The 72,089-nt window shown below is 41.7% G+C and overlaps 2 protein-coding genes across 3 annotated transcripts; both read left to right on the top strand.

Moving 5' to 3' along the window:
• Positions 1 to 25,306: 25,306 nt before the first annotated feature.
• Positions 25,307 to 44,248, top strand: LOC308079451 (phenylalanine-4-hydroxylase-like). Of its 2 annotated transcripts, XM_080420953.1 has the most exons (13): positions 25,307 to 25,441; positions 27,942 to 28,061; positions 33,663 to 33,846; positions 36,954 to 37,042; positions 37,615 to 37,682; positions 39,407 to 39,603; positions 40,052 to 40,187; positions 40,307 to 40,376; positions 40,823 to 40,879; positions 41,351 to 41,446; positions 42,153 to 42,286; positions 42,507 to 42,622; positions 43,443 to 44,248. In XM_080420953.1, exons 1-13 carry the CDS (start codon positions 25,370 to 25,372, stop codon positions 43,484 to 43,486), a joined length of 1,383 nt encoding a protein of 460 aa, XP_080277079.1. In that variant the 5' UTR covers positions 25,307 to 25,369; the 3' UTR covers positions 43,487 to 44,248. The 2 variants fall into 2 exon arrangements, with proteins under 2 accessions (XP_080277079.1, XP_080277080.1); XM_080420954.1 differs by lacking the exon at positions 27,942 to 28,061 and having other exon boundaries at positions 25,324 to 25,441.
• A 13,021-nt stretch (positions 44,249 to 57,269) lies between these two features.
• Positions 57,270 to 71,285, top strand: LOC308079594 (organic cation/carnitine transporter 2-like; the record flags this gene model as incomplete). The annotated part of the gene is made up of 11 exons (XM_080421144.1): positions 57,270 to 57,476; positions 58,002 to 58,184; positions 58,832 to 58,935; positions 60,936 to 61,090; positions 62,206 to 62,377; positions 63,212 to 63,338; positions 64,914 to 65,020; positions 66,785 to 66,999; positions 69,396 to 69,578; positions 70,095 to 70,219; positions 71,139 to 71,285. 11 exons carry the CDS (start codon positions 57,270 to 57,272, stop codon positions 71,283 to 71,285), a joined length of 1,725 nt encoding a protein of 574 aa, XP_080277270.1.
• Positions 71,286 to 72,089: the final 804 nt, after the last annotated feature.

Below are 72,089 nucleotides of genomic sequence, written 5' to 3'. Positions count from 1 at the left end.
ACAGAGGAGAGACTGGCGTGTGCTCCTGCCCCCCCCCACCCCTCCAAGCACACTCAGTTACACACAGAATACACACACGTACACAGACATACACGCTATGTGCTACATACAAGCTATAAGTGCACTACACAACCACAAGCACAAAGAGGCAGGCGCACGCACACGCAAACACACACGCACACGCACTCTCACACACACACACACACACACACACACGCACACGCGCACACGCACACTTAATGACGCTGACTCCGAGTGAACCCTCTGACAGGCAGACGACTCGGAGCGGAGACAGAAGTGTGTCTATGTCCCTGCGTCTGCAGGAACAGAGAAATCTTCACAGAGCTCATGCACAAGAAAGCCAGGCTTAGGCCCTAACAAGGTTAAACCCATGAAAAAGAGTGACTTTTTAAATCATGGAGATTTGTGTTTCTGCAGGGTGTAATTAGCTCTGCTCTGGTGAAGGGGTGTGTGTGTGCGCGCGTGTGTGTGTGTGCGTGTGTGTGTGTGTGTCTGTGTGTGTGTGTGTGCGTGTGCGTGTGTGTGGTGGATGGAGGGTCGGGATGCTGGCGAAGGGGGCCGTTGAGGGGCAAAGGGGTAGTGGTGGGGTGTAGGAGGGGGGGGGGGGGCAATGGTGTGGGGGGATGACAGTGGGGCGCATTGTGGAGTCCAGCGGATTCAGGGGAGTAAATCTGATTATCAGCTCGTGTCAGAAGCCAGGCTCAGATGCAGCTTAGCATTCAGTGCAACTTTCTACTTTCGGCGGCTAGACAATGACCTCGCTTTTTCAGGCCTCGCAGGCCCACAACACTGCCAATTCTACTCCCCCCCCCACCCACCCATCACCACCACCACCATGACCCTCACACCACCACCACCACCCCCTGTAGGCCCCAGTGGTGGACGGTAACTGAGTACATTTACTTAAGTACTGTACTTAAGTACAATTTTGAGGTATTTGTACTTTAATTGAGTATTTCCAATTTCCAATACTTTTACTTCTACTCCACTACATCTTGGATCCAAATATTGTACTTTTACTCCACTGCAATTATTTGAAAACTTTAGTTACTAGTTACTTGCAGATATAAATGACTACGTTATAAAACATACATTAACCACTTTAGCCCTATTTTATATCTAGGCTATTTGAAAATAGCCAATCTACAAGCTCACAACGCGTCACATCGTGACGCGTTGTGAGTCTGGAAAATCATTTTACATTTATTTAGGAAAATGTAAAAATTTTAATACAGCAATGCATTGATGTTAAAAAGAAAACATAATATCTAATGTGCACTTTTGAATAGTAATTTAAAAAGCATGTACTTTTCAATACTCCAGTGCTCAAGTACAAATTTGACTGAGCACCTTTCACTTGTAGTTGAGAAATATTTGACCAGGAGTATCTATACAGCTACTTTGACTCAAGTACTGGGGGGTTCAGTACTTTATCCACCACTGACTACGTCTAACAAAATAAAAAGAAACACGACACGCATCGCAAAAAGAACGTTGTACGACCAATAGGTGCGTCGGGGGAAATGGATGATCAGGTATGTGACCGGGTGGTCTTCGTGAGTAGCTTGAAGACTCTGTGGAACTAATCTCTGTGCATCACTATCACTATCATCAAAAAAGTCATATCATTGCTATTGGACAGAAACCTTGTATCATCATGTTTGAACTTTTTATGTTTTTTGTTTGTTTTAGTTTTTCACGAAGTTTTTCAGGGATCTCCATATTTAGTTGACCAGTGCCACTGGTACCCACTGAGAACGGGTGCAACGGATACTCTGATGACAAGCACAAAAAAGTACAACAAGTGCAACAAGTGCAACAATGGGTATTCCACAATTGGGTGGAGCTAGGGCTGTCACAATTACAAATTTAAGTTGACGATTAATTATCACTCAAATCATTGCGATTAACGATTTAATTGTGTTTCTGTCGTTGAAAATGAATGGAACATTATGAATAAAAATTACATTTCTGTTTGGCTTTTAGCTTTCGTAATCAAAAGTTGCACAGGGCAGATATGACAAATAAGTTAACACATAATTAATTACTTTATACTTAAAAATATAAAAATATAAAACATTAATAGTGGAAATAGCAGATCTATAAGCTCAAAACGCGTCGCATCGCGACGCGTTTTGAGCTTATAGATCTGCTATTTCCACTATTTTTGGAAAATATAAGCATTTTTTTTAACATGGAATTGATTATGACGATTCTGCAAAAATAATTGCGATTATATAAAATAATTGCGATCAGAAGATTATGTAATAATTGTGACAGGCCTAGGTGGAGCATGCATTCCCGACTTGCATCGTTGCCGAGTAGGTCGGGTGCCCGTTTAGAACAGTGTTAACGGGTACCGCTCTGGGTACTCTAACAAGGGGTACAGTGAGTACTCTGACAACAGATACAACGGGATGGGTATTGCTATAACCGTGTGGAACATGCATTCCCAGCTTGCCTCATTCCAGATTTACATCGTTCCAGACTTGCGTGGTAGACCGGTGGCCCTCTAGTACTCTGTATAAACCTGGGGTGAACTCTGTGAGTTTACATCTCGTGTTGTTTGTGCACCTGTATGGGCCTTGTGTTCCTATATGCATTCTGAACCATGCTGTCCCATTGGGAATCTGCGTCCTGGGTGACAGACAGAGGTGTCAGCTCGAAAAAAAAACAACCATGGGTCAACAGCCTCTCTCGTCTGGCTGTCTGGATGTTTGGATGGGGGACACCCAAACTATACAGCTTCAGTGTCGCCGTATGACGGGAACGGTTTACTGCGGCCGACGCCTCCCGATTTACGAGGCATTTCTTTAAAGAGGAGAAGAGGAGGAGAATGTGAGAGAGTGATGCCAGGCTGATGAACTTGGTTGAATGCAGAAGTGCTGAGGGCAGTTGAAGATGTAAATGAGGCACCGTAAGGACCAGCGAGCGTCTTTGTCCCCCCCGTCCTCACTTGTTTGTTTAACCAGAGGCCAAGACAGGAAGCCAGCCCACACAACTGTGCTGTCCCCATGGCAACGCCCACTGTTAATTGTGGCACATGCACTCCCAGGCTCCTTTGAGAGAAGGAGAGAGGTGGGGACTTGTGAGTGTTGAAGATAGAAAGAAACGTGTGTGTGCGTGTGTGTGTGTGTGTGTGTGTGTGTGTGTGTGTGTGTGTGTGTGTGTGTGTGTGTGTGTGTGTGTGTGTGTGTGTGTGTGTGTGTGTGTGTGTGTGTGTGTGTGTGCATGTGTGCGTGTGTCCGTCCTCCAGTGCACATGGATTATTCCTTCCTTTTGTTGAACGACGACCTCACAGTAAAAACTTATGAAACAACACAAGGTCCTGCCAGTCAGCATAATAACTCATAATTTGCAAATAACTCTCAACATATCTCAGATATACTGTAATGGCTTAGAGGAGCCATTCACGCATCATTTGATTGAATAAGTTCAAATGGGATTTGAGCACTCACTGTGTACCGGTTAAGTCCTCGATCCCACAAGATGGCCTTGCTGACAAAGGACATGTAGATGGGTCCCTGCAAGACAAAAATAAAAATAAGGAAACAAACAAAACAAATGACCAAATAGAATAGTGTTGCTTAAACCCACCCTTACAGTATGTTGACTCATCTCTACAGCTGTTTCTTACGTGGCACTGGCTGATATACAGTCAAATATGGACATACTGGGGGGGGGGGGGGGGGGGCGCAAATTGCCGAGTGGTTGGGGCGGCGATGGGCGCGTACCAAGTGGGCTCTGATGCCTGGCAGCGATTCCCCAGTTCAATTCCAGAGTCCGGCGGACTACTCACTGATTCTCTCTTTCCGGTCTCTCTACAGTACACTGTATAACTAAGAGGATACAGAACATATCTAGCTGTCCGGCAGCAACCAGCTAACTCCAAAATGTTCATTTTTCAGGAAATGACATAAACAAAACAAAAAGTAGAGTTAGGAGGTTTTGTTCATCATTGATAAGTACAGCTAAATGGACCTCCAAGCTCACAATGAGGTTGGAGGTCAAAAGGGGGTGGAGCCTGGAGTCAGCAAAACCAGCTAACTCCACCCCCTTTGGTGGACTTGGCTGGTTTAGCAGAAAGTTTGAGGAGTTAGCTGGTTTTGCCATGTTTTTTCCATTACTTTTTCATTCATTTAATTTTTTTATTTAATTGTATTGTATTTTATTTTGTTTCATTTCCCCCTAAAATTATTTAAAAAAATAATAAAATCACGCACACACACACACACACACACACACGCACGCACACATTCTCTCCTTATCTCTTTATATCCCTTACCTCTCTTTCTTAATCAAAGTAGCTCTAAATTAAAGAGCTACTGTGAAGGTGGGCTACAGGGCAACAGCGGAGGCCTGAGGTTAGAGGACTCAGCGATGGAGTCCACTATCCCACAACATCACTTTTTTCTTCATCTGTACCGTGCATCCGTCAACAAAACTGACCCATCCCATCCCTCTCTTCTGTCTGACCCTTCACTTTGCAATCACACTTCACTCCCTTTAACTCATCGGCCGTTTGCAACAATATGGTCGTCATACGGGACGGCGCTGTAGCCGGGGTGCGTCGGTCTGACCCCACGGTGCAGGGGGTACCGTGTTAACTCATCAATCACCGGAGACACACACACACACACACACACATCGTCAGCCAGCACACAGTATAGTCCACACAACAGCTCGTCCATCTCTCTTTGCAGCTCCTGGCAGCTCCCAGAAGCCCTGAGTCAGCACCACTCCAGGCCAGGGAAGGAGAGAGAGAGAGAGAGAGAGAGAGAGAGAAGAGATCCACCCAGGCCTCACCTCTCATTCATGGGCTGTAACCCCAGACCAGAGTATGTGACAGGGGGCAAGAGGATCTCACAGGGTGGGGAGACAATGAAGCTTGCCTTGCCTGTGCCTTGATGCGTCTGTCTGTCTGTCTGTCTGTCTGTCTGTCTGTCTGTCTGTCTGTCTGTCTGTCTGTCTGTCTGTCTGTCTGTCTGTCTGTCTGTCTGTCTGTCTGTGTGTGTGTAAGGAACACATCTCTGTCATTTTAGATTTATTTGGTTATTCAAAAATAGCAGATCTACAAGCTCATCTTGCAGATCTGCCATTTTCTTTTTTTAATCGTGAAAATGTGTGCAAATCTTGAGTTACAAAAAACATTTGTAACTCAAATCTTTGCTTCTGGGGTCCCTGGAACTAAATATTTTACAAATGTTCGCTTTAAATATATATATATTCAAAGATTTGCACAAATGTTCACGATTTTTCAAAAATAGCAGATCTACAAGCAATGACACAGTATGCGTTCCCGGATTGAATGGGTTAAACCCCTACATTGGAGCTACAAGTGGCTAGAGGGCAGCGTTACAGTACGTTTTAACAGCGGGCGACTCTCGGGCGATCGCCGGGCGACATCGTCCAAAAGATAAAGAAAATCCATCTTTCATCGCCCCCCCCGCCCACTTCGCCCTATCGCCAGTAGTTGCCGGCTCTCATAGACATTTAATGCACTTCCGGAAAATACTATCCTGAATCGCCCGCTGTTAAAACGCACCGACAGGTCTGTTCATCTCTGGGGTTACACATTGTGTGCAGGTCATACCAGCCATGTTGAACAAAGAGCATTGATTATACACATGATGTCAGACAATATTCTACCTATATATATATACCGCATGTACTTATTAGAAGAATGCCCAACAAGCACTCCACATTAAGACCTGGAACGCATCTGTGTCACTTTAGATGTCTTTGGCTATTCAAAAATAGCAGATATACAAGCTCATAGCGTGGCACCGAGTGCCGCGCTATGAGCTTGTATCTGCTTGTATCTGCTATTTTTGAAAAATCTTGAAAAAAACTTTTTTCCAAAAACTGTTAGGATTTAGAAAACATTTTTAAGAATCGCCTCAGGTCTTAATGGGTTAATAAAAGCCTTAATGGCGCAAGAATAATTAACCAGGGGGTGAGCGACGACCAATTTCCCCCGTGAATCACGGGTGCTTGTGGTACAATGACCTTATTGTCACTAATTATACACTGAATGTGAAATCAAGTACATTTTGCTAACAGCCGAGGATAAAGTGGCTTAGAGGTGGTGCACAGGCAGGGGGGTCTGTCTGTCATTCTGTGACAGACAAGCTGGGGGGGAGGGGGGGTGGAGACGTTAAGTGAATAAGGAGGCAGAGATGGGAGAAATGGAAAAAGAAGGGTCGAAAATACTTTTGTGAAGGTTTTTTTCTTCACAAAGAACTGGAGTATACATTAATCACGTTTGTGTTCATTACAGTTTATAGGCTCTGTGCACAGCAGCCATATTGGAAATAAATTGGGCCTCTTCCTTATTTCCGTCACAGGTCGTACCGATGATGCTAATGAAGGCTCTGTTCCATTTGGTGTAGCACAGTGGTTCAAGGACCCCAATAACTCTGAGAGTGTACAAATGGAACCAAAGGGACGGGTCCGTTTGGTTACATTTGTACACTCTCAGAGTTACACACCCGTAAGGGGACATTTGGAACCCCCCTCAAGGAACCATGAGGGTCCCTGGACCACACTTTGAGACCCACTGGTGTAGCAGAGTGTTTCCAGTGAGAACAACATGCACAATATCAGCACCCTGACTCTGTTTGGCCAGAATGGAACAGAGCCTTCATTAGCATCATTGGTAACACCTGTGAAGGAAGTAAGGAAGAGGCCCAATTTCTTTCCAATATGGCTGCTGGGCATAGAGCCTATTGTTGATGGTCTAGTTAGTAGAAACGACAATATGAGGCGCTCGGGTGGTGCAGGGTAAAGCTCCTGTCTACCACCACGGAGACTAAGGCTTAGAAACCAGCGCGGTGCATCCGGCATGGCACAGCGTCGATATCAGCACAATTGGTCATGCTTGAGGGAAGGGCAAGTTTTGTCGCTCGAAACAGCGACTCCTACGGGCTGGGGGCGGCGCCTGTCAGCTAGGGATGTTGAACGGGAGGAGTAGGTCAACCAATCATGTACAAAAAATAAATACATTTATTGAAACACTCTTTATGATGGAAGAAACCATAACTTAAAAAAAACAAATTTATGTTTTTTTTAAAGTTATGGTTTCTTATATAGGGCGGGTACATTTTTGGCCAATCACAGCGCAGGATTTGTTGTACAAATATCCAAACCTCACTTATAGGGGCGGTTTCACCGCCCAAAAAGACAACACTGACAGAGATTTGTGTTTCAGCCTTTAACAGCATTTCAGAGAAACACAGAAGACTGCTCAGTGTTATAGCTCTGAATGAAACATTAGCCCTACAGCTTATTTTCAAGGTAATGTTGAAAATCATGATCCCATCAAATATCACTGATTGGTAGGAGAAATATGATTGGGCTGTATGGGCATATAAAACGAGCATGTCAATATGCATGACATTCACCCAAGAGATGATGATTTTGATATGATGATAAGAATAAAAAAAAAAGGATAATCATCATATGCATAGAGTTGAACTACAAAACTAGGATGTAAGTGACTAATATAAAAACAGAGTAGATGATGTGCCAAACTCAGTCATCAATTTCCTTAATCTGCCTTTGATGTCATCATTTTACCCCTCATCACAATACAACACATAATCCCATAGAGGGTTTGTCTAAAGTGATTGCCATTCCCCTCTTCCTCGTTCAATTCAGATGATGAGATTAGGGAGATTCCTGGCAGATGGGATTTCCACTGTGTGTGTGCATGTACCAAGAACACAGAACCCCCCACGCACACACGCACACACCGACACACACACGCACACACCGACACACACACACACACACACACACACACACACACACACACACACACACACACACACACACACACACACACACACACACACACACACACACACACACACACACACACACACACACACACACACACACACACACACACCTCAAGGTACTTCCTGTCAGCGAGGACATCAGTAGGGGTGCAACAGTTAATCGAACTAATCAATCTTACAAACAATAATCGATCATCGATTTTGATGCAAATAAATTAATCGTGTAATACACTTTTTTTCTTTCAACGTTTTTCAGATGCGACTTGTTGTGAGTTTGTAGATCAGCTATTTTCGCAATTTTTGTACAACAAAGTTGTACCACAAAGTATAGAATAGGGCATAATTGGTTAAACTAATCAATTTAGTCGATTATAAAAAATCTATAAGAATTTGTTCCACGTTGCTGATATTAAAAAAATAAAGCAAATGATCAAAAAGTAATCGATAGAACAATCGCTAATAAAACAATCGGTAGCTGCAGGCCTAGACGTCATTGAACGTGATGCTGCGTGGGCTGGCAGCTCTCTGGCTCCACTGGACAGGAAGTGCAGAGCTGCTGGTCTCAGCAAGCAGGGGGAAATATGGTCAAATATGGTCAGGCTTATCAATAATGTGTAGGTGGGACAGGGCAAGATCAAATTACCAATTTTGAGCTAATCGCCCAAAGTGGTGGCTGGTCTACTCTTCGCTCTATCCCTTCTCCTTCTCGCACGCCCTCCTCTATCTCTTTCTCTCTCTCTCTCTCTCTCTCTCTCTCTCTCTCTCTGTTTTCTACTATACCATCTGTCTTTCTCAAGGGAGCCCTTCCTTCTCTCCTGAGTGCTAGGCTGGATGTTTTATTAATTCCGTTCCACCTGATTACACCCTGTCTGTGAGTCAGGGTACATTAATAGGCATTTAATCAACGTTTAATTAAGGGAGCAGGCAGCTTGCAGAAAGCCAGGGATCAGAGCTACATCCTGGTGAGGTCAGCACCTACTGTGGGAGTGAGGGGATAGACGGACAGACGGATGGACTGAGAGACAGACAGACAGAGAGAGAGACACGCACTCACGCGCACACACACACACACACACACACACACGCATACACACATACACAAACTTCCCATCATGGCACATAGGTGGTGTCAGGGGATCTTAGCTACAGCGGTCAGAGATAAAAGGTTAAAATTGTGATTGGGCTGTGAACTAAAAAAATCAGCATGGAAAGTAGAATATAATGGACTTTATAGTACCTGCATTTGTATAATACACACACACACACACACACACAGACACACGCGATGCACATAATGCGCACACCCGCACAAACACCCGCAGGCACCATCTAAACAGACTTAAATTGAGACAAAGGGGGTTACTTTGTCACCGAAGCTGAGAGACCCGTTTGAAAGCACACCACAGGAACCGACAACACAAGACGGGCACAAACGGATGAGGAGATGCAGTCCAGAAGACAATCAAACAACCGGCCAGGCTATTACTGGCAAACAAAAGGCCATGGTGACCACCTCAGCATGGTTTTGGCCAGGTTAGAACCTCAGACAGAAGAGGAGCGCACCCAGATTGAGACAGTGAAAGGGTCTGGGGTCAGCTATAATGAAGCATGAATGTGAGCATCCAACCAATCCTGTTTAATGGGGTCCATCCGTGGAAGGTCTGCATAGCGCCCGTGGCACGGTGGCTTGTGTGTATGTGCACGTTGCGCTCTGGGTCAGAGGGCTGCAGGGACTCTGTGACCCTGAAATGAGCTCCGGGAGTTAGGAGGGAACCCCACTGGCATGACAGAGCTCCTTTTATACTTTAATCTGCCAGTGCAGGGGATCAATATGGCGACTGCTGGCGCTAGGATTGTGCGCGCGGGAGTGAGCCGTCCAGCCATTTTAGCCGACACACAGGGGGTCGGCGCACCCGCACAAAGCAGAGCCCCTGTGCCACCACCGGACCACAATGACCTCTGGGATGGTGGCACACCGGCAGCTTACCTACTTAACATTCATTAGTGTCAGAGAGGTGGACAGATGCTCGCTGTCGCACGGCTCTCCCTCTCTCATGCTCTCTCCATGGGGCTCATTCAGCAGCGTTTGGCGTGGCTTTCACTTGGGATATTGGAGTTGTGGGCGGTGGCGGCAGTGGGCCATTCAGCGGTGGATTATTAGGAGGTGTTGGGTGGGCAGGGATGGACTCACCCTGCTGTCTGAGCGCAGCGCTGAGCAGGACCCATGGCGTGACCATACGCTGGCGTTGACAGAAGGATGCCCAGGCCTGGGCACCAGCCTTCCCGGACGGTTGGGTTCCGGCCGGCTTCTTCTGGAGGGTCTGCTGTCCCAGTAAGCTCCTGGAGCACGGCTTCTCTCTACAAGCCACATATCCAGTCTGTGATAATCCTCTCGGTTCGCTGGCCTTCTACGGCACAAATGGTAAAACTCCACGTTCTAACGTTGAATATAAAGTTTCATGTTTGAATATGAAGTGGCATCACTCCTCTGCTAACTCCTCTCACTTTAAGCTATGTGAAATGAGGAACAGAACTTGACATACCTCTCGGTGGGAGGCAGAAAAATGCAGGTTCCTCAAATAGCTTATTCCTGTTAATAATTACCACCTAAACCAAACAGGTCCAAGTCATTCATGCATGCTATTTCCTGGGTTACAAAAAAAAAGAAAGAGAAAAAAAAGGCTTGGTTTTGGGCACAAAACAATATCCCTACCGCTTTGACTTTGCTGATAAATTATGAATATCAGGGCCTGTGTTCCTGGCGCATACAACAGAAGTGCAAGGCCTGCAATAAAGCAAAGCTTTCAAGAGAAACCCCACTCACAGTGACATAGGCCAGAGCAGAAGTCTGGACCAGCTGGACAGAATAAGAGAAGGGGCTTTTCAGCCAAACCCAAGATACAGAAAGAACATGGATCAGGTTCTGGGCTGCTATAGAGCTGCATAAATCTCTTGGCCTTAATTACATTACAGGGCATATAGAGACAAGCACTGTGGAAACAATGGATCCTATCAATTCCACACATCAGCGTTCATTAGCGTGAATGTGCCTGCCTTTGTGTGTGTGTGTGTGTGCGTGTGCGTGTGCGTGTGCGTGTGCGTGTGCGTGCGCGCGCGTGCGTGCGTGTGTGTGTCTGTCTGTGTGCATACATGTGAGCGTGCGTTTTCTGAACAGCCCTCTATCTGTGCTTCCAATCAAACCTTATTATCTAGAGTGTGTCTTGAGTTTGAGGGTTTTCCTCTACAGATTTGCCATGAAGGAAAATTGGAATAAATACGTTTTTCTGGTAAAACATTAACCAGGCCTGTGGGTCAGTGAGTAATAGTAGGACTCATGGAGACCACAAACACTTGTCGTGGTGTCACACAAGCAAGCACCAAACCACATCCCACTACATTTGATCAAATCTGTTCAACTCGTGCTTGTGCTTTTATGCAATGAAACCCTTGCCATCTGCTCCATTTATGGTTACGGTGTCTTCAATTGAAACACAATTCAGTTATATATCCAAAAGGGCGGGGAAGAACATTTAAAAAAAAAAGCTTTAGGACAAAATAGGAAACATGTCTGGTTGTAACATACTAAAGCTTCTGGGGAGCATCTGAGTTCAAGACCTTTCCAATACAGTTCCCTTCCTAAAAACACTCTGACCGAGGTCTTCCTCTGTTCATCCCCACAGGGGCTTTGCAGTGCACTTTGGGTAATCCAGATGCCACAATACCAGTTGCTAAGACACTGCTAGAAAATGCATTGTGCGAGGAGCCAAGCCTTGAGATGGAAGTGTGTTTGCGGCAAAGGATTTGAACTATTTTTTTCTTTCTTTTTTTTCATTTTTTATAAATGGACCAGTTTGAAAGGCGCATTGTTGTCAGAATGCTCAATGTATATAGGTTATGTTTATGTTTATGGTGTTTGACCTCAGAGTTTGTTTAATTAATTGGATAAATGACACATTTGACTAGTGCTGAAGAAATGTCCTCTTATAACAATAACATCTCAATCAATCAATTGTCAGATTGGAGTTAGTTTACTCAAAGGTGTTTTATAAATCTAATGTATTTATTTAAAGTATGCCACTTCGGTATGAATAGAAAATTCAGCTATGCAAATAATATATCTCTCTATAATATGTATTAAATTAAATTTATCTCTAGAATGTAAAAACATTCTAATTTAACAAAAAGAGTTAAAGAAGCCTCCCTTTACGTTTGTAACCCAACGTCCACCCACCCACCATTCACCCATTGTCCACCGTCCAACCTAAAGGACATGTTTATATAAGTAATATGTAAGAGCTCAGTGCATTCAGCTCAGTGCATATTTTGATCTGAGTGAAAGAGCCAGAGCCACTCTGTTTCATCATACACAACACGGAGTGGTAGCCTACCTCAGCATAAACGCCAGTGCAGCACCTTCTACAATGGGTGTGTTCGAAATACGCTTTGAGAATCTGTGAAGTATCAATACTGCAATGTAGAAATACTCTGTTAGAAGTAAAAGTCCGGAATTCAAAATTTAATTGAGTAAAAGTACAAAGGTATTGGCATCAAAATGTTAACTTAAAGTACCAAAAGTAGAAAGTACTCATTATGCAGGATGTCCCATTTCACAAGTTTTTCAAATGTATAAAATGTATACAAATCTTTTGAAAATAGCAGATCTACAAGGTCACAGTGCGTCGCATTGCAACGCATTGTGACGCATTGTGGGCTTACTTGTGAGGGTACTTTTCAAATAATTGTAGTGGAGTTTACTCCAGTACAATTATTGTAGGCTACAATAATACAATTGAAGTAGGCTACATTATTTGCCTCTGAGATGTAGTGGAGTAGAAGTGAAAGTACTGAAAATTGGAAATACTTCAGTAAAGTAAAAAAAATACCTCAAAATTGCACTTACAAGCAGTACAGTACTTGAGTAAATGTACTTTACACCACTATGAATGACCAGAGAAGATCTGGGTTGCGCTCCCAGTGCTCCCAGAGCGTATTTCCAAACGTACGTATGCTTAATGGTCTGTGGCACAGGCTGAGCAAAAACTTGGACATTTTAGGGAATTTATAAAACCCAGATTATATAACACAGATTTTTTTTAGGACCCAAAAAGACGTCCGGGTTAAAGAGGACATTTGGTCACCAAATATAATCTAGTTAATCCCTGCAATCCGGACAGTATTGCCAAGTTTATTAGCGCTGGCTTTCTCCGTGGTCCAAGCCCATTCAATTTATTTATATTTCCCCAGACATATCAGTAAGCAGAGATCTGGTTACGCGAGATCCTGCCGCATTCACCAATTCTTTCTCGATGGAAAGTTCACAATTTCCTTAAGCGTCAGTCATTTCGACACAATTGCATACAAAAAGCACAAACAAACAAAGCTCAGACCCTCGCACAAAACATCAAAATACCATTACAAGGTCTTTCAGGTTTGTTCTAAGGGAAGGAGGCCTGCCCACTGTGGGCTGCCCTTTGTTGGCAGTGGGACCTGAATCAAAGAGCAGTGACCTGGGCTGGCTCTGCCCAGCAAGACAGCAGGCCAGGGTATCTATCCTTCCACTACCATCCCGGGTCCCCCGGGCTCAGCCTTCGCCGCCATGCTGGGTCGCCCCCCCCCCGTTCAGGACCGTTATTTCCTCATCTCATCAATCTGTCAGCAAAGTCCTGTGACACGCAACACAATATGGTCCCAGTATTTCTCCATTATTGCCCTCTCTTTCAATATGGTCCCAGCGTTTCTGTATTAATCACTTCTCCCATGGGGCTCCGCCCCCTGGTGGTCTGTAATCAACCACCACCTTATAGCCATCCCTGATCGTCCAGTCTTTTTTCCCCCAATATAAGGCTGCTCTCTCTACAGTCATAGTCATCAATATGGAAATCTGGGTGCAACTTTAACCACATGAACCCCTACTGTAGCATCGGTATTCTGGGCATAGGCCGACATTCGCCGAAAACAGGTGAACATTTTGCAAAAATAGATGATCTACAAGCTTGTAGATGCACTATTTTCGGCACAGAGATTTGGTGTAGAGGGGAAAAAGGCTGGGGCTAAGTACAAACCCGTTGGGGGACTCGATCAACACATACAGTATAGGGTTAAGTGGTTACACAGTGATAAGACATCAAGAGAGAGAGAGAGAGAGAGAGAGAGAGAGAGAGAGAGAGAGAGAGAGAGAGAGAGAGAGAGAGAGAGAGAGAGAGAGAGAGAGAGAGAGCAAAGTTAGTAGTAGGACAAAAAACAATTTTGTGTTTTTGAGTGAAAGTTGGGCCAATGTGCATATATGGGTAACAATTAAAGATTGAGGGATGGTGAAGAGAGAAAGAGAGAGAGAGAGAGAGAGAGAGAGAGAGAGAGAGAGAGAGAGAGAGAGAGAGAGAGAGATGTGTGTGTTTCTCTTTTGAGATCTCAGCCACTGGATTGGACTCACTCGAGAAACAGACCATTCAATGTATTTTTAAGTAAGGATGAAAGAAAGACTCCAAACTATGTGTGTCGTCTATTCAAGTGCGAGTCTCTTCTTTTTTTTTTATGATGAAGAAAGGAATTGGGGGGGGGGCGATGGGGCAAGCGGTGGGGGGTATGGGGGGGTGCACTGCTGCATACATTTTACATACACAAGGCAGCAGGCAAAGTGATTGTTGCTTCCACCAAAACTTTTTTTTTCTCTCTCTCGTCCAGAAAACACTTTCCTTGCTGAATAGGCACCTATTAGTGACTCCATTATGGGCACAGGGGCTCTTGAATAGCTCCTCACTGTGTGTCTTTATCATGGTCAGGCTGTGAATACGGGCAGCCCCCCCCCCCACCTCCTCTAGCCCCAACCATGCTCCTTACAGACTGTATTGATAGGTGGTAGAAGTGTTTGTGGTGGCGGTGGTGGTGATGGGCGAGGTGGGGGGGGGGGAGAGGTGGGTCGCTCCCCGTTGTGCACTCCAGGTGTGACCAAGCTATAATCATTGGGCTTCGAAGCCACCAAAGGGAGCCTATTGTGCTGTGCACTTTCTTTGCCACTTGTTCCAGAAAAGCTCGATGCAGTGTTCTACATGTATAAGCTGATCTCCATAATGCTACCCCCCCCCCCCCCCACCCCTCGGCCCATTTTACCCCCTTTTTTTTTGTCCCCCTCCTCTCCACCGCTCTGGACCCCCGAAAACAAGTCAGGCCTCCGGGTGAATCGCTGCACACCGCCCCAGAGTCCAAGCATTGTTGCTGTGGATTATTCAGGAGTTACGCTTAAAGAAAAGAGACGTGGGGGGAAAGTGGGGTGTCTGTACTTTATCTCCAGGGGAGACAGTGGACCGAAAAGACGCAGCTTCTTTTAGAGGGGCTGAGTTACTGCAGCGAAAGACCCACAAGCACCTGCAGATGAGTACAAGACATGGGGCCCCCCCGTTGTTTAGCTTTACTTTACTTTCATGTCCCATTCTAGGGCCCAGTGTACAGTACACACACACACGCACACACACACACGCACGCACGCATGCACACACACACAGCACCTCCCTCTTATCACAAAATCATCGCCCCACTCGTTGTTCACAAACCGCTGTGTACTGCCCGCCACATCTGTCACACCGCGCTCTGTTCTAATCCACAATTCAGACGGAAGCAGTATTCAAATCTACCCTCCAGTGGGTCTGTGTGTGTGTGTGTGTGTGTGTGTGTGTGTGTGTGTGTGTGTGTGTGTGTGTGTGTGTGTGTGTGTGTGTGTGTGTGTGTGTGTGTGTGTGTGTGCGTGCGTGTGTGTGTGTGTGTGTGCCTGACAAAACATGATCCTTTGGGTGGAGTGAAAAAGCTTTGGAGTTGTGTGTGTATATGCAGTTGAGGGGGAGAGGGAGGGATGGAGAGAGAGAGGAAGAATGTGTGTGTGTGTGTGTGTGTGTGTGTGTGTGTGTGTGTGTGTGTGTGTGTGTGTGTGTGTGTGTGTGTGTGTGTGTGTGTGTGTGTGTGTGTGTGTGTGAGAGAGAGAGAGAGAGAGAGAGAGAGAGAGAGAGAGAGAGAGAGAGAGAGAGAGAGAGAGAGAGAGAGAGAGAGAGAGAGAGAGAGAGACACTGTATGATGAATATGGAAGCATTGTTCAGCCATGCTTACCTCCACAGGGAACCATCTGCTCCCTGTCAATGCATCACCTGCTCGTCTGAGCCGTCTCCCGGGTAACGGGGGGAGGGGGATTAGGAGAGGTTATGGCTTTGATGGGAGGGGCCGCTGGCCGGGGACGAGGGAGGAGGTTGCCTGGGGAGATGAGGAGAGAGAGAGAGCGGTGGGTTATAGCGAGAGGCTGTCGTCCTCTACTGGCGGGTGAGAGGCTCTTTGGAGGAGGAGGAGGAGGAGGAGGAGGAGGAGGAGGAGGAGGAGGAGGAGAAGCAGCTAGGGCAGTGGTTCTCAAACTTTTAAATTTCAAGGACCACCATAACTCTGAGAGGGTACAAATTTGGCTCCATTTGGTTCCGATTGTACACTCTCAGAGTTGTGGGCCTGTAAGGGTCCATTTGAAACCCCCTCAAGGACCCCTGGGGGTCCCTGAACCCACTTGGAGAACCACTGCTCCAGATGACGGAATGCATGGACGATAAACTGCAAACTGGCAAAGAGGCCGAAGACACTGAATGGACAGAATAGGGGCCATTTAAAAGGAAAATCCACCTGTTGAGATCCTGACCACTGACTGGCGGTCATTCGATTGAATTACCCTTCAGCAAGCAAGCATGAACTCGGAGACCAAGATGACGGAATGTCACATGATTATGTCCTGAAGTTTGTTAACCAAACCACATGAACCCTAACATCCCAATTCTGGGGGAAAAAACAGCAAATCTACGAGCTTGTAGAATGGCTATTTTCAGAGATATTTGGTATAAAAGGGGGGGAAAAAGAGAAAGGTGAGGTTCTAGCAATCAGAGTACTGTTGTACTTCAACAGTGACAGTGTATATCTATAGGCTTACACAGCTTAAGAGTGAGTAAGTATAGTTATAAGATTATGTACAGATAGTGGGATGTGGGTCAAACCTTGTGCAACAGAGTTTACGTTGCGTTGTTCCAGTAATCTCGGACAGTTACGTCAATATCTACGAGTGTAGACAACTGTCTTCCTAAGCTGTAAAAAATACTTTATTATGTCATCAGATGATGGTTCGTTGACATTGAGTTAGTGAGTGACTTCTTGGACTTATAAGGCTTAAGCCCTATTTTACTTTATTGTCGGAAATAGCGACAATATATATATATTTTTTAGAATATGTTTGAATATTTGTGCTTATAGGCATAACCAAAATAGGGACGCCAGGTTGTAGGTGGTTACGGAGATACACGTTACCCACAAATTAAAACTGGGCCATACAATATTACAGAAATGGTGTGAATTCTATTTTAGGGTGGATTTTCGCAAGGGACAGGATTATGACATCTATACATGTTGTAAACACTTGATATATCCTTATAGTTTTGGGAGCATGTGTGGGAAAACAATTTTTCTGTCCGCCGTACCACGAACATCACTTAAAACTACCGGCAGGTATTGAGCTGATGATCTTGACACGAGGTTTACAATTAAATACATGAGACAACCTACTGCTTTATCTATTGTTGTGAGTCAATTGCCCATTATAGATTCTGATTATGTGCTGAAGAGTGACATCCCCTCAGTGTGTGTGTGTGTGTGTGTGTGTGTGTGTGTGTGTGTGTGTGTGTGTGTGTGTGTGTGTGTGTGTGTGTGTGTGTTTGTGCGTGTGTGTGTGCGTGCGTGCGTGTGCACGTGCGTGTGCAAAGTGTATAAAGTGGTGCAGACAGGCCAATATTGTGTGAAAGGCAGTGGTGGATGTCAGTCAATCAATCACAGGGTTCTAATTAAACCTTGTATTCCCAGAGGTGCAGACAGTACACTGTACTGTCATGCCTGCTGATAGGTGGGTAAACACAGACCTCAGTACAGCTTAAAAGATGTGCGTGAGCGTTCACAATAGACCTGATGAGTGCAACGACCAACAACACTGCCCGGAAGTCCTTCTTGCTCAACATGCAGTTCAGTGGTTACTATAAGAACAAAGCATGGTTATCGTTGGTGTCGGGCAGAAACCTCCTATCTCCATATTTTACATTTTACATACACATATATATTTTTCGTAAATGAACGCCCTACTTGATCATACCACAGCGTCACACAAAAGTATCAAAAGTAGCAGATCGACAAGCTCGAAACGCGGCGCTTTGAGCATGTCGATCTGCTGCTTTTGCTATTTTTGAATTTGAATCCTCCAGTGTCCTGAAGTAACAGTTTTGGACTTATGAGGTTTCCACCCGACAGAGACGATATGTATGTGCTTATCTTGTTCAGTGGTGGAGTACTGTACTTAAGTAAAAAAAAATAGTATGCATACTTTACTTGAGTTTTTTTGATACTTGACTTTCACTCTCACTTTCTACATGAATTAACCACTTCAGCCCTATTCAAAATATAGTGAAAATAGCACATCTACAAGCTCACACCACTACCACCTCTATGAATTAGGTAACTTAACTTAATAAGTAACTTCTAATTTGTAAATAATTACATAAATGAGTATGAGGAATCTGGAATTCTTGCAGTAATTGCTGAAAAGACCCAGGTATAAATTCTGAATTTTTGTAATGCCCGTATCCCTCCATCGTCGGAACCCCCCATCTGTTCAAGTAAAATTAAAGTCTGGATTATTAACAATAGGTGCCAGAAATGTATATTGACTAACTCCAGCGCTTTAACACTTTTACTGTACGTTGGTTTGTTTACTGTTGAGTGAGAAAACTATGTTGCACATTAAGCTATTCATCTGGGGACTCCCCAAAACTATTTGGGGACCCCCCTGGGGCTCCCGGCACCCAGTTTGGGAACCACTGGTCTATTGGACACACTGGGTACAGAAGAGGAGCTGTCGGCCACAGTTGAGTGCTCACCTGGGGCCCTGCTCCATAGACTCCAGAGATAGAGGCCCCAGGCGTGGGCGACCGGGGTAAAGTCTGAGTGACAGGTAAAAGTGTCCAGCGTAGTGGGGAGGAGACAACTTTTGTGTTTGGTCAAGAGAGGGCAAAAGAGCCGGAGATGGAGTGAGACGAGGCCTGCTCAGCGACCCGCGCCCCCCGCCCCTCCCGCCCGTTGACGGGATCGTCAGCCTTTAATGGAGTCAAGAGAAGGCCTGATTCACTTTCCCTTCTCACCAATAGTACCCCCCCCCCCCCACACACACACACACACACACACACACACACACACCACCACCACATTAAGCCCACAATCATATAGCTCTTAGGGCGGCCAAATATGAATAGGTAGAGAGGCTGTCAGGCAAACCAAAGGTCCCCGGTTCGCATCCCTGCTATGTGTCTAAACTAAAGCATACATGGGCAACTGGCGGCCCGGGGCCACATGCGGCCCCCCACCCTCACTTAATGCGGAATATCAGAATACTGATATATTATTGGTTTCAGCTGTTACAATTCCAAACATGACCCGCTTTAATTACTTCAGTCTATATTAGTAGCTTGAATTAAAATAAATACAAATTTTAACTTTTCAGGATTCCAATTCCCCAAAAGATCAGGATTCCAATTCAAAAATAGCAAAAATAGCAGATCTACAAGCTCAAAACGCATCGCAGTGCGATGCGTTTTGAGCTTGTAGATCTGCTATTTTTGCCACTTTTGTGTGACATACTGTAGACTGGCGAAAAAAGTTAAAATACCGAGAGACAGTATATGCAATGTGGCCCTCTAGAGTGAGAGTTGAAATATAGTGGCCCTCTCCATCATCAAAGTTGCCCACCCCTGGTCTAAAGTGTCCCTGAGCAAGACACATAACTGCTCCCTCCCGAGCACTCATCATAATCATCTGAGCAGCCATCAGCTGGGTGAAGCTGAAACTGAGTTTCCCTGCGGGACTAACAAAGGTCTCCCTTTCTCTGTGACCCCCCCCCCCCCCAACCGCCCCCGGTTTGGGCACTCCATTTACTTGCTCCTTGTGGAAAAAGTCTCTGAAGACAAGAGACCTAATCTTATCTTCATCTTCACACTATGATGGTCTTATTGACTGACTGCAGGAAACAAGTTGACTCAAACAGCCCTGCACTGCAAAACAGCTTCCACCTGTTGGGAGTGCTATCTCTCTCCCCTATCTGCTGCACGTGCTGGAAAAAAACTATAACTGAGATTTACAGATAAGACCGGGAGCAACAATGGAAGCATAAACAGCAACAGTAATTCCTCACACCGAAAGCACAAACATACTGTATCTAAAAGACCCCATGGTCGAGTGGCATTCTCCTCTTAAAGTTCTCCCACTCTTTATTCTGGCCCGTACCAAAGCTGCTCCCTATTAGATGAGAGCTGAGCCTGGGAGAGTTTCCTGTCAGGCCCACGTGTAGCGGGGAGGTGGCCAGGTCGGGGGGTGACTTTACTGGGTGTAAAAATTCAATTATACAGCGGGTGAGCGTGTCTGAGCGTGTCTGTGGTGAGCGGCGGGCGCACGGCTGCCCGTTCACAGCGTGCGACGAGGGGGTTAAGTACCACAGAATGCCCCTCCATTATCCCGAGTGAGAACGGCCCATGTGGCTGGCTGTATGGCCCCCACTCCTTCATTCAATGCCCTCACAACAGCACTGCTGAAAGGCTCAACGTTTCATTCTCTTTTCTTTGCACCCCACCCCACCCCCCTTTCTTCCTCCCCTCTCCTCCAATCATCATCCTCTCTCTCTCTCTCTCTCTCTCTCTCTCTCTCTCTCTCTCTCTCTCTAACTCAGAAAAGAGCTTCTACAATGCCAGTGGAAGGCTGGAACGGATTCTCGGGCACCCCTGTGGACAAGCGCACATGTGGACAACATTCACAGGATGTCTGTCAACTAGTTCATTAATCAGCACCATCTCATGAAGACACAATTAGAAGCCTCACAACTCTATAATGTCGATTAGCATGTCTTAGCCCCCCCCCCCCCACTGCTCTTTCTAAACAAATATATATTCTGTAAAGAAGTTGGTTATCTAGTCTAATTCATTTGTTTCACACACACATAAATAAGAAGTTAAGTTAAAAGTTACATAATTATGACCAGGGTTGGCAAAGTCGTATTCAAAATATTATATATTTGATATTACTTTCAATTAAAAGTTAAAATTACTTTCTGTGCAAAGTAATTCTGTACTTTTGTCTAACTTTCACAAAACACACTCAAATTAAGTGCAAAAACCTAGGCCTAATATTAAATGTAAGAGGACAGGCTAAATGGAATAGATTAGAGAATAATGTCAAGATGAAGTTTTACATAACGAATGGAAGACGTGCATTGTTTGATATATTCTTGTACATGGACTCATTCGAAACTTAGAAAACTATAAATACCAGTTTCTGAAAGTAATACATGAATTGACATAGTAACTTATACCCCCGATGGCTAGAAGTGATGTGTTACATTACTTTGTTACTCATGAAAGTAATATAAAGTAGTATTGTGTTGATAACATGGCCACAAAAAAATGACATTATTGTATATCCCAACAACAAACCACACATAACAAAAAAGCAACAGGTAAAATGCAGCCTTCAGAAATTGCGACATGTGCAGCTATAAAAAAGGTAGGCCAGGAGGCTGCAAAAGGACGTGATATAATAAAATGTCAATGAACAATGAACTCCTACAAACTGTGGAATTCTGTGAAAGCCTTAACTAACATGGAACCAAGGTAAAGGCACTTCATCGCCACGGTTGATCTTCAAAAAGCCAACCAACGTAATACATTTTGCTTGAGACCCAGGCTTTCACTCAGGAATGTGACACAATGTGCTCGAGACTATTGCAAGTGACTCTGGACCAGGTCCAGTCAGTCTTCCGTCAGGTAAAAGTCTACAAGCCTTTCTGCTTAAACTTTTAAACTCCATCATTGTGCCCGATTTTGGGGGGAAAAAAAGAAAAAGAAAAAAAGAATGTCATTACACCAGTTCCTAATAAACCCTGTCCAATTGACAAAAGCTATTATAGACAGAATACTTTAACTTCAATGATGCTGAAATGCTTGGACAGATACATGGTTTCCTTACTCAAAGTAGATATACTGTAGTTAGTAGATCCAAGTTTATGGACATAGACTGTCACCCATATGATTCTTAAGCATTTGGAAGACACCAAAGCTTATGAACGCCCGCTTTTAGTTTGAGTTTAGCTTTAAACACCCTTCATTATCTATTGATTCCTGAAAATAAATCAGATGAATTGTCAACCCTTTTATTATGGAAATGGTACTGTACTTCTCTTTTCTGACAGATTTTATCCATTATGTAATGGTCAACAGCACCCTTTCTGACCTCAAATCAATCAGTACAGGGCACCCCGCCCATGGTTGTGTGAGCTCTCCACTGATGAGCAAAACACTCGAATAACTACATCACCTACTTAAATTATCTGATAACACTGTTATCCTTCGTCTTAAACGGCAAGGACATAGTTTGAGCTACAGAGGTCCCTTTGTTATGCAATGTTGTGCAATACAGTATGTTGTTAGGTTTTTACTTACGGCACTTGGATATGAAAACTGGTATGAGGTCGACTGTGTCCCATCATGTCTCCATCATCTGTATGAAAATTAATGATATAATGATACGTGTTAAATGCAGTGACACTGAGCCCAAGAAAATGTCCCTAAGGACAATAAAGTATATTGTATCGTATTGCATCATGCATTACATAATGTCAATGTTATGTAATTGTCGTTTGCTTGGGAGATATCTAGAGAAGAGTTAGGATTCTGTAGTGCAGAGCAATGAAGGCCACACAGCTGCCTGGAGAGTTCATTCCTAGCAGTCTTTTAGTATTAGCACTGACTCACATCTGGCTAATCATTAGTGTGTGAGAATAGATCTTCAGTGTGAGAATAAGACTGAGACCTCTATGAAAGAGACCACTGCAGTCACAGACTCCTTGTGATAGACCAGTAATTGTGTCTATATGACCATTAATTGCAGAAAATGACGCAGTAAGTGCAGTTCTCCGTTGGCTGTGTGCAATGTGAGAACACTGGGGAACCTTGAGAAATTCATATGACATCATTGTTGAAACACGCGCAACATCCATGTTTATCTGCAAAGGAGACAAGTGCAGAACGATGCTTAAAGTAAAGCTTTCTCTGCCAGTGCTAATTGGTTCATGCATGCCATTGTTTGTTTGTTATTTAAGAAGGGGAACCTGGCCATTGAGAACTGGACTATTGTGTAAGTATGTAGGAACAACTTACAAGAATGTGGTGCCCTCGAAGGTGTGCTATTCAACATAATCATGAACTTCTGTGGTTGTCTAACACAGTGGTTCTCAACCACACACACACACACACACACACACACACACATTTTGAGGGGGTCCCCAGATGACAGTGAAGTGACAATTTAAGGACTTTTAAGACCTTTTTAATATCTAAAAAAAAATAAACTGAAAAAGTCCATTGTAGCATCAAAAGTATGCATTGGCCAAATTGTCAAATAATATAAGAAAGAGGCAAATATTGTGAAAATAGCCGATCTACAAGCTCACTGTGAGCTTGTAGATTGGGGAGTCCCCAGTTCAAATATGATTATTTTGGGGGGGTCAGGCCTGAAAAGGTTGAAAACCACTGGTCTAACATCTATTCTATACCAAACCCAACACTGCCCTCCAGTGGCGTTAATGGATCCCTAGTCGGCATCAGGTATGTATGGCCGTTTGAACGAATGGATACTTGAATAGTTGAATAAATATGAACACATAACACACGGTTCATTTCTTTGCATTGGTAGATAGATATGTTATTGCCAGAAACATAGTCATTTCAATTTTGCAAACTTCAGTCGGTTTTTGGGGGGGATTATATCCTTATATATTATTATATACTATAAATTATTTATATTATTATATTATAATAATAATAATAATTATTATTATTATTAGTAGTATTATTATTATTTCATTATTATATATTATTAGTATTATTATAATAATAATAATATGTATGTTATATTCAGGGTCCCCACACATTTTTAGCAATGAATTTCCAAAACTTTTCCAGAATATTTAGCCCAATTTCCAGGCCTATATAACAATCATTCAGCGCAATAATGTGTCTCTTACTCCTATGTAGAATGCCCAAGATAGGCAGTGTAGCAAAAATAAAGCATAGAATAGTACAATTTCATTCAAAATTTCGTGCATTTAGGGCATAGCTCACTGGAAGACTCATTATGGCATCCGTATGACTTATTTTATTTAAATAATATATGCCATCACACAGCCCGTTCGGCGAAAAACTACTTATGTTACATATTTCGTGTAATGTTACATGTTTATGAAAATGTTTTGTATTAACAAAATCAATAGCCAAAAACAATGCATAGCCAAATATTTTTCCAGGACCCTTGATAAATTCCAGGACCTTTGATCAATTCCCAAACTTTTCCAGTACTGGATAATTTTTTTTTCAATTTCAAAATATTTCCAGGAATTTCATGACCGTGGGGACCCTGTATATTATACATTATTATATATCAGATTAAATCCTACCTGCGTGCCGAGTCCTGAATGCAGAAGACACCTGGACGCCGTTGCTTGGCGCCACCCAGTGGCTTCGCATGGTAACTTCATAATTGATGATGGCCCTGTGAAAAGCAAATGAATGTAGTTATATGTAGGCCTACTGTACCTTTAATAGCCTATCGGTTTTAGGCAGTGGTGGAAAGTAATTTGTACATGTACTCAAGTACTGTACTTAAGTACAATTTTGAGGTATTTTTTACTTTTATGGAGTATTTCCAATTTTCAGTACTTTTACTTCTACTCCACTACATCTCAGCCTCAAAGAGACTTTGTAGATTTTGATTATTGTTACAAAACACACTAATTTCGGCCATTTGAAAGTATCAGATGTACAAGCTCACAATGTGTCTCGATGCAAGGCCTTGTGAGCTTGTAGATCTGCTATTTTCAAAAGATTTTTCATACATTCTGCACAATGAGTACTTTTACTTTTTGTACTTTAAGTATACGCAAAGCGACACGTTGTGATCTTGTAGATCAGCTATTTTCAAATAGCCTAAGTGTGCATAGGGCTGAAGTGGTGTTAATGCATGTTATGTAATAATAATCCAAATCAAATCAAAGTTTTCACATAAATGTAGTGGAGCAGTTAAAGCACAATATTTGGTTCTGAGATGTAATGGAGTATAAAGTAAAATTATTGAAAATTGGAAACACTCCAGTAAAAGTAAAAGCAGCCTACCTCAAAAGTATACATAAGTACAGTACTTGAGTAGATGTACTTAGTTACTTTACACCACCGCTTACATACACCCAGGCTGGGTCAATCAGAACCAGATGTGCCAATATGGTTCTGTTTCACAACAACCGGTCGCGTGACATCACATACCGATGCTGAGGGGGTGTGGTGTCACGTGGCACAACTTTAAATTGCTGAGCTTTAACCAGGGCTGGACAAACAAAGTGTAGCCCAGTGTTCAGCATCAATAGATCTGTGTACCTGTGCAGCAGCAGAACACACCAGAGGATGGACGCAGCATACAAGAAGATCAACGGAGACCATCAGCACCTGCATGATGCAGAGACAGAGGGGGGAAGGGTAAATATTTATTTATTCTATTGCCAGACCTATTAATAAAACGATTTAGATATTGCACCATTGTGAAAAAAATTATGCTTATTTTGTGGATATGCTGAATGGATTCAAACTTAAGTCATTGACATTACCTTCATTGATAAAACACTTTGCAACTATGGCTTGTTTCCATTGGGGTCCTGTATATTCAATTGAATTCAATTGAATTCATTCACCTGTGTGTTCAGATCATACTTTATTTTGTGAAATCAGAATAGCAACCATGATCATTGTGTTTGACACTTACTAGAATATTCTACATTGTCATCAGAAGACAAAAGCAGTGAAGTGTTAAAAGAGAAAGAAAATAAATCTTGGTAATTTAAATATAGATATTTTGATATATGTAATACAATTATATAAACAATGTGTTGTGAAGTCATAATACTGACTATGGACAAGGATAATATTACCATGCCCTACACAAACTGCATGGGAGACGTATACAGCTGAGAAGGAATACATTATTGTTTCCTTTGAGATATGCTCCCAGATATTTGTGCATATTGAAGAAAGATACTTTTCTGTTCAATCACATTTTTGAAAGAAAAAAAATGAAACAAAACAATAAATAAATAAAAGCACTCATATGAAGGTGAGAGGTCACCAGCGCAGCTTAGAGACAAAAGGTTAAGGGTGCGAGGGCAACATGAATGTCATGGGTTCTAAATTCACACATTCCAACGCAGTTACTTATGTGTGCGTGCACACACACACACACACACATCAACACACCGCAGATGATCTGTGTGCACACATGAGGACGCTGACATGCACATAAATAAACACAGTCACGGGATCAAAGGTAGCGATCCAACAGGATCACTGCCAGAATGCCCAGTAATATCCTGAGTGTGTAACTCTGAGAGCACGCAAAATGGTTCCATTTGTACACTCTCAGAGTTAGAGTTACACTCAGGATTTTCCAGTGTTGTAACAAAGTTGATTTAAACCCCCCTTGGCTGATGACCCAGGTCCAGTGATTTTTAAGGACTGTAGGTCTCTTATTGACATACTGTATAGGGCAGGGGTCTTCAACAGGGGGGTCCTGTTGGGCCTAAGGGCCTAGGGGGTCCGCGGGAGATACTGAAGGGTGGGCGCTAAATCTTTGTGTGATAGGAACTTTTAATTCTTTTTATGTTACATTAACCACTTGAACCCTCGCATCCCTATTCTGGGGGGAGCATTTGCCGAAAATAGCAGATCTTGTCGATCTGTTATTTTCGGCGAAGAGGTTTGGTGTAGAGAGAAAAAGAGTAGACCAAGTACAGAGCCATTGTAAATTGGGGGGGGGGGGGTCCCTGCTTCATCTCTCTCTCACATAAGGGGTCATTGGACTGAAAAACATTGAAGACCCCTGGTATAGGGTATATGGAATGGCCTGGTGAGGAGTGAACAGGTGTTTGAGTTCATGGCGGTGAGCTGAAAAAGAAATAGCGAGATAGCTAAAGAGATATATACAAACAGCTCAGGACTGCACTTTTAATAAACAGTGCATTATTGTGGACCTTCAGGGTATGAGCTGCTCTATTGAAAATACATACTTTGGCAGGGAGTCAACAACATTTCATTGGCAGGGTACTGCATCCCCCAACCCCCTGCTTGCTTGCTTGCTTGCTTGTTTATTATATGTTTTTATTTTTATTTTTGGAGTAGGGAGTATTTACTGATCCCAGGGGGGGAGGACATTACTTTTATGCATTCACCCAGCAGCTGGCTGCTCAGATAGCTTAGACGAGTGCTCAGGGGGAGCTGTTGGGGTTCAGTGTCATGCTCGGGGTGAAGGTAACTTTGAGACATAAACTGGGCGAGCCAAGGGTCAAAGTGACCTTCCAATTCCAAGAAGGCCTCGCTACCCACTCAGCTGTTTATTTAAATAACTATTTTTGCAAAAAAAAGAAAACAAAGAAGCACTGAAAAATCTATCTTAAAGGTTCTATGACATTCATTTTCACTTTTTTTATTTTTTATGTTTTTTTGGGGGTTTTATGACCTCAATTACACCCAAAAAATCTGAACTTTGAACATTCAGTGGATTTTCTGTGGTCTGGGGTTTTCTGAATAATTAGGCTGAAAAGTAATCTGAGCTTGGCCCTTCGGCAGTGAGGTCACAGCCGATTAATCCCACCCACTCTCCTCCTCGCCCCTCCCCTCCCCTATCCTTTCCTTTGGGGGGGGGGGGCGGAGCAGAGGTGATGATTGACAGGCAAAATCCCTCACTAGCGACACCCGCAGGCAAAGATTTCTTTTTTCATTACAGTTGAAAAGGCTTTAGAAATGTGAGAGAAAAACACCTGCCATGGATCAATGGAGTGGAATTTTTTGTTAAAACTTTCTATACACGTTTGAAGGACCATGACAAAGACTTTTAATGTGTGGTAAAACCGAACGTCATGAAACCTTTAACGGTGTACACCGTGTTCTAGCTAACTGCACTCACATCTGTTTTGTTCCTGTGCTGCAGAAGAGAAGGGGCTCCATGTACCTGGAGGAGGAGACTGACACCAAGTCAGGAGTTCTGTCCTGCATCTTCACCCTGAAAGAGGAGGTCGGAGCCCTGGCCAAGGCGCTTAGGCTCTTTGAGGTACCCCCCCCGACACACACGCGATTATGTGATCGTTACATCACCCTTAACACACACACACACACACACACACACACACACACACACACACACACACACACACACACACACACACACACACAAAATCACCATAACTGGGCATACCACTTCACCACCTCTTCCATTTTGTTATTTTCAGAACTTTTCTTTGTAAAAAAAAAAGAAAGAAAGAAAAAAGTAAATGAAGATTCTCACAACTCTTGTTTCCCTGGAACATATTTATCATTAGCCACTTGTCAGTGCTGCTAATGTCTTACATACGGGAAGTTCACTACCTGCCATTTGTCAGCAGCACCCCGCTGAAAGTGACAGCTAAGGCTTCTCATTGCCCCTCACCCCCAGACCATGCAAACTATGTAACGCATTGCATATGGCAGCCTGGTCTGGTTTAGTCTCAGGTGATATGCCACTGGGAATCCTTCTGGGATGGTCAAGGACTTGTAGCCAGACAGTAAATGAGCAAGCAATATTGAAAAAAGGTTTTCAGTAACGATTACTTTACATGAATTTCCCAACATATTATTAATGTTGTTGCATCAACAACTTTTAATAACATTAACAAACATTTGGCGAAAATAGGTGATCGGTGATAGGTGAACATACAAGCTCACAAGGCTGTTGATTGGCTATTTTTGACAAAGATAGGGATCCCACTACTTTAACAGCTACAATCGGCAAAGCGATTGTAGCGAAAGAGAATAAGTACAGGCTGAAACTGTAAAACAGAGTGAGCTCATCTAAAGACAGTGGCAGACATGTGTTATATGATAAAGAAAAACTGTAGATAATATATTCTTTAATGAAGACATGACATGTCCAGAGTATGGGGTTTAAGTGGTTAACCACCAAGTAGTACAGTACATCAAAGTACTGTGTACATCATATGAAATACAAAATGGGAACAAAGGCTTTTCACATAATGTTTACGGATGACCATTTGCACAAGGTTTTACATACATTACGAGGGAATGACCCAGATAGCAATATGATTAGCTATTGCATTTAATTCTTTGTGGTATGCTGTTTACTGTAGAGACATTTAAGTCCTAAAGACTAAAGTAAATTCAGAAGCAAAACACATAGAGGTGATTTTAACATGCACAAGCCCATTTAACTATACCAGCGGTTTTCAAAGTGGGGTCCGGGGACCGCAAGGGGTCCTTAAGGGGGAGTTGCTATTCGAAAATAGCCGATCTACAAGCTCACAACAATTTTCGTCCGAGGTCAATACATATCAATTTGGGGGCCCTCGATATGAAAATGTTGACCCCTTTGTTTAAAGTGTCATAACGCAGTGTGAGCTTGCGATGACATCCTTATCTTTCGTATGTAGCCTATCTGTGGGCCACTTGCACAGACGGCAGGCGTCTCTTTGATTCTCTGGCACAGCCAGGTCTGCTATTCCATGTGAATGATCAAACATTGGGCTGCATATCGCCGGTCATATCCCCCTGTGTTTCTGGCAGGGGAGTCATTGTCCATTTGTGATTTGCCAAATTGCCAACAAAAAAGGCAGCCAGGGTACACAGTGTTTTTTTGTTTTGTATTGTTTTTTATTTACTTTACCTGACTACGTGCAGCGCTGCATGCAGTCAACACTGGCATTTAGCCTTCAAAAACAGCAGCGATATCAAAGTTCGAGTTTGATGTCCCTGCAAGGAAAAAAACATGTGGAACAGTGGAATTGTTACACATTTTGACAAACAAACAGACAAACAAAGATATACAGTCAAATGTAACAAGATGTTCAGGAAAGAACCTTTTTTTCCCCCAACTTAGCCGTTATGAAACTTTTTTATGGGGGGGGGGGGGGGGGGGGTTGGAGATGTGGGAGGATGGCTTTAATCAATACCAAGTATCTAAATACTGCTCTCCAGTTGTGGTGGTAAACATCTCTGAACCTATGAGCTCTCTCTCCTCCGATCCACCCCCCTGCTCCACCCCCGCCTCCTACCCCCTCTCACTTTCTGCCCAGTCACGATCTGCTCCCCTCTCCCACTTTACTATAATAAAACATATAATCTAGCCTCAAAACCCATTAGCACACCCCTCTCCCCCCCCCCCCCCCCAAAGATTTATAGACTGTATAGCATAGATTTCTAGGCCCTATGAATCTCTCACACACACAGGACGATGATGTGACCGACGATTGCAACCGTTTCAGAACCAGAACCAGGATCACTTTTATTGTCACATCGCAGGTTTACAGGTGAAACAGTGTTGATTTTGACAGCAATTCTTTTTCTCGTTTTAGTCATAGTCTTTTGACATTCCATTTAGTTTTAGTCATATTTTAGTCATCTGAAATGTTTTAGATTTTGTCTAGTTTTAGTCGACTAAATATCCTAAGATTATGGTCGACTAAATCTACAGTTGATTTAGTCGACTATAATGTATGTTGGCGGTGCCTTGATGGCGTCGTAATGGCTGATTTCACACGTGTTTGCATGCTGAAAATAGACGATCTACAAGCTCACAATGCGTTGCAGCGCGACGCGTTGTGAGCTTGTAGATCTGCTATTTTCAGAGCACAACACCCGAGCGCAACCAAACATAAAATGACTTGTCTTTTAGTTCTACTGGATCTCTTCTCCACTCGTCCCTCACTAACATTTTAGTCCAGTTTTTATTTGTTGACGAAATTGTCAATATATTTATTCATAGTTTTAGTCATCATAGCTTAGTTTTTATTTAGTTTTGTCAGTGAAAAAAGGTAGTCGACGAACAATTTTCGTCATAGTTTTAGTCGACTAAATCAACACTGGTGTAAAACAGTGGGTGAAATTCATGTTATGTACAAGCTCCGTCGTTTTTGTTGTTTCCAGAAAAGATGCATTTGGATTTGCGTCCAATTTTGAATACCAGAATTGATGTGAGAAAAAAAAGGAACACGATTTCACGCTGAAGTGATGGATTTGATCCTAGTTAGAAAGAATGCATAATCTAGGTATTTGTGATTCAAGGGGTCACACAAGGTCACTCACAGCCTAACATTCTATAACCACTATACAGTTCAGAGCCACTCTGGAGCTCAAGTGCATGTGATGTGGCAGTGTGGTCGTCATGTGAGGGGTGGGTTCCTATACCTTCTACGAGCGTATCATGACCAGTGGTGGACTAAGTACTCAACTCTAGTTCTTGAGACAAAGTATAGATACTCCTGGTCAAATATTACTCAGTATTCAAAAGTACAAACACAGAGTGCATTTTTTTTTACTATCAATGTACTGAAAAGAATAATTAATGATAATAATTCCCCCAAAACGAATCAAAGATTTTCCAGAAAATAGTGAAAATAGCGGCTTTACAAGCTCACAACGCAACGCATTGTGAGCTTGTAGATCTGCTATTTTCACTATTTTCATATCAAGGGTCCCCAAATTGATATGTACTGTATTAGCCTCAGCCGAAATGTTTGAGTGTTGTGAGCTTGTAGATCGGCTATTTTTCGAATAGCAACTCCCCCTTAAGGACCCCTTGCGGTCCCCGGACCCCACTTTGCAAACCACTGGTATAGTTAAATGGGCTTGTGCACGTTTAAATCACGTATATGTTTTGCTTCTGAATTTACTTTAGTCTTTAGGACTTACAGTCTCTACAATAAACAGCATACCACAAAGAATTAAATGCAATAGCTAATCATACTGCTATCTGGGTCATTCAATAGTAATGTATGTAAAACCTTGTGCAAATTTGTGATTATTTTAATGAATATTTTTGTTTGTTTTAACCAAACTTCATGGTAGAGTATCTCAATACAATATAACCAGTACATCTTCAGTGGGTTGGATGTGGTTTCATAACCCAGCCAAGCGGGTATCCCCTTAGATGAGCGGGTCGATGTTTGATCTCCCATGCGGGAGATTCTTATCCCAGGTGTTGCAATTACCTCCCTACGTACGACCTAATAAACACTAAATATTATCAATGTTATGAGGAGAGTGAAATGCGTCTTCTGTTCTAGAACTGAAACCACCGTTATAACAGAGACCTCCGATGTTACTGTACAAGAAACTTTGCATGACTTCATCATCGGTCCTCTATTCCTTGTAGGTTTCAAAGCACCAGGTTTCTGCAGTTTTTCTGCTGATCGTGCTCTCTCATTCAAAGTACATTCAATGCCGAAATAGTGTAGCATTCACGGTAATGCAACAAAACTGCAAACTCACTGACACTGAACAGATAATAGCACAACACGTGATAGAATGGCAAAGGGATGCCAACTGTACTGTGGGGGGTGGGGGTGGGGGTGGGGCTTGGGGCACATTTAAATATATGGGGGTGAAAGCAGACCCAATGTGGCCCCCACAGAGCCATAGTTGGTGGAATGGGAACCAGATGGAGAAAAAGCAAGGAAAGGGATGGAGTCTGCAGCCGTCAGGCCCGCCTCTCTGTTTGGCCTATGGTAGGGAGAGAATACTGAACTCCCTCTCCCTCCCCAAAAGTTACATAAACAAAAACACATTTTTGATCATAATTAGTCATTAAAGATGACCATGCCTTTCTGGCACCAGTCAGCGCCTGTCAGCTATAGCGTGCAACATGAAGAAAGCATGCACGTGTAAAACTGCAGAATCATGTCCAAAGCAAAGAAATCTGGAAAACATCCCCACGGTTTTGTGTTCATGTTCCTGAATGAGAAATACGTAAATGTTGACAGGATGATTTATTTGGAAGTTTTGCAGATATTTCTAAACCGCTCCAAGATGTTCTGAATCCCTTTACAGTACAAGTATATTCTGGCTGACCCGCACCATCAATTAACTGAGAGAGCGTTCTAGCAGCTCTGACCCCAGGGCATGGTGGCCTCCACATCGTCTGCCAGTGCTTAAATAAGCATACATCGTCCTCTAGTGGTCAAACAAGGACAATTCTTATATTGCTGATCTTCCAACAACTGAAAGTGTTTTTTTTTTTTACAAAATAGATTATTTTAATTTTTTAAATGCTTGAAATGTTTTCAATCAGTATCATATCACTATATGTAAATGGATTATACAGATGAAATGCTGATTCACATTCTAAATAAAACAAATGTGTTTTATATCTATCTATCTCTCTACATATAGCTACTGTATAATACAGATTTGTTGATGTTATTTCCCTCTTGGGTTAGTAATAAAGACTAGAGCAGTGGTTCTGAACCTTTTCAGGCTGTGACCCCCCCAAAAAATCATATTTGAACTGGGGACCCCCCACCATGACAACTTCAAGCACTTGGAATGTATAGGAGTTGAGGCATTTAGTTTGACTCGGTTCCACAGATAAATATTGTGAAAATAGCCGATCTACCAGCTCACACTTGTAGATCGTCTATTTTCAAAATGTTCGCCTCTTCCTTATTTGACAATTTGGCCAATGTTTGACCAGTTCTTATAGTATACCGGTAGTTTGTTGATTACTCTTGATGCACTAATGGTCTTTTTTTTTAGGTATTAAAAAGGTCTTAAAAGTCCTTAAATTGTCACTTCACTGTTATCTGGGACCCCCCCCCTCACACCTCCATGCAGAGCTACTCATGACTTACAGTCCTGTCATCTTGTCTGGTTTGGTGGATTTCAGGAGAAGGGCGTCAACTTGACGCACATCGAGTCCCGTCAATCACGGAAGAACAAAGAGGAGTTTGAGTTCTTCATCAGCCTGGACTCCAACTGCTCCGGGATTATGGATGATGTCATCAGTGGCCTGCGCACACAAATCACTGGGACTGTACACGAGCTCACACGCAACAAGCAGAAGGACACAGGTGTGTGTGTGTGTGTGTGTGTGTGTGTGTGTGTGTGTGTGTGTGTGTGTGTGTGTGTGTGTGTGTGTGTGTGTGTGTGTGTGTGTGTGTGTGTGTGTGTGTGTGTGTGTGTGTGTGTGTGTGTGTGTGTGTGTGTGTGTGTGTGTGTGTGCGTGCGTGTGTGTGAATGTCTGTGTATAAGAATCAGTGGTGGACGAAGTACTCACATTTTTTACTTAAGTAAAATTATCAATACCACAATGTAAAAATACTCTGTTACAAGAAAAGGTCCTGTATGCAAAATGTACTTGAGTAAAAGTATAAAAGTATTCAAAATGTACTTAAAGTACCAAAAGGAAAAGTACTCATTATGTAGAATGTCCCATTTCACAAGTGTTCAAAATGTATAATCTTTAGAAAAGGAACTCATTGTGAGCTTGTAGATCGGCTATTTTCAAATAGCCATAATATATAGGGATGAATTGGTTAATGCATGTTTTGTAATAATAACAAGGATCTACAAAGTAACTAGTAACTAAAGTTTTCAAATAATTGTAGTGGAATAAAAGTACAATATCTGCCTCTGAGATGTAGTGGAGTAGAAGTAAAAGTACAGGAAATTGGAAATACTCCAGTAAAGTAAAAAATACCACAAAACTGTACTTAAGTACTGTACTTGAGTAAATGTACTTAGTTACTTTCCACCACTGATAAGAATGCCTAAAATGGCTTATTACACAAATGTTTTAGGATCATCTCAAAATTGGTGAAATGTGAAATATTTTGTATTGTTTCATTTAAGATTCTAAGTCATTGCAAACATTTGTAGGTGTTGATACTGTATAGCCCATTGGCCGATGGCTCTGGCCACAAAATTGGAAAATGTTTCATGCTGATTCGTTGATATGTAAATAATTAACTAACTAACTAACTATATGTAATTATTATTATTTTATTTTATATAAAAAAAATGCTTCTTGATTCTATTCTATTGTAATTAATAGAATAATAACTAAGAAGATCATTGACCATTGCATGAAGGCCTAATGAAGATGGTGGTTGGTCAGTGGGACCAACAATCTTCAATCATGACATGCTTGTTCATTCTATTATGTAAAACATGTTTCTAGAATTATGATTCAAATTATTGATATTGGTCACAACATTCATTGTCTTGGAGGCCCAAGTGGCCAGTGCCCATTTTTTATATCTGTTTACCCGCTGTAACAAATATGGGAGACAGTTAATTTATCAAATGAACTGAATGTTTGGTGTTTTATGATTTTGCCCAGCCAGACAGCGTAATGGACAGCCAGCGTCGCCGCTGAGACTGATGGTCTGGCCAGACCCTTTATTAGTTGTTTCCAGAATGACATTAGTTTAGTTACTGAGGACCAACAGGCCTGTCAGGAACAGAGGAACCCTGTGTCCCAGTTCCACCCCCTGCAGAACAGCCCCCTCACTGTGACAGACTTAAGACTGGTGAAGAGACACTACCAAGGTCATGGCCAGCTGAGACAGACAGGGCCACCAAGGAACGTCCTTTGACCTCAGTGTTGCCAATGTGGTCTTGCCGTCAGGGTCAAGTGGACGAGGAGATATTTATGTCCTGTTATGGAGATGGCCTGTTTGTGGAGGAGCATATTTGTTCCCTCAGGCCTCGGGCTGGACCACACGGCTCAAATGTAGACGAATGATTGCGCCCCAGTGTTTTTGAGCGTCATAAATCCACATGAGGGAACAGATGACCCCAACTCACTGTTCTGCTCACTGTCAAAATGTCTCATCTTCCTCTCCGGGCACAAAGGCCCCTGTAGGCAAACCCCCACGAGATGATCCACATCAATATTAATTTGTACTACACTTGTTTCCATTAGTGTTGAATTATTACTGTACGTTAACACAAAGAAGTCAGGGGGCACCACGGCAGAGATAAGCGGACAACCAAACAAATCAATGAAAGACATTTTAAGGTTGCGTCCATATTAATGTCAATCTTTTATTAATAAATCTCAAACCCCTCAAACCCCATCTACTCAGTTAAATCTCAGGGTTAAATTAACACTCAGGATTTTACTGCGTACACTATACAGTAGGTTATACTATAGTTTACCAGTTATATTACATATACTTATTTTAATTTCTCACATTGATAAACTGCGCCACTAGTGTCACTCACTCTTTATAAGCAATGTTATTGTTGCTGGTAATTATACTGGCGGGTTGGACAGTTTTTGTTGATTACATTTATTTAAATGAATGCATTTAGTTATTTTAACCAGTTTGTATGGTACAGTATAGTAACCTCTGTGGCCTTGGTGGTGTCTCGGTGGTGTCTCGGTGTGTGCCCGTTTCTCCTCACTGGCTGGAGCACTTGATCTGATTTTGCACACAGCCATTGCCCATTACCATCTGAACTTAACTGCAAAGCCCGTTTCTCAATTTAATCAAATCTCAGCTTTTTATTAGCCATTATGTGTCAAACAATGGGAGATGACGATGCCAGGTTTCGCGGGTTTCGCGCGAGAAACAATTAGCAAGGTCTGTACTTTCGCCTGCGCCCTTCACCGGGGCTTGGGTGCTCATATCCCCCTACGGGTATGGTCTAGTGTTTGTTGATATAATGTAACTAGCGTCTGCAGTGGTCGGTGCCGCATACACCTACTGGTTGACAAGTATGGCTTGAAGCTTATAAGTTCAATATCACCCCTGGGCAAGTGGGTATTGCCTTTGGATGAGAGGTAGAAATGTGGGTCTCATGCGAGAGGCCCAGGTTGAATCCTGCGTAGGATGTGCAGCTTTAAGATGGATTTATTTTTTACTCATCTTAATTAAGACCTGGAACGCATCTGTGTCACTTTAGATTTCTTTGTCTATTCAAAAATAGCAGATATACAAGCTCATAGCGCGGCACCGCTATGAGCTTGTAGATCTGCTATTTTTGAAAAATCTAGAATTTTTTTTGTTGTTTTTTTTCAAAAAACTGTTAGGATTTAGAAAACATTTTTAAGAATCGCCTCAGGTCTTAATGGGTTAAGTTGATTTACCTGATCTAAGAGAAGCTTATTTTTTTTCAAAAATGTTTTTTAATGATGCAATGCTGACGTGATTTATTGTTTGCTCCTCAGTGCCGTGGTTTCCCAACGACATCCAGGATCTGGATCGCTTTGCCAACCAGATTCTGAGTTATGGCTCCGAGCTGGACTCTGATCACCCTGTAAGGACACTCACCCCTCACTGTCTGTTTGTAGTGACCCTTATGTTCATATAACACAGAGCGTTTCCAAATGGAACCAAATGGACCCGTCTGGGCAACAAATTGATAAATGAACACTGAGGATTTTACCGTGTGTCATCCTGCCCCTTGTGTGTTGTATGTGTTGTGTGTGCATGTGTTTTTGGCTGTATTCACGTGTTTTCTTGTGAGTCCACTCACACATGAAAGACCTGTGGAGATGACAGGGCCCACTCTGCTTATCAATCCATTCTAATGGAAACGATATCCAGGCCCACAAATCATCATTGCTTTAAATGAGCCCCTATAATTATAGATAATTGCTCTCTTTTGCCACCGCCATTAAAGCAAAATGTATTCATCATAAACCCGGGAAAAACACTCTACAAAGGCTTCATTTGAATATGTATTTGGGTGCTGTTATTAAAGAGGGAGAGCATAATGCTGTTATGGGGTTTAGCCTCAGCAGAGGTTGTCCACGCTTTGATTTACTTATGAGCAACTAAATACTGGTCATAAGATCTAACATGGCTTTCTTTTGTGTTTGTGCTCAGGGCTTCATAGATCCAGTGTATAGAGCCCGCAGGAAGGAGTTTGCTGACATCGCCTTCAACTACAGACAGTAATTCCCCTTTTAGATGTCTCATCCTCAAAGTTCATTTAACTTTTTTGTTTTTCTTACATTTTTTATCCCACGATTTTGCAACCCCATTTTTTTTTCACCCAGTGCCAATTGTCTAAGTAATCCTGGGCGCTACACTCCCTCTGCCAGCCTAGGGAGAGCCCAGAGCCGAGCTAACAAGCCTTCTTATCACCCGAACAGGGGGGAAGGAACACGTTATTCCAACCAGTTCCTTTCCCCTCCATCAGGCTTACCAGGATTACTGCTCGTTTTTGTGAGGGTACCTACCCTAGGGTTAATTTAATTAATTTAACTTTTAACTGCAATTGAACTTTAACTTTCTCACATGGTACTGTATTTATTCGAAGGCCACAGGGGCCATTCGTAGCCCATTCGTAGCCCAGTGGCCTGAAACCTTTTTCTTATGGTACTGTACCGTGTGAGAATGTGTGCCGGTTCTTCACTTCCGATTCTTTCCACGCTTTGCCTTCTATTGAAATCTAGAGTTCAAACTAAATGGGGGACAAATTATAGGGGTGCAGTGGTTGATTTGAAGGCCCCGTGTTGGGAGCGTAATTCTGATGTATTATTCATGGGCACAACAAAGAGCACCAAGCCCAACGAAACGCCCACCAAGGAGGCACACGTGTACATAACTGTAGGATAGTGACAATTAATGCCATGAACTGCCCGCTGCCATCTCCCTCCTGCGTGTGTCTGTACATGCATTCTTGCACGTACATGTGCATGCAGTCCCATTTGGCTAACTCTGTTATGTATTTGTACAGACTACAGAGTAGACAACTCATTCTCACTCTGAAATTGTTATTGTAAAGTTGACCGATTTGCTAAGGTCCAGAGATGCAAGTTTGGGATTTTTATTTTACCCCAAAATACCTTCCATCAACAGTCCAGTGCAGCTTAAGTAACAGTGAAGGCCTTGAATAACAAAAATCTAAATAAGACTTTCCAAAATATAGAAAATGAAAATGACACTCGAAGATAAACTAAAGAAAACAACCTAAGAAACTAAGAAACTGTTTAAACAGGCGACACCCTTACACAAGGGCCCTGGCAACTTTCCCCATAGGTGTCTACAGCTTTTCACTTCAAGTTCAACTAATTCAATGCCCCTGCGGCCTCCGTATTATATGGAGTGGATCCTACCACATGGCAAGAAATCAATTAACAGTCAATTAACACAGCTACACGTTCCCATAGCCTATGACTGATATAAACATTTAAATGGACGTTGTACAACATAACATACGTCACATTTTGCACACCACTATTTTCAAAAGACCACAAAAATAATATTGCTCTTGAATACAGACAGACCAACACCCCTCCTCCTCTACAGTACTTGGCACCCTCCAATCTACTGAGGAGTGCCAGCACTGCAGAGGAGAGACAGGTGAGGTGACCAACAATCAATTGCCTTCCCACAGTTCCAATAAACAAACATTTAACACCTTTGCAGTCCTTGTGATGAAATGCAGTCAGAATATTTAAGAAACATGCACTAAAGTACAGACACGTGTGTGACGTTTGTGTATAGGGCATGGGCTGCCCCGTGACAGTTATTATATTTATATATTTCGACACTTGGTCAGGTGCCAGCTACCCTTTTGTGTACCGTGGAGACCTGCAACAAGCTGACGAGTAGCAGAAATACATCAAAAATATGTTTTATTAAGCATTGCCTGTCTCTGTCTTTGTCCTAGTGGCCAGGCTGTTCCCTCGGTTGAGTACACAGAAGAAGAGAAGGTCACATGGGGCACGGTGTTCAAGGAGCTGAAAACTCTGTACCCGACACACGCCTGCCGTGAACACAACCGCGTGTTCCCTCTGCTGGAGCAGTACTGTGGGTACAGACAGGACAACATCCCCCAGTTGGAGGACATCTCACGCTTTCTGCAGTGTAAGCCAGTGGTTCCCAAACTTTTTAATTTTGAAGGACCCCTAGTTTGGTATGCATTAGGCCACGGACCCCCACAACTCTGAAAGTGTATACAGTAGATTGAACCAAATGGACATTTGTTTTCCAAATATCAATCACTTAACTGGGGACCCCCTGGAATACCCTCAAGGACCCCTGGAGTTCCCCAGACCCCACTTTGTAAACACTGGTGTAAGCAAAAAAGGGGGGTATTACATAACGATCTGTGAATGAGATCTAGATAATGGTCACATCCTCCATTTTTGATGTAAAGAGGGAGGGGTGCCCTCTGTATACCAGTGAATGTGGGAAGCAAGGCTTGTCTAAATGCCCTACTTCCTATCCCTTGTTGCCCTACTTCCTACCCCGTCCACAATGCACCACATATGGCACGCTCACCTTCTTTCTCTGTCCCCTCCTTTGACTGTAGCGTGCACAGGCTTCCGGCTGCGCCCTGTGGCTGGCCTACTGTCTTCCCGGGACTTCCTGGCTGGGCTAGCCTTCCGTGTCTTCCATTCCACACAGTACATCCGCCACGGATCCAAGCCCATGTACACACCCGAGCCGTGAGTGTCATGTCTCATGTCGGTCTGTGGAGCAAAAACAAAAGACATAATGTGACTCACATTATGTGAGTGATTATGAGGAGACTGAATTAACTCATTGATGCTCTGTTCACTTGCAGGGATATTTGCCATGAACTCCTGGGACATGTTCCTCTGTTTGCTGACCCCAGCTTTGCCCAGTTCTCACAGGTAATTGAAGTTACTACAGTACTAAATGTAATGTAATGTACTAGACTCAAGAGTTTTGCAATGTCTGTCTGTGTTGTGGTACAGCACAACATCTACAAAACGGTATCATAATCATGCTATACTATATTTATTACACAGCTTTGTTGAATTCTCCTCTCTAATTGGTCGATCAATTCATCCTGAAGTCTGTTATTTCCTGATAACATACAGCTAGGCTACTCTGTCTCTCTACATCGTTTTTAAATCAAGATTTGGTGGCATATTGTTGTATAATGATATGCGATTATATATAATGCCATTATTTGAAAATAAACACCTTCACCCCGCTTTATGTTTACATGCTCTCTATTGGTTAAGTGTGATGTTAAGATGCTTTCTCAGTACACAGCTGCAGGTATATATACCTCTGTATGTGATATTCTGTGTCCATGCTCTGTTCCATATAGGAAATTGGTCTAGCTTCCCTCGGTGCACCTGATGAGTACATTGAGAAACTGGCAACTGTAAGTAACGTCATGTACACGAAAGTCAACAAACATTACAGCCAAGTCAATAGAATATAGCCACATATTAGCTATTTAGGTAATACATAACCATATACTTGGGCATAATTAGCTATTATTGTTGTCCTGTAGACTAAATGTATTGATTCAATTCAATAAATTATCCGTACTGATGACATTGATTGAGAAGAGCCTGATGAGTATATACTTATACTATAACCACTTAAACCCTACATTATATTGTCTCTGTCGGAAACCTCATTGTGTCCAGAATAGCAAAAGTAGCAGATCTACAAGCTTGTAGATCTGCTACTTTTGCTACTTTTGTGTGAGGCTGTAGTATGATCAAGTAAGCCATTATTTTACGAAAAAAAACGTTAGGGTTCATATGGTTACGCTGTGTGGTCGACATGGGTGCTGGCTCGATGTATAAATCAAGTTGTGATTGATCCTCACATCATCTCCCTTTAGGTCTACTGGTTCACTGTGGAGTTTGGCCTGTGTAAGCAGGGCTCTGAGATAAAGGCCTATGGTGCTGGACTGCTGTCATCATTTGGAGAGCTGCAGGTGAGATCGCCGTGTTTATATTAGTCACCGTATAGTCGCACGTTCGCTGAAACCATGTATTCCATAAAGGAAGAGCGATATACTGGTATTGGGCCACTTTTTGTCTATGCATTCTGTGTCGATACTTCTTGCCCCTTGTAGACCTCACAGATTTGCCTAGTTGCACTAATTAATGCTCAATTCATGCTCTGTCGTAACAACGGTTTCGTGCGCCGAAGATAGCCGACCTACAAGATCAGAACTTGTGAGCTTGTAATGTACATCGGCGGCTATTTTTGGCACGCCAGTGACGCCACGCCGTCGTATGACGAAGTAGAAATGGGGCTATAGTTGCTCATCATGCATGGTGTCAGACAGGCAGTGGGTTAGTGGTTCACCCTGGATGTGAAGTGTGTCACTGGGGGGGGAGACTCAGAGACTGGCTCAGCATGCCTGCATGGTGGAGAGTAGGTTAGCGGTTCACACAGGGTAGACGACATGAACTCATATCTCACTAATGTCAAGAGTTACATCAGACACTGTCAGCTGAGGATGTATGCTCCGCCGGGCCACATCAGCATGCAGAGCACTCACACTGCACTTCCTGTTTACTGTCGGGCCTGATTGGAGCGCAGAATTAATTGAGAAGAAATTTGCATAAAATGTTATAATTACAGTAAGAAAGATTTAAAAAAAGGTTTTGTTTAGTTACTTTTCTTTTTTCCAGTATTGCCTGACAGACAAGCCAACAATCCTACCCTTTGACCCCGAGAAGACCAGCCTCCAGAAATATCCAATCACAGAGTTCCAGCCTGTTTACTTTGTTGCAGAGACCTTTGAGGACGCCAAAGAGAAAGTCAGGTAGCCTACACACAAGCATGTGATCTTTTTTTTTTTTTAATATGAAATCAGTCTTCTCGCACTTGTACAAACTCGCGAGGTGTTGCAACCCGAAACACATTGTGAGTTATTTTCCGCTATTCGTCGTAAGCACTGTATGTAGAGCTTAAGTGATTAATTAATAACTAAAGCAAACATCTCGATTACATATTAACACATTCATGTCACTCTCTCTCTACAGGAAATTTGCAGCCACCATCCCCAGACCATTCACTGTTCGTTACAACCCATACACCCAAAGCATTGAAGTCCTGGATAACACCCAACAGCTTAGAAACCTGGCTGACAGCATTAACAGTATGTGCCACGTTCAGCCTTGCATCTCTACTGTACATGTGCTGTATTTCTTTGGTGTTAACTTTAGTAACCACTATGACAATGGTCAGGTTGATGTGGGAAAAGTCCAGTTAGATGAATCTACATGTATTCATTAATCTACTTAATAAGGGTTAGTACATTTCTTAATGGTTACAAGTATTGTATAACAAATACACTAACATTTCAAACACAAATACAAAACATGTAGATAGTCACTTACTGCACATCTAAAAACATAGTTTGGAAAGGCAGCAAGCACACTGTATGAAAGAGTAGAATGGACCAGTCTATATGAGGGTAGGTACAAAGTTTTTGAGGGAATTGGGCTCCTTGGAATTGCAGGAGGTTTTGACATTTCACAGTGTGTTCCAGTTTAATCGATATCTGTTCTTTATTTGAATATAAAGTCCAAATGTATTTAATTGTACGTGAAATTGTATTTGTCATCCGCATTTACACATCCTAACTATTAGGAGCAGTGGGCACTATTAATACAGCGTCCAGAGAGCAGTTAGGGGTTAAGTGTCTAGCCTCAGTCAGATAATCAGGCTAGGGTGGGACACCGATTGGCTGACAAGTACTGCCTATAGCTCATAAGTACAATATCTCCGCTCCCCTGGCCAAGCAGGGAGTCTGTCTTGGAAGAACTTTGGTAGAAATTTGGTCTCATGTGGAAGACCCGGGTAGGACATAAAAGTAGGACATAAATATTATGAATTGCAGATGTAAATATATATTTAGTGTCTTCCATCTATTAGTGCACCTCCCCTTTGAAACATGTCTTTGTGCTTTGTTTCAGGCGAGATGGGAATTTTGTGCAATGCCCTGCGGAAACTGGAGTAAGCCAGAGTGGACACACATCTTTGAGCTGATGCGCACATACAGAATCTCTCATTTCTTTGATAGAAACTGTCATTTGTTAATGAGGTTGTTGCCCTCTTCAAGATACTAGCAGGCATGTCGATTACTTTCCTTTGTATGCTACATTTATAACAATTATGCAAGAAAAAATAATGACAATACAGTGTGGCTGTAATCCAAAATGTAGTATTTTGTTGTCTATACACACTATGGCAAAATTATTATTCAAAAATAATAACCACTGTTTGTTTTCCTCTAATAGCTAAAATTGTCTTATATATCTTATTGTAAATATTACTCTATCATTTTTTTCTTCATAATGTGGATGATTTTTCTTAATCAGTAGAAACAAATAATCAACAATTTTAGTAAAGCAATTTTAAGTTTAGCAGCTCATTGATAGCGCTATCGGCTACATCAGCCAATGGTTAAAAGAATATGCTCATTTGCTTCAATGGTAACATGAGGCAACAGAAGTAGGCTACATGTCAAATCCATGGGTGTTAATTTAACTCTGAGAGAGTACTATTAAATGGAACCAAATGGACCGCCAATGTACTGTCTCAGAGTTTACATTAACACTGAGGATTTCACTTTTAGTTGGACAATTTTCTAGGGCTTTGGTGTATGAGTGAGGTTGTTTCCCTTTAGTCTGCATTGCAATACCACTTAGCTAAATTAAATGTTTTGTATGCATGAACTGTTTTGTAATTGATGTGACAAATAAATACCATTACTGTTGTATTCAGCTTTTAATGTTTGACCTCAATTGAAGATCTGCCGTTTTCGGCGCCTGACACCATCGTATGACGGAGCATAAATTAAGCCCATGCAAACCCTCAAAGCTTTAAGGTTTATTTTGTTTACTTCAAACTGACATAATTTCCAGAATGCAGACAATCAATGACATGTTTCATAGCGAAAGCCAATGGTAGTGATCACTTCCATAATGGGTTATTTGATATGAAAATCTTTAATGAATAGTCTATTTGAAAATGAATTTAATATAATTTATTTTTTTAATTATTGAACACCAGAGGGCCTACTCCAGTTTGTATCATGATAATGTTTCTAAATGAATTCAATTTGTAAAATTGAGTTAATAAAGATTGTTATTAATCTAAGTCAATCTTCTTGAATTTTCGATTTGTGCAACGGCCATTCTCTTTTTAATAGAAATACGGCCATTCTCTTTTTAATAGAAATATTCAATTCAAAATTGTCATTTATTTTTAACTGATTTGATTCTGCTGCTGAACAACACAAATATCTTTTACGACACCATCAGAGTGATTGACTCTTGTTGCTCAATGCTCTGCCACACAACAGGAATCGGATCTTCGGATCTTTAACAATATTTCTTTAGGGGGATATATTCTGGATACAGGTCAATGGGCACCTAAACATGTTGTTGGCACTGGGCACCTCAATGTTTAAATTGGCAATTTATTCTATAGGCTTACATGATTTTGATCAGACCTAAATTTACCCTTCAATTTCTTGTTTATGCCCAAAATGACTGGCTATCCACAGGCTTTGTAGTAATTTAATTGTAGAAATATTGGGCTTCAAATGTCACTAAAAGTATCATATGTGTTTTGCCCCTATTTATAAAATAAATGTAAATACAAAATATACATTATGTATATGTGTGTGTGTGTGTGTGTGTGTGTGTGTGTGTGTGTGTGTGTGTGTGTGTGTGTGTGTGTGTGTGTGTGTGTGTGTGTGTGTGTGTGTGTGTGTGTGTGTGTGTGTGTGTGTGTGTGTGTGTGTTATTCTGAAAATACAGCCTTCTCTTATGTGGAGAGATGAATGACAGATTAAAATCATTCTCCTACAACTTGCAGAAAAACATGCATGAATGTTATGTTTATGTTATGTCAGTAGGTGCTGACTGACTGCTGCTCTTGTGTCTCTTTAATCAAATCATTAGGCTGACGCCAAAATGTCATTCAAAACCACTGTGGTAGCCTACTGTATATCAGGTCTTGTTATTTAACGGTTAGACATTAATCATTAGCCTAAGTAAGTCCAATGCTAAATATCGAAATCATTTTGTGACAAAAATCTTGTTTTAGAACAAATGGGTTTTAGAACAAATTCAGCAGGCCAAACATGACTTGTTTTGGATACACCTTACATTGTGATTGTATAATCTAGGGCAGGGGTCTTCAACAGGGGGTCCGGGACTCCTAGGGACTCCTCATAGTTACTGCAGGGGGGCCATCAAATGTTTGTGTGATAGGAACTTTTTTTTACATTAACCACTTGAACCCTAGAATTCCTTTTCTGAGGGGAACATTAGCCAAAAATAGCAGATCTACAAGCTTAAAACGCCTCACACTGCGAGGTGCTGTGAGCTTGTAGATCGGCTATATCCAGCAAAGAGGTTTGGTGTAGGGGAAAAAAGAGCATCAAGTACAAGTACAAGTTTTCTAAGTACTGAGGGTGGTTAACTGTCTGAAAATACACATTAACATGAATCCAACACTGATAGTGTTGTCAAACAAGTCTATGAAGCTATGAAATCTATGAAAAGGTTTAATCTGCAACATAATGTTATACAATATGTAGTGGGTGTTCCCGCTTCATCACTCTCTCAGCTAAGGGGTCCTTGGCCTGAAAAACATTGAAGACTCCTGATCTAGGGCCTAAGGGCTTTATTCTGTGTGAGATTTGAACAAACCACTAATTACGGATTTCGGACTAGGCAAGAGGCGTTTCCCCGCAAAATTCGGTATTCTATGGCACCCCCCTCACCCGCCAAACACCTGAGCTACCCGTTACATTATGCATAGGTGTGGTTTGGGCGTTACAATGATAAAACCAATCACCGTGCCAGAAGCCATTGCCTTTAAGAGAAGACTGCGCTAGCCGTCATCCCGATCCAATATATGCTCTAGCCTATCTACCTGTCTGCACTGTTGCCTGGTCTGATTATTATAAGCCACATTGGGCTTGTTTTCCTTCTTTATTTTTATTTTATCCAAATACATTTTTATATTAATTTGTAGCCTATTGTGTTCACAATAAGCTTGTCATATTAGTCAGATCCCCAAGAGTATATGAAAGCCATTTAAAATAGTTATATATTCTTACACAGCTGATGCCAAATAATTAATCAACAGGGCAGCGCAACGCAAAAGTAGGTCAAATCAATCACTGTCTTGTCATGACGCAGCAGCAGAGAGCCCCCTTTAAAGTTTAAACCATAACATGACATAAATAATGGATCTTCAGAGCTTTCTTCATGTCTTTTTCACCTCAAAGTAAATGTTGGATTATTTCTTCAAATGAGAGCACAGGCAGCGGCCAGTAGAAGGTAACATTGGATGTGATTTCTCCATTGCAAAAATGATAACGGTTATTCTATGAAACATATATTTCATAGAATAACCATAATCATTTTTAAAATGGTTATGGGGCAGTGTATATAATTATATAGCCCTATTTGCTCCAAGCTGTTTTTTAAATAAAATAAAGACTGTTGGAATAGGGTAGAATGACTCCTGTTCTTAACGAATTACCAAGATTTAATGAGAAATAAGGCTTCTTTAGAAAAATGACTGACGGGCTGGGCTGGGTCTAATTTGTCAATTATTAGTCGAGCCGGGCTGAAATATTTAGGGGATATGAAAGCTCTAGTTAGTAGTTTGAAGTGCTCATGTGGCCTTATAGTTGCTTCTTTTTGTTTTCATAGACCTGCGGACTGCGGTTGCTTATTTCTCGCCAAGGCTGGCAACACGGCTCATGGTCCAACGCACAAAGCCATTGTAGTGTCTGTGTGCACTTGGCGGGTGATTTTATAAACCAGCGGGTGCTTTTAGAATCCACTATCCCCCCTCCCCAAGCCGTACCCATGTGTGGGTTGAGAATGTCAATGTGGGGGATATAGCAACAACACGCCCACGGGCACACCTCCATGCGCAAATAACGGCGTCGGCATAATGGTGACGGGTAGAGCAGGTGCTAGAATAACCTATTGGGGCGGCGCAGCTCCATTATCCGGATTTAACGTGGTTTAGAGGGGGGGAAAACTGCTGGAGAATAGGGCGGTAGGTCTACTACACTTTGAATAGCATTAATTGCGGTTAAAGTGGGCTAATCTTAGAGAATGAAAAAGCCTGGCATGAGTGACGCAAAGCCCCAAACATGATTTGCATAAAGCATTCGGATGACATGGTAGTAGAGACTAGGCTATATAAACCTGTCTGGCACATTCAGTGGATCTGTCGGCACATTACACTTGAAGAAGGGGGGGGAATATCATCCTCTCTGGCTAAATTATTATCTTAAAACCTGCTCGGCTTTTGGACGGACGAAAAAATGAAGACGGATCAGAGTGTGGTGCAGAATGGACCATTTAGTGGTAGACGGCAGAGCCTGATTGAAGATGCTCGAAAGGAGCGTGTAAGTGGTCCTTCTTCCCCGGGGCCAGCATCAGCATCACGGTGCGGAGGAGAGAACTTCGTCTTCGAAGAGAAAGATGGCAGGGTCACACTGAACATCCTTTTTGCGCTCAGCAATGAAAAGAACGCATCTTTTTTCAAAACCGGAAAAATCTTCGAGGTTAAGTCTAATGTTTGCTTTAAAAGAATATAGTCAAAGATTTGCACACATTTTCGCGATTTTTCAAATATAGCAGATCTACAAGCTCGTAGCGCAGCACGAAGTGACGCGCTATGAGCTTGTTTATCTGCTATTTTTGAATAGCCAAAGTATAAAATAATTCTATTTGGCTAAAATCTAAAATGACAAAGATGGTTTCCCGGTTTTAATGGGTTAAAAGGTTTGTAAAATTATTTTTTGTGTGAAAACGTGTTGGATTTCGTGATTCTCTTAACATCCTCGCCTTTATCTGTTTTTAGACATTTGAAGCCCAACTTCTGCATATTGAAAGTCGGCCGGGAAGGAGGTCGAAGAACGGCGTCACAGACCTGGAATTCTTCATGAAATGTGAAGTGCACAGCGCTGACCTTGACATATTCATCAACTCACTCAAAAGAGTGGCTGAAGATGTTCGCGCGCTCCCAGAGGACAGAGGTAGCCTATCCTAAGTCTTTAGATATAGGATATTATTACATTGTATTGACATTAATTACGTTTTATGATTTTGCTACAATGCCATTAATTATGTATGTATTTGTGATTGTTCTCCACCTGTGTCCTGTTGTGCCCCAGCCAATCCCTGTGTTGATTGTAGCTTGTGTTCACCTGTGTCCAGTTAACCCTGTGTCTATATGTCACAGTACGTTTGGAGAACCAGTACGATTGAAGACAGAGCGCTCGTTTTTAGGCACGGGGCTCCTTCGGGGCGAGGCGGGGCTTTTCGAGACAGGGTTTATTAGCGAGGCTCGCGAGGAGGAGAAGGAGGACGGCGCTGCGAGGCGGGGGTTTATTACGCGAGGCTCGCGAGGAAGAGGAGCCTCCTCCTCCTCCTCCTCGCGTAATAAACCGTCCCGTCCTCTCCTTCTCTCCTTCTCCTCCTCCTCCGAGGAGGAGAAGGAGAGCGCGGAGAGGCGGGGCTTTGATGCGCCGACGGAGACCTGTCTTTTGTTGTTCCCCCCCCACATAGCAACCAGGAAGCTACGCTAGGGGAACCATAATATCTATGAGGGGAACGCTGAACACGCGTTCACACGCACGGCGCGCCGACTTAGTGGAGCTTGAGGCCGAGGAAGCGCGCCCTCGCGCCTCCAGGCGCGAGTGCCCGCGCTGACCGGCCGATGCTCCACTAGTCGACTCAGCGCCGTTTGATTTGTAAACCGATAGGGACAGAATAGTTCTTTTCATGGATCACTGTGTGTGTGTGTGTGTGTGTGTGTGTGTGTGTGTGTGTGTGTGTGTGTGTGTGTGTGTGTGTGTGTGTGTGTGTGTGTGTGTCAGGGAGAAAGTAAAACAAAAGCCAGAACACAATAAAAGTATCTAAACAGTCCTGCTTTCAATAAACCAAAAAAAGCATGTGCGCGTGTGTGTGCGCGTGCGTGTGTGTGTGTGTGTGTGTGTGTGTGTGTGACTGTGTGTGTGACTGTGTGTGTGTGTGTGTGTGTGTGTGGCCATATATGTTTGTGCACAAGCCTGGCTTGTGGCTCCCTCTAGTGCTGGGTGGGTGGTAAAAACGAGCGCGCTTTCTTCAATTGTACTGGTTCTCCAATCATACTGTAACATATACATATTCCCCTGTTTGTTCAGTTCCTTGTCAGGTCGTCGTTTAGTATCAAGTGAGTTGTACTGTGTGTGTCTGTATTTTGAGTCCTTTAGTATTAGTGTGATGTTCTGTACTTAGGCTGAAAGCCATCAGCATTTTGAGTACTTGTTTTGCCTTCCCCATTTTATGGGTTGTCTCAGTTTGGTTAATAAACCTCCAGAACTTTGATTCCTGCCTTGTGTCGTACTGCATTTGGGTCCTCTGAACGGGGTCATACCTATGTTCCCCGGACCTATGTTCCCCCACTAAGGTTACCCTGACAGGCGTTGTGAGCTGGTAGATCGGCTGTTTTCAAAATGTTCGCCTCTTTCTTATATTATTTGACAATTTGGCCAATGTTTGACCAATTTTTATAGTATTGAATTGTGTATTAAAAAGGGCTTAAAATTCCTTAAATTGACTCATGACTTACAGTCCTGTCATCTTGTCTGGTTTGGTGAATTACAGGAGAAGGGCGTCAACTTGACGCACATCGAGTCCCATCAATCACGGAAGAACAAAGAGGAGTTTGAGTTCTTCATCAGCCTGGACTCCAACTGCTCCGGGGTTATGGATGATGTCATCAGTGGCCTGCGCACACAAATCACTGGGACTGTACACGAGCTCACACGCAACAAGCAGAATGACACAGGTGTGTGTGTGTGTGTGTGTGTGTGTGTGTGTGTGTGTGTGTGTGTCGAAGTACTCACATTTTTTACTTAAGTAAAAGTGTCAATACCACAATGTAAAAATACTCTGTTACAAGAAAAGGTCCTATATGCAAAATTTTCTTGAGTAAAAGTATAAAAGTATTGGCATCAAAATGTACTTAAAGTACCAAAAGTAAAAGTACTCATTATGTAGAATTTCCCATTCCACAAGTGTTCAAAATGTATAAAAATCTTTAGAAAAGTGACCCATTGTGAGCTTGTAGACCGGCTATTTTCAAATAGCCATAATATATAGGGATGAATTGGTTAATGCATGTTTTGTAATAATAATAAGGATCTACAAAGTAACTAGTAACTAAAGTTTTCAAATAATTGTAGTGGAGTAAAAGTACAATATTTGCCTCTGAGATGTAGTGGAGTAGAAGTAAAAGTACTGAAAATTGGAAATACTCCAGTAAAGTAAAAAATACCCCAAAACTGTACTTAAAGTAATACTAGGTAACGTTTTCAACAAAACTAAAGTTAAATTGTATATCTTTTGTGAGTGGCAAAAGTTTCACAACACCCACTCCATGAATTTCACCCCCGGAAGCCTTTTATTTATATATTTTCTATTGAACGGTGTCGGGGGGGACTTTCCCGGGAAAATGACGTCATCTGGCCGGAAAACGGAGGCGGAAATGCACTGGTTTCCTGTTTGGCCAAGAACTACCGCAACGGTTTCCTGTTTGGCCAGGAACTCCGCGCTAATAACAAAAAGGAACCTCACGCTGATTTTAAGAGAATGTAGGATTGGAAGATCGAAAAAGAACAGAAAAAGAAAGCACAGCTCATGGTAACTAATGCTCCACTGGCTAAGAGAAACGATCCGCAGATAGTATAAAACAATTAAAAGAGCGCTTTTTGAAACGCTTCCGGCTTCCGGTGAAAACAAATGGAATTCTGGGTAATCGAGGACTACGGAAATTGTATGCAGTGACGGTAGTGACCAGCAGAGGTTGCTAAAAATCGTTATTTGTGAATCTGCATTGTACAACTTTAATGGCGGTGGCAAAAGAGAGCAATTATCTATAATTATAGGGGCTCATTTAAAGCAATGACATCAATTTGTGGGCCTGGATATCGTTTCCATTAGAATGGATTGATAGGCAGAGTGGGCCCTGTCATCTCCACAGGTCTTTCATGTGTGAGTGGACTCACAAGAAAACACGTGAATACACACACACACACACACACACACACACACACACACACACACACACACACACACACACACACACACACACACACACACACACACACACACACACACACACACACACACACACACACATACAACACACAAGGGGCAGGATGACACACGGTCAAATCCTCAGTGTTCATTTATCAATTTGTAGCCCAGACGGGTCCATTTGGTTCCATTTGGAAACTCTCTGTGTTATATGAACATAAGGGTCACTACAAACAGACAGTGAGGGGTGAGTGTCCTTACAGGGTGATCAGAGTCCAGCTCGGAGCCATAGCTCAGAATCTGGTTGGCAAAGCGATCCAGATCCTGGATGTCGTTGGGAAACCACGGCACTGAGGGAGCAAACAATAAATCACGTCAGCGTTTCATCATTAAAAAACATTTTTGAAAAAAAATAAGCTTCTCTTAGATCAGGTAAATCAACTTAAGATGAGTAAAAAATTAATCCATCTTAAAGCTGCACGTCCTACGCAGGATTCAACCTGGGCCTCTCGCATGAGACCCAAATTTCTACCTCTCATCCAAGGGCAATACCCACTTGCCCAGGGGTAATATTGAACTTATAAGCTTCAAGCCATACTACTTGTCAACCAGTAGGTGTATGCGGCTCCGACCACTGCAGACGCTAGTTACATTATATCAACATGCTGTACCATACAAACTGGTTAAAATAACTAAATGTATTCATTTAAATAAATGTAATCAACAAAAACTGTCCAACCAAGATTTAACTGAGTAGATGGGGTTTGAGGGGTTTGAGATTTATTAATAAAAGATTGACATTAATATGGACGCAACCTTAAAATGTCTTTCATTGATTTGTTTGGTTGTCCGCTTATCTCTGCCGTGGTGCCCCCTGACTTCTTTGTGTTAACGTACAGTAATAATTCAACACTAATGGAAACAAGTGTAGTACAAATTAATATTGATGTGGATCATCTCGTGGGGGTTTGCCTTTGTGCCCGGAGAGGAAGATGAGACATTTTGACAGTGAGCAGAACAGTGAGTTGGGGTCATCTGTTCCCTCATGTGGATTTATGACGCTCAAAAACACTGGGGCGCAATCATTCATCTACATTTGAGCCGTGTGGTCCAGCCTGAGGGAACAACATGCTCCTCCACAAACAGGCCATCTCCATAACAGGCCATAAATATCTCCTCGTCCACTTGACCCTGACGGCAAGACCACATTGGCAACACTGAGGTCAAAGGACGTTCCTTGGTGGCCCTGTCTGTCTCAGCTGGCCATGACCTTGGTAGTGTCTCTTCACCAGTCTAAGTCTGTCACAGTGAGGGGGCTGTTCTGCAGGGGGTGGAACTGGGACACAGGGTTCCTCTGGTTCTCAGTAACTAAACTAATGTCATTCTGGAAACAACTAATAAAGGGTCTGGCCAGACCATCAGTCTCAGCGGCGACGCTGGCTGTCCATTATGCTGTCTGGCTGGGCAAAATCATAAAACACCAAACATTCAGTTCATTTGATAAATTAACTGTCTCCCATATTTGTTACAGCGGGGGGGTAAACGGATATAAAAAATGGGCACTGGCCACTTGGGCCTCCAAGACAATGAATTTTGTGACCAATATCAATAATTTGAAACATAATTCTAGAAACATGTTTTACATAATAGAATGAACAAGCATGTCATGATTGAAGATTGTTGGTCCCACTGACCAACTACCATCTTCATCAGGCCCTGTGGTATGGCTGCAATGGTCAATTATCTTCTTAGTTATTATTCTATTAATTGCAATAGAATCAAGAAACAGTTTTTTTTTAAATAAAATAAAATAATAATTACATATAGTTAGTTAGTTAGTTAATTATCTACATTCAACGAATCAGCATGAAACATTTTCCAATTTTGTGGCCAGAGCCATCGGGCTGTATCAACATCAACACCTACAAATGTTTGCAATGACTTAGAATCTTAAATGAAACAATACAAAATATTTCACATTTCACCAATTTTGAGATGATCCTCAAACATTTGTGTAATAAGCCATTTTAGGCATTCTTATCAGTGGTGGAAAGTAACTAAGTACATTTACTCAAGTAGAGGAGTAGCTATACTAATCTCTGGGAAAATCTCTAATGTATGATCATATCTCAACTATCAAGGATAGAGAAGGAAGATTTGTAATGATCAGAGGAAGAATTGATGGAAATATGTTTACCTTTTATAATATATATATCCCCCCAAATTCAGATTCAGCCTTTTATATGCAAATATTTGACAGGATAGCAACAGAGGCGCAGGGGGTCCTTGTGTGTTCGGGAGATCTGAACATAACTTTGGGACCCCTCGACTCCTCAGCACGGAGACCAGCGCAATCTAATAGAATAACAAAAAAGATAAACTCAGTAATTATAGAATTAGGACTGGTGGATGTCTGGAGACATATGAATCCATCACTTAGAAACTATACCCACTTTTCATCCCCACATTCGAGCTATAGTAGACTAGATTATCATTTATTATTTGGAACAGATATAAATAAGGTGCAAAAATGTCAAATTGGAACAATGGATCTTTCTGATCATTGCCCAGTGTATCTTTCCCTGGCTACAACAAATAGAAAAAGGAACACGCTTTGGAGGTTCAATCCAAGTATATTGAATGAACAGAGAATAGAACAGTTTACGAAGGATATAAAGGATTATCTAGAGTTTAATGATAACGGTGAGGTGTCCCCACCAGTAGGGTAAGGTGATTGCATTAGCATCTTTTCTTAAAAGACAAAGAACAGAAAGACTCAATACATTACAAATAGAGCTGAAAAACCTTGAAACAAAACATAAAGACTCAATTGATCCTAGAATCAAAGTGGAATTAGCAACCAAAAGAAATCATATTGACCAGTTATATAACCAAGAAATTCAGAAGAAAATGATGTATACTAAACAAAAATATTATGAGGGAGGGAGCAAATACACAAAATTATTGGCATATAAACTCAGAAAACAACAAGCAGATAATACAATATATAAAATAACAGATTCAAGTACTAAGGTTACACATCATGGATTAGAGGAAATAAAAAAATGTTTTACAGACTACTATAAAAAACTTTACTCTCAGCCTCCTGTCGCCAATGATGAACAGATGCATAGATTACTCAACTCACTAAATTTACCAACTCTCACAGCTGATCAAAACAAGAATTTAAAGTCACTAATATCAAAAGAAGAGATTTATTCGGCTATAGCCAGGTTGAAAGCTAATAAGTCACCGGGAACGGATGGATTTAGTTCAGAATGGTATAAAGCCCTGAAAGAGGTTTTGACACCTATTTTACAAAAGGCCTTCAACTGGGTTCTGACAAAAAATGAGATTCCAGCATCATGGAATGAAGCGATTATCTCAGTCATACCTAAGGGAGGTAAAGACAAATTAGATTGTGGAAATTATAGACCAATTAGTGTATTAAATGTGGATTATAAACTGTTCACATCAATTTTGGCTCGAAGACTTGAAAATATCATACCCGAAATTATTCATTTGGACCAAATAGGTTTTGTTTCATCCCGTCAAACTCATGATAATATTAGAAGATCCATTCATGTTATTAATCATATAAATCAGAATAAGATACCAGCTATGTTGATAAGCATTGATTCGTTTAAGGCAGGGGTGTCAAACTCATTTTGGGGTCCGGGCCACATTGGTCAAATGGTGACTTGATGTGGGCCGAAACCAGTTGCGGACACGCATGTGCGCTCACGCGCATTCAGTTATACAGCATTGTTTTTCAGTCTGTTGTCTCAGTCACTGCTACTAACTACAGTATATCACCTTTAAAAACATGTTATTATGAAGAAGAATAGCTACTTTAATTATTGACATTAAAAAAAAATGCAATTTGTAAGGAGCATTCAATCCGGGAACGCATACTGTGTCATTTTAGATTATATATATATATATAATATAATATAATTTTGGCATAAAAAAGTTAGAGAACCACATATTATAGCAACATAAGTGTTTCAGAAAACTGTTAGGATTTAAAAGACATTTGTAAAGACTTACAAATGTCGCACAAATTTCCATTATTTAAAAAAAATAGCAGATCTACCATCTCATAGTCCGGCACTCAGTGCCGCACTATGCCGCACAAATGTATCAAAGAAGCAGCTTTGATACATTTGTAAGTTTTTAACGCATATATGATTAATGCTTCTAACTACCTATTACCATTATTATATTTTCAAAAATATCCAAAATGGCAAATTTACATGGTGTAGCCAGCATGAAATTTCATCTAAATCACTTGTTGCTTCCAGACACCTGACATCTCTTTGCTTTAACCAACTTGTCAATGTCAGGGACCAGTTATTTTCATAACACTGCACTACGTTCACGTGTGTGTGTGTGTGTGTGTGTGTGTGTGTGTGTGTGTGTGTGTGTGTGTGTGTGTGTGTGTGTGTGTGTGTGTGTGTGTGTGTGTGTGTGTGTGTGTGTGTGTGTGTGTGTGTGTGTGTGTGTGTGTGTGTGTGTGTGTGTGTGGTCTGCCCCAACGCTCCTGATTTCGTGTATAGAGGGGCGGGTGTATAGAGCCGGCGAGAGATTGCGGCTGATCCCATTGGTTCACCGATCTGTCCGTCAACCCCCGCCCCGTTAACACAACATTACGAGCGACGCCCACTGCACTCTGACAGCAGCCGGATTAAAACTGCACCAGTACCTGGTGGTGGTACTCTTGATACTGCGGTAAGGCCCCTTGCCCATTCTCACCACCTGATGTCGGTTGGACAAGAAGTCCTGTATCCAGTCGCACATGCTTGGGTGTAGCCCTAGGTCTCGGAGCTTTGTGTCAAGTTTTGCTGGGACAATGGTGTTGAATGCTGAGCTGTAGTCACATTTGTCCTTCAGCAGCTTGTTGTCCATGTGCGAGAGGACGGTGTTGAGAGTCATGGCAATAGCGTCATCGGTGGATCTCTTAAAGGGCCATAGAGTCACGTGTTATATGATGCTATTGTATGAATTTAGATGAGGGGCCCCATTTAGATAAATCGATGTAGATAACATAATGACATTATGTTATTGTTTTGCACTTGCTTTTTGGATCCCTTCCTCTGAAGTCGCATCACGCGTGCACAGTGCACTTTGCAGTTGCTTTCCAGGGCAAATAACAGTGAGGCAGTCATGCGGAGACTCAAGCTCAGGGGCCCCCCTATAGCTCAGGGCTAGGGGGGTAAATCTCTTGGGTAAATCTCCCATGTGTATATATAAGCTGACTGAGCAAAACCCAACAAGGTGTGGCTTCACTGTTTACTCACTGTCTGTTAGTCTCATCAGATCACAGAGTTTCACTTGAAATAGTTCGCTGTCACAGCAGGCTGTACCACACGCTACAACACGACCCAGAGCTTTATACCTGACGACAGGTGAGTGTCTCAACTTCATTTTATTGTTGTTTTAAGGAAAGAAACATGTCAAAAGCAAAATCGCACACATAACACATCCAACATTAGGGGGGAAATAAATACGATAAATAAGAAAACAGTCAAAGGAAAGTGTTCCAGTGTGAAAATCACGGGTAAAGGTTAACGGTAGGGGTATAGCGTGCCACAGAATAGTGCCCTTAGTGTCCGCAAGAAGAGGAGATTCTTGAATCTTGATTCTCTTCATTCTCAGACTCCTGGGTCTTTGGCCATGAAGGACTACGAGGAGACCACAGCCTTCCTTGGACAGTGGGGGTGCTTCCAGCAGATCGTGTTCTTCCTGCTCTGTCTCAGCACCATTCCCAATGGCTTCACTGCGTTCTCTGTCATCTTCCTGGCTGACACCCCCCGCCACCACTGCCTGGTTCCAGATGTCAACCTAACTGCAGAGTGGCGCAAGGCCATCATCCCAGTAGAGGTGAGCACCTGACGCCAGTGTATTGTTCTTTACGACAGTGGTTCTCAAACTTTTTTATGTCAAGGATTGACATAAAAAAATTATATGCACTGTATTTGGCCGCGGACCCCCATCTCAAAATATTTTGTTCCAGGGACCCCTAGAAGCAAAGAGTACAAATGTTCGCTTTAAAACATCTATATTCATAGATTTGCACAAATGTTCACGGTTTGAAAAAAAATGCAGATCTACAAGCGCTATGAGCTTGTATATCTGCTGAATAGCCAAAGTATAGAATATGGATAAAGGGGTTAAAATTATTGTAACGCTTTATTAACAAATTTTGCTGGGGACCCCCTTGTACCCCCCCCCCCCCCCCCACAAGGACCCCTGCGATTTTGCGGCTATCTGTTATCGGTCACATTGTTAATTATAAACATGGGTATCAGTAGGGTCCAGGATTTCCATATGGGTGCATCCCTAGTCGCCATACATACCATACATACGGCTTATTGCACTGTAATAGAGGTTATTATATTTGACAAGGTGGTGAACGGACAGGAGGAGCAGAGCCGATGCCACCGGTACAGACTGGACGAGGTCAGGAACCTGTCTGCTCTGGGCTACATCCCCGGTCGGGACGTGAACCTCACTGAACTGAGACAGGAGAGCTGTGTGGACGGATGGAGCTACAGCCAAGACATCTACCAGTCCACCATCGTCACGGAGGTCAGTGGTGCGTGTGTGTGTGAATCAGTGGTGGAAAAAATCTCATTTTTTTTACTTAAGTAAAAGTATCAATACTGCAATATAGAAATACTCTGTTAGTAAAAGTCCAAAAAGTCCAAAAGTATTGTTATCACAATACACTTAATTATGCAGAATGTCCCATTTCACAAGTTTTCAAATGTATAAAATATTTTGAAAATATTAGATCTACAAGCTCACAATGCGTGGCATCGCAACACATTGTGAGCTTGTAGATCGGCTATTTTCAAATGGCCGAAATGTATATAGGGCTTAATTATATGTTTTGTAATAATAATCAAAATCTACAAAGTAACTAATAACTAAAGTTTTCATATAATTGTAGTGGAGTAAAAGTACAATATTTGCCTCTGAGATGTAGTGGAGTACAAGTAAAAGTATTGAAAATTGGAAATAATCCAGTAAAGTACAAATACCTCAACATTGTACTTAAGTACAGTACTTAAATAAATGTACTTAGTTACTTTCCACCACTGGTGTGCGTGCATGTGTTTACACTTTCAAGTTAACGCTACACAATCCATAGCTTTAGTGAATGCAATTTTATTTTAACCAAAGGTGCACCCGGAAGTGTCAATCTTTCTTTACTGTAAATTCTCAACCTGCAGTTTGACCTGGTATGCAGCAACCAGTGGAAACAACCGTTCACCTCCTCAGTGTACTTACTGGGAGTTCTGTGTGGATCCTTCTTCTCTGGACAGATCTCAGACAGGTATTTGAAACCCATGGCATTATTGCCAGACCCAAGGGGTCGGGCTTACATGAGGCTTTGTACCTGTTTCGTCCATACATGGGCATGGTCACTTTGTCCTCCGGCCCCAGCCAAAAAAAAATTGTCTCCCCCAAAAAAGTCTGTCCATACATGGGCATAGAAGGGACACACGTCGTGCGAAGCCCGGCCATTCAGATTTCAACCACTAGGGCATGGTCACTTTGTCCCCCGGCCCCAGCCAAAAAAGTCTGTCCCCCTTTCGTCCCCTTTCGTCACAAACTATTCATGACATCATTATTATGTCACAAGTATGTAATTAAGTGTATAAAGTGGTTTGTAGGTGTGTTACATACTAGGACTTCATTCTGGGTCTGGCAGAACCAGGTCTCCTGGTCTTGTTATTTAATAATGACCCATGACCCTCCGTCTCTTCAGGCTTGTGGGGAAATGGCCTGAAATTAATAGTACTTCCTAGTACTTCCAGTGTTGCAATGCTGATTTGGTATGTGGTTTCACTCTATTGTAATGACGTGACGCGCACGTCGCTTAACGCCTACAATACAGGTCACACAATGGACAATTGATATGCATCTAGGCTCATTCATTCCTATGTTAATCATAATTCATGCTGGTGTGACAACCGGCGGTCGGCAGCCTTTGTTAACTTTGTTGAGGTGTGAATTTTAAGTTGTTTTAAATCCATGCATGTGCCTGCGCGCGTGCTCCTGTTCAAATAGGTTCCTGCACGGTGTGCAAGGCCGTCCCATGAGCAATGCAACCCTGAGTACTTCCCAGCCGTCCTAGAGTTGCAGTGGAGTCAAAAGTAAAATATTTGTCTTTGAAATGTAGTGGAGTGAAAGTAATCAAAAAAGTAAACCAAAAAAATACTCAGATACAGATACTCATAAAATGTACTTAAGTGCAGTACTCAAGTAAATATACACCGTTACTGTCCTCCACTGCCCTCCACTGCCCATGTGTGACATAAGGAGTCATGGTCATGTGACTTTGACCTTCAGTTATCCTGTGTTATCGTTGGTCTATCTGGTTTATAATCCACCAATAATAACTAACAGTTTGAGCCTTTGTCCAGATGTGTATGGCTGGCCTATTAACAAGAAGATAACTTATTTTTTATCTGTGGACGTGTATGTTGGGTGAAAGTACCACTTCTAGATAATGTTTTAGTAGAATGACAAACTTTTTTTTAAATGTTATAACTGCTCAAAGGCCTCTTTTGATAAAATGATCCAGATGTATGTTGGTTATTGTCAGTGGTGGAAAAAGGAATCAAATGTTTTGCTTAAACAAAAGTAGCAATACTGCAATGTAGAATACTCTGTTACAATGAAAAGTCCGGAATTAAAAAATGACTTGAGTAAAAGTACAAAAGTGTTGGCATCAAAATGTACTTAAAGTACTAAAAGTTAAAGTACTAACATGTTTGAAAATAGCAGATCTACTAGCTTGTAGCTTGTAGATCGGCTATTTTCAAATAGCCTAGGTATAAAATAGTACTAAAGTGGTTAATGTATGTTTTTTAATATAATAATTTATATCTACAAACAGTTTACAGTTAAGGCATTTAGCAGACGCACTTAATCCAGAGAGATTTACAGTACCAAGGACACAAGATAATACATCATAATACACATACCGTAAAACATCAATGCATAAAAAATGTAATCTAATAATAAAGTAATACATAAGTAAACTAATCTAATAGTAACTAATACATACAGAAACCAAGAACCTATCATCGGCCTACATTGAAACAATACACACTCTAGGATGCCAGGTCAACAATGACCTGGCATCTCTCCACATAACATGCTATCGAAGTAACTAGTAACTAAAGGTTTTAAATAATTGTAGTGGAGTAAACTGAGAATGTGGTGGAGTAGAAGTAAAAGTATAGACATTTGGAAATACTCCAGTAAACATGTAAATTGCGAAAAAAGAGAAACATGTTGGCTAATTTTGTCTCCTTTTTTTTAAAGGTTTGGAAGGAAGCCTGTTATGTTTGCAAGCATGGCAGTCCAGACACTTTTTACCTTTGTCGAAATCTTCTCTCCCTCGTGGACGGTGTTCTCTATCCTCTTCTTCATCGTTGCTTTGGGCCAGCTCTCCAACAATATGGCTGCTTTTGTCTTAGGTATGCAACAACTACACACATGTAACCTGATTATCAGCCTGAAGCTGCGTGGAGCTTCAGTCTGAAATTGGCTCCAGTGTCGGCGATTACAAGGGGGAGGGGATCCGCCTACATCTGACGTCATCGCACAGCTTGCTTTAGCTGATATTCGCTGATTGGCGCGTCGTTAGACCCACCCCCACCTCCGACTCTCATTGGACGGTACTTTTTGTACCGAATAAATCCTAGGTTCACATCACAACACCAGACCAAGAGGGGCGGTCCACTCAGAGAGTGGGCGGGGTCTATGGTCTGGAACCAGGCTAACTCACATGTTGAGAATGGATGGGAATGTGCTGAATGTAACATGTAGCCTACTATTTAAGCCTGATTTATACTTTGTTGTGCGACGGAGTCATGGCTGAAAATAACTGATCAACTAGCTCACAGCACTTGTAGATCTGCTATTTTCGGCGACTCCAGCATTAGGAATGCAATGAAATGATACATTAGACATTAGACTTTGCATATCGATATTGTTTAGGTCTGGAGTGGGCAACTTTGATTATGGAGAGGGCCTCTATATTTCCACACTCAATCCAGAGGACCACATTACATAATACTGTCGGTCAGACACCTCTTATCTCCGTATTTTATCATTTTTCGTAAATGAATGCCGTACTTTGCCATTCTATGTCACGCAAAAGTAGAAAAATTAACGATCTACAAGCTCAATACGCGTTGCATTGAGACACGTTTTGAGCTTGTAAATTGGCTATTTTTAATATTTCTGAATTGGAATCCTGAAAAGTTAAATTTGTTTAATTTGAAATGCATGCTTTATGAACTTAAATACAATACATTGGACATAAAAAAGACATTAGAAATGTAATACTAGCCATTAAGCTACTAATATAGAGTGAATTGTAACAGCTGAAATCAATAATATATCAGTATTCCGATATTAACCTGCTGGCCGCATTAAGTGAAGGTGGGGCCGCATTTGGCCCCCGGGCCACCAGTTGCCCATACAAGGGCAACTGGGTCTAGGTTTATGGAAATCTGTGGAACGGAGGAGCTCTAGCCGATAAACGTTTTTTATTCTGGTGCATTTCTCTCCCTCTGCTTCCCTCCAGGTACTGAGATCTTGACAGGAAACGTACGTGTCCTGTTTGTGTCTCTGGGAATGAATCTGTTCTTTACTTCTGGCTACATGATGCTGCCTCTCTTTGCTTATTTCATAAGGGACTGGAAGTATCTTCTGCTGGCTATATCTCTGCCTTGCCTGCTCTACGTACCCCTCTGGTGGTGAGTTGCAGTCATTGTAGAAGAACCATCACTACTGAGCCAGTTCTTTTTTACTCATAATATCGGGGACTTAATATTATCACTATTACCTGTGACAGCTCACTGTAGTATAGATGCTAATAGTTTCTTTCATTCTTTTATGAATTAAATTTCTAAAGGCTTTTTCTTTTATTTATGTATTTATTTTATAACTTTTTATTTCATTTTACAGGAGAAAAAGAACAGGTACTGAATTCTTAAAGGGATATTTCACTTTCAAACATGTTTGGGGTCATTTTTACGTCTACTCAGGCTTTTGTGAGCACCCTAGAAGTTGCTTGATTCAGTATTTAGATATTTGATATTCATTTTATCTGACACGCCCCCTTCCTATACAAACCCATTGTAACTACATTTTAACCATGATGGATTCATTGAAAACACCTGTCCTTGGTTCTGGTGACAAATTGTCCTTCTAATGTGTGAGGGGCCATGTTTTTTCAATTACTTACTTTTCATTTATTTTGTTATTTTATTTTATTTATTTGTTTATTTTCCCCCAAAAAATGTACAGAAAAAAGGAATAAAAAGAAAACACGGCCCCCGCCACGCGTTAGAAATACAATATCAGTCACGTTTAACTGGTATCCTTCTTTGAAGATGAAACTGAACTGCTTAATGACTAAATTATAACATTTTCAGTATAGATTTGAAGGTTATTTTAGTTTTTTGAAGACTGTATGGGACCATGAATTGCTTTTGAGGTGAAGCCCTTCTGACTGTTTGAGCGTGAACCTCTCTCTACTGTGTTCCATAACCAAAGCGTGGACCTTCTCTCTCCTACCTGCGAGGCAGGTTCATCCCAGAGTCTCCTCGATGGCTGATCTCCCAGGGAAGAATAGAGGAGGCTGAGGCCGTACTGAAAGAAGCTGCTAAGAAGAACAACGTAGAGGCTCCGCAGGTCATCCTTGAAGGTTATGATGTAAGTTGACTTTAAGTCATACTATTTAACCTTTTCAATTAGGGGAGATCGGGGACAAAAGTAACACTTTTTGTATTTGCCTTCATAATTCACAGAGTACTTGAAATATCCTAGTCATCTTTTGTTATAAGAAACAGCTATTCTAGCTAGAAACACCTGTACTAGCATAGGCTGCTGACGTTAATTTGTGACCAATAACATAGAGATGCAATTCATCTAAGTTTAAATCAGCTGACATCTTATCTTTAGAAAGCAGAAGGAAAATACCGTACACTAAAAAAAAAAATGTTTACACCTCAAAATCAGTTTTTTGTTGAAAACTTCTGCTGAGATGAAATGATCATTCTATCCTTTCATAGGCAGAGAGAGGACCCTACTGAGCATGTGCACAAGAAGTCTCACCTCTCTAGCTTATTTCTAATTATAATTATTGAGTGTGTTACTTGCTGGCCCTGCTACATCTAACATTATGTTCACACATAGACACAGTATAAATGGCCCTGCTACATCTAACATTATGTTCACAAATACATAGACACAGTATAAAGGGCCCTGCTACATCTAACATTATGTTCACATATAGACACAGTATAAAGGGCCCTGCTACATCTAACATTATGTTCACAAATAGACAGCCACCATTATGATTGACTTCACATTTCTCTTTGATGACAGCGTAGACACATGACATTTTGGCATGGAGGGAGAATACATAATGAACTGAGAGGGAGGCTGATGCTTTGTGTCCTGCAGAGCAGTGGTGTAAAGTAACTAAGTACATTTACTTAAGTACAATTTTGAGATATTTTTACTTACTAATACTGGAGTATTTCCAATTTTCAATACTTTTACTTTTACATCTCAGAGGTCCGGCAGACACCAGCTAACTCCATTTTGACGCTTTTGCATTTTCCCCATAAATTAGGGGCATTGAACACCCTTTACGTCTGTGTGATGGACCAATGAAAAGCATGAAAAAGCGCTTCTGACAAAACCAGCTAACTCCATTGGATCCTCTATCTTTCTGCTAAACCAGCTAACCTCATCGGAGTTAGCTGGTTTTTGACTCCCGGCTCCACCCCCTTTTACCGCCAACCTCATTGTGAGCTTGGAGGTTCATTCAGCTGTTCTTATCAATGATGAACAAAACCTCCTGACTCCACTTTTTTTCATTTCCTGTTAGCTGGTTTCTGCCGGACAGCAGAGATATTGTACTTTTACTCCACTACAATCATTTGAAAACTTTAGTTACTAGTTTTTAGATTTACATTTGTATTACTAAACATAACATTAACCACTTAAGCTCTATCTATATTTTGGCTATTTGAACATAGCCAATCTACAAGCTCACAACGTGTCGCGATGCAACGCATTGTGAGCTTGTAGATCTACTATTTTCAAAAGAGTTTTATACATTACATAGTTTAAGTACATTTTGATGCCAATACTTTTGTACTTTTACTCAAGTAAATTCAGAATTCCGGACTTTTACTTGTAACAGAGTATTTCTGCATTGCCGTATTGATACTTTTACTTAAGTAAAACATTTTAGTGCTTTTTCCACCACTGCTGCAGAGTGACATGGCAAAGGACAGATGTGACCCAGAGGAGCGTCACAGCGTTCTAGACCTGCTAAGGTTCACCAAAACCAGAAACACAACACTCATACTCTTCCTAGTGTGGTGAGTATCCACAGGTTGTTTTGCATTCACCTTATCACACCTTAGAAGGGTATGTCTATAAGTATGTACTTCTTTTGCATGTCTTAAGACACATAGACTAAGTACATTTACTCAATAACAGTACTTAAGTACAATTTTGAGGTACTTTTACTTTACTGGAGTATTTCCAATGTTCAGTACTTTTACTTCTACTCTACATCTCAGAGGAAAATATTGTACGTTTACTCCACTACAATTAATTGATAACTTTAGTTACTAGTTACTTTTTAGATTTAGATTATTATAAAAAAACAACATACATTACCCATAGCCTTATATAAATTTCGGCCATTTAAAAATAGCCGATCTACAAGCTCACAATGCGTTGTGATGCGACACATTGTGAGCTTGTAAATCTGCTATTTTCAAAAGATTATTTTGAAAACTTGAAATGGGACATTCTGCATAATGAGTACTTTCTACTTTTGGTAATTTAAGTACATTTTGATACCAATACCTTTGTACTTGCACTCAAGTAAATTTGTAATTCCGGACTTATACTTGTAACGGAGTATTTATACATTGCAGTATTGATACTTTTACTTAAGTAAGGGCCCCTACACACTGCCCGACATTTGAAATGGTCGGCGAGAAAACAGATTGCACAAGTTTCTCTCTTGAAATCGGGCTATATATCGTTGTGGTTCTCGCACGATTGATTGGTCGGCGACAGGGGATCACTCATTGCAAGATATTTCACCACGATGTGATCCCGACCCAATACATACATTTTTGTTTTATTCCAAACGTCCCACGAAAACGTGAAAGGCTCCCGTGATATATGCGCGAGACCGAGACAGGACACTAATGATTGACATCAAATCATTCTCTATTTCTCTGTATGTCTCTCTCTCTCTCTCTGAAACAAACGTTACTTTCAAAAAGTCAACCACGGTGCAATTCAGATCAGAAGCAGCGTTGCCGTGTCCGCTTATTATAAGCGAGTTTTTTTAGCTTATTTCCAAAGTATAGTTGCTTATTTGGCCATGTTTCTTAATGTTGTTTTTTTTTCTTTGAAAATTGCTGTGACGCTTTGTGAGCTTGTAGATCAGCTATTTAATTTGCATATAAGTTTAAAGTGCTCATGCTAGTCGCTTTTGTTGGGCTTGTTTTCATAGACCTGGTTGCTTATTTCTCTCGCAAAATCTGGCAATACTGTTCAGAGATGCATACCTGCGTGATCAACACCTCGCCGAGGAACGCCCCATCTTGACTGAGATCGTGGTTTTGTCGGCGAACAAAATATCCCCGACAGTGAAATTGGGTCAAATATCGTACAGTGTGCAGGGTGTAGGGGTCTTAACACATTTTGAGTATTTTTCCACCACTGAGTATGTGTCACCTGTCTCAGAGTGGGTCACCGTGTGTGTGTATTCAGACACTCTTATGACCGACGGTAGCAAAGGGAAAAGGGAGGGTGCCTTTTGTCTGTGTGAATATGCGAGCGCATGTCAGTGGGGATGTTTGGGGGGTTTGACCTGCGAAAATCACTAATTGTACTTATTTTTTTCAAGCTAAAAGACTGCAAATTCACAGAATAGCAACTAAAAACAAAAGCTGAAGGGGTTGGCAAAGAGTCTCATTATTGGGAATCTGTGGAAATTCAGTAATAACAGTCAGTTATCAGTGTGTGCTTCAAAACAGTGTACAGTTTTGGTCTGTATTCTAGTGAATGTTCTGAATCTATAGGGAGAAATTAAACACACACCTGTGTGTCCCTCCCAGGTTCTCTATAAACACTGGCTACTTTGCTCTGTCCCTGAACACATCCCGTCTCCACGGCGACGGCTTTCTCAACTGTTTCATCTCGGCAGCCACGGGGGTGCCGGCGTCCTTCTCCAGCTGGCTGGCGCTGCAGTATCTTCCCAGGCGGCTGTCTTTGGCACTCAGTATGGCTCTGGGAGGAGGAATGCTGTACTGCATTCAACTGGTGCCACAAGGTGACTGTAGGGACTTTACCATAGGAAAATAATGAATGTTGGAAGTTACAAGACTACTCCTTCTCAGTCTAAAGATGAAACAAAATGTCATCCTTAACAGCATTCCATACAGCTTTGGGACGTAATCCTATCTAAAAGAGGAAGGCCAGGCTCCAAGAGTGGCTAACTTGGCATTAATGCCAAATAAAACCAATGACAGTCAGAAGTGTGTTTGTGCGTGCGTGCATTTTTGTGTGCGTAGATATTCTGCTAATCATTGCAAATTTTGGATATACTGTATATTCAGTAATGTGAAGCACTTGCATGCACATATGTACACAAATACATACATAGTCCCTGAGCAAGACTCTTAACCCCTAATTGCTCACAGGCCCTCATTGGAAACAAGCCCTCAAGGACTTTCATGAACGTCCTGTTAAAAGGAATTATCCTTATCCTAGTAGGGGGCATTACGCTAAAAAAATGGTGCCCAAAAAAAACCTTAAACAGGAAGTTATGGACAAAATTCAAAATGGCCACCTAAACTGTTGACCGTTGACTCAAAAGACACCAAAAGAATCTCATAAAAGCATACAATTTGGCACACATGTCCCTTTGGTCATCCTAAGACATCCTAGAAGGGGTGACCATAGAAATCTTAAACAGGAAGTGATTTATTGCCAAAATTTAAAATGACCGCCTACACAGTGTTATCGATTGACTCAAAAGACAAATAGAGAATCTCATAAAAGCATACAATTTGGCATACATGTCCCTTGGGTCATCCTAAGACATCCTAGAAGGGGTGCCTGAAATTATCTGTAACAGGAAGTGAGTTATTGACTAAATTGAAAATGGCCGTGTACAGTGTTGAAAGATGATGCAAAAGACACTCATAAAAAAAGAATCTCATAAAAGCATGACATTTGGTACAAATGTCCCTTGGGTGATCGGAATGCATCCTAAGGAGTGCCAAAAAAAAGTTTTAAATGTCTCTCAATGGAAAACACTCCTCCCACACGGGCTGCACTGCTACAACATTCAAATCGAGCAGTTTGCCAATCTGGCATTTGGTCCAGAAGCCTGAAAGCTATGCAATCTCTACCATCTCCTGAAGAATATGGATGGATTAAAGTTGCTGATTCGTGGACACCTTTATGGACACTCTTGCCAGAGGCTGCCAAAGTTTGTAGAGAACTCAAGTGTGACTGCAAAGCTGAGCCCTTCTGTTCAAGAAAGTGTAGATGCCGGGATGCTGGGTTACCTTGCAGAGCATTATGCCAATGTGCTGGTAATTGCGAAATGGCTCACATGAATACATGTAGTTACTAAACACTAATCACAAAAAAAACTGTAATGATCAAGAAGAAAATACATGAGAAGATAAGAGTGTAAAACAAGCAAGAAGATGTAGAGTGCAAAATAAATAAGAATATGCAGAGAGTTAGATAAATAAAGAAGATTCAAAGAGTAAAATAGAAAAAGAATGCAGAAAGTAAAATAAATAAGATGATGTAGAGTGTAAATGAAAACAGAAGGTAGACTACAAAATACGGCAGGTTATGCACTGCATAACCTGCCGTATTGAGTCTAAATAATATGCAGACTGCCGTGGTCAACTGTTTAAACAGCCATTTAGAATTTCTTCAACATGGTCCCTTCCTAAAAAGTTTAATAAACAAGCAAACAAACAAATAAATAACCCCTTCTAGGATATAGTTACTTTTATGTTTTCTATTGTGTCAACTGCTTTAGTCAACTGCTTTAGGCGGTCGCTTCCTGTTTAAAACCTTTTTGGGCACCCCTTGTAGGATGCGTTCAGATCACCCAAGGGACATTTGTACTGTACCACATTTTATGAATTTTATGAGATTCTTTAGGTATCTTGCATCATCTTCAGATTATTTTGGGCACCCCTTCTAGGATGTGTTAGGATGACCTAAGGGACATAATTATGTGCCAAATTGTAAGCTTTTTGGAGATTATATAGGCTTTTTGAGTCAATCACCAAGACTGTAGGCAGCCATTTTCAATTTTGTCAATAACTTACTTCCTGTTAAAGATTTTTTTTGGCACCCCTTCTAGGATGTCTTAGGATGACCCAAGGGACATGTGTGCCACATGTTATGCTTTTTGGAGATTATTTTGGTGTCTTTTGAGTCCACGGTCAACAGTTTAGGTGGCCATTCTGAATTTTGTCCATAACTCACTTCCTGTTTAAGATTTTTTTGGGCACCCCTTCTAGGATGACCCAAGGGACATCTGTATCAAATTTCATGCTTTTATCCGCCGCGTAAAGATTTTTCACATAATGCCCCCTACTAACATGCATAACACACATACTGTACAAGATATCTAAATAGATAGATACATGCATCTATTCTACTTTATTCTCTTCTATTCTCCTGTTTGCTTAGGTCTACCTAACCTGTCCATAACACTGGAGATGCTGGGTAAATTGTGCATTTCCAACAGTTTCCAACTGATTTTTGCCTACACCGGAGAGCTGTACCCAACAGTCATCAGAAACACAGCTGTTGGCACCTGTTCCATGGTTTCCAAAGTGGGCGGTATCCTTGCTCCTTACGTCATGCAACTGAGTACGTTTCTGTCCATATATATCTGCAATGTCAACTTCTACTCTGTCAAAGAGTAATAACTATTACTATTAGTAGTAATAACTACTATTGCATCTGAACAGATACTTCCGAAGTGAGTTACTGGCACAGAAAAGTGTAACAATATGACACAGTACTTGGCAAATGGTCTGGCATTTCTATAGCCTTTATCCAAATAGCTTTATATGACCCATTCACACACCGATGGTGCAGACAACCATCAAATGACACAGGTCTACGGTTGGGATTTTTAAGATCTACATAGATTTGACTGTGTCATTAAAGTGCTGTTTTTCTATTGGCACGTTTGACCCTCAAGGTTTCAGCCTCCAGGAAGAAACTAAAAATAGTCAGAGAAGACATAAAACACCATAAAAACACCTTAAAAACAGCTTAATGAAGTTCTATCAACCTCATAGACACATGAAAAACAGAAAAGGTGCAAAACCATGGCACCACCTCTTTAAGTCATTAAAATGTGCTCTTCTCCATATGCAGGTATATACTACAAGAATCTACCATATCTATTGCTGGGTTCTCTGGCTCTTCTGTCTGCCCTGGCCACTCTCTTCCTTCCAGAGACCTTTGGTCGACCTTTGCCTGAAACTTTCCAGCAGATGCCTGTGAGAGAAAGGTATGCTCCTGGGAGAATTACTAGTCGTGATCTTTGAGATAAAAATAGGACATTAGTCTTATTTTTTGGGGCATGCTTTTAGGCCAGATTTTTTTTTCTTCCTAAATGTTCAAAAAATTGCAACAATAGCCAATCTGCAAGCTTGTACATCTGCAAGTTATGCAATTCTTCCTACGACGAAGTATATAGGGCTTTAGTGGTTATCTGCATTTATATACAACACTAATCCTATGCCTTTTCTTTGCCAGGATAAAGTGTGCATGTTTCGTCAATACAGAGGATGAGACCCCATCTGTGCCCCATCTACAATATCGACACAATTCTACAAAATGTTAATGTTCTGTACATTTCTGTATATTTTTAAACATACATGTATTTGACTAGTATTTGACAACATTAAAAAGTATTTTCCAAAAAACATACAGTAAGGTTATTACTGTATGTCTGTCTGTGAGTCTAATATGAGCACAGCTCCTAACAGAATGCACTGAAGAAGTCTTGCTTTCACATGTCTCTCGTTGATGCTTTCTTCTTCTCCTGTAGTCTGAGGGAGTTTGTAACATTTCCTTTTACAACACCTGAGGGAAACAAAAGACAGTGAGCCGCCATGTCTGGGTCAAATGTTTATACATCATTCTTCAACATGTAGCCCGGGTGATAAGTCACTACTTTCTTTAAGGGTTAAAATAAATTAGTCTAGGAAACTGAAAGTGATTTAGTTCCAATAAATAAGTGGTTAACCTGTTTGACTCCTATCAAGCTTTAAATATGAGAAGATAATGCTTAGTTCATGTTTTACATTCAATATGAAAAACCAAATACCTTTAACTGATAAAAGACTACCGAGTGTGGTTTTATGTTGTGTGAATGTGGGTATGAGTGGGTGGATTGAATGTGAGGGGTTCCAGGTAGTATCACCTGCGGGCATTGGCCGCGGGGGAGAGGAAGAGGCGGGGAGCGAGAGTGAGGAAGGAGAGAGGAGAGAGGAAGAGGAAGAGAGAACGAGGAGAGACTTTGTGAGAGAGAAAAAGAGAAAGAAGAAACATAAAGACTGAAATGTGAAGACGTTTTAGTACAGTTGTTGCTGAAGTTAAAAAGAACAGTTTAAACTTACTTTGGACACGCAAGTGTTGGTGAGAAAGACGTGACGGTAACGTGCGTAAACACTGGGTACGAGTGTCAGTGTTTGCGAGCAGAGCGCTTGGTCAACCGGCTGGAATTAAGCACCGTGATAGTCGAGACGTCGGCTGGGACTGTTCCGGACCGGGAGTCCAGCTCCTGTGCCGTCTGAAACGCCTTCATTCCAAGTACTGTATCCACGAACTGTTTCTACAGAGTCTACAAAGAACTGTGAGTTGAACTGTATCTGTTTGGAGTCACTGAGGACCGGAATCACCGCATCGCGGGAGCAACGCACAGGCCTGCAACGTAGTGTGTGTGTGTATGTGTGTGCGTGTGCGTGCGTGCGTGTGTGGGCCCACAGTGTTTATGGTTGACGTTATTGTCAAGTTTCATGGTTAATTAAGGTCATGGTTTAAGTTTGAAGCTATATTTAAATAAGGATTTAATTAATAACTAAGGAGATAACCAGGGTTTTTCAAAAACTACTAAGGGAATTTATCTTTGTTTCAATTTCCATGTAATACTTTTTTCAACAGGTATAATTCATTGATTTGCTCCAGTGTTTTTATTTTGGGTAAAAGACAATTGTTTTGTTGTCAATTTTGAGTATTGTGCTCATAGCTAATTCATTTATTCTGAAACAGGGTTTTTAAGCCTTGTGGTTATTTTTTTAGTAGGTCCAATATTTGTTAGTGTGTCATTTATTCATTTGTTTATTTCATTTATTGTTTATTATT

Source organism: Gymnoscopelus braueri, assembly GCF_963280865.1.
Source record: "Gymnoscopelus braueri genome assembly, chromosome: 23".
In the NCBI taxonomy this organism is placed as follows: domain Eukaryota; kingdom Metazoa; phylum Chordata; class Actinopteri; order Myctophiformes; family Myctophidae; genus Gymnoscopelus; species Gymnoscopelus braueri.
The sequence above is the reverse complement of the archived record's forward strand: the minus strand, read 5'-3'. Positions and strand labels throughout refer to the sequence as shown.

What these genes read in the sequence shown, in the direction of transcription:
- LOC308079451 (XM_080420953.1), top strand. Translation starts at nt 25,370, where the DNA reads ATGGACGCAGCATACAAGAAGATCAACGGAGACCATCAGCACCTGCAT. An exon ending in CCCATGTACACACCCGAGCC is followed by an intron (nt 40,188 to 40,306) that starts GTGAGTGTCATG and finishes GTTCACTTGCAG; the next exon opens with GGATATTTGCCATGAACTCC. An exon ending in GCTTTGCCCAGTTCTCACAG is followed by an intron (nt 40,377 to 40,822) that starts GTAATTGAAGTT and finishes TGTTCCATATAG; the next exon opens with GAAATTGGTCTAGCTTCCCT.